We start from the raw sequence: 72089 nt of genomic DNA, 5'->3' as shown, positions 1-72089 counted from the left end.
TTCATATAAAGTGTCGGTTGTCGGTTTGACAAAAATGAAGACTGGTAGAAATGTGTTATGCCACTTTAATCCCTCATATCGCTTGAGGTCAACATGTCGCTTCAGACTGGGAAACACATTCTGCAAAACATCAATAGTCTAAAGACTATAATACAACATACCGATTGTTCTCTAACTCATACATATAAAGAGGATCTCAATGCAAGTGTGTGTCCATCAATGACAATCACAACATAAACATAAAAAATGCCAACAATCTCCCCCTTTGGCATTGATGGCAACACTTAGGAAAATAAAATTTTGACATCTAAGTGTTTTACAACAAAATCATGCCATTAGCAAAATTGCTCCCCCTAAGCATATACACTATCCCTTTAACAATACAGTGTATAGCATTTTTGCATATAGAGCATAAACATTTAAGATATATAGAGCATATAATCAAAATTTTGATTACCAGATACTTCTCCAAATAGAATTCTTCTCCCCCTTTGCCAACAATGACAAAGTACAGCTGAACAACCTTGTTTTCATTTGATATTAAAATAATAAAAGTTTATGACAACAAGGAATGATACTTGTCAAAAACAAATTTAAAGTCCTGCAAGAATTGTTTCATCGACAAAGACTAGGACTCAAGTAGGGAGGTGACTACTTCTCGCTCTGTCTGCATCTGGGAGACCTGTTCTTCCATGGCATCAATTATGCTCATCTCCTGTGTAACTATTAGGGCATCCAGGTTTAGATAACACTTCTGAAGAATTTACAATCATGGGAGTAGAACCAGTTATAGCTCCTGCAAATCTCTAGACTGAGTGCTGATTTCTTGCTCCATTTTTGCTGACTGGATGTGAAACCAGTGAACGGTTTGCCCATAAGTTGTAAAGGAATCATAAGGTAGCTTGAATGTGCTCAAGTAGGACTGTAAGTCCATTTCAAGTTTTTGCTTCTGAGCTAGCACATCATCATAGAACAGATGGGGTTGACATATTTTGCTAAGTAGCAAATTCCCCTCATCTAGAGCATCCCTTATATCCTTTTGTTCTTTCTTTAGTTCAGTCCGGAGCTCATTCAACTTCTTCACCAGATCTATATTAAGAGCTTTTTGATGCTCCTTCTTGACATTAGCCTCTGCTGCCTCTTCAAGGCTCTACACTTGATCATCCACTACTGTGCATAGGAGCTTGAGTTTAGCTAGTGATGAATCAATGTTGGGAAGATTTGTACCGGGTATCAAACTGGTAAGCGTATCCACAACCACTTGAATTACATCCTGCTCCTTCTTCTGTCGAATGATTTCAAGGTGCTCTTGAGCTACCTTGATGCTCTGCATTAGCTCCATTTCACTTGTAGACTGGAGATTGATAGGATTGAAGAGATCAGCTGGTTTGGCTTGACTCCCACTTGCCTTCGGGGTCTCCATCTGGGTGCTCTTCTCCGCTTCTCCTGCCTTGTCCTCTTCTGCTTTCTTCTTCTCCGCTTTTCTCCTCTTCTCTGCTTCCTTATCCTCCTCTTCCTTCTTCCTTTTCTCTGCTTCTCTCCTCTTTTCTGCTTCTTTTTCTTCCTCTTCCTTCTTCCTTTTCTCTGCTTCCTTCTTCTTCTCCTATTCCTTATCTTCTTCTTCCTTCTTTTTCTTTTCATCTTCTTGCCTCTTTTTCTCTTTTTCCTCCTTCTTTTTCTCCTCTTCATCTTGCTTCTTCTTCTCTTCTTCATTCTTCTTCTATCTCTCTTCTTCACCTTTCTTCTTCTTCATTCTTCTTCTTTCTCTCTTCTTCATCTTTCTTCTTCTTCTCTTCTTCATCCCTTTTCCACTTCTCTTCTTCATCCTTTTTCCTCTGCTCTGCCTCTTCCTTTGCCGCTTGTTGTCTGTCCTCGGCTTGCTTATCAGCCTGTTTAGCCTATTGCTTCTGTCATGTTGCCTCAGATGGTGTTTCATGAGTATCATCTTCAACGTCCAGAGCATCGACATCAGTGGTGTCGATTGGTTCAACAACCAGATTTCCTTCATCATCAAATACTTCAACCGGTTTGGATATAACCGGTTCTTCTTCAGCTTGTCGGTTGGATAGACGTGCTTTGTGAGTCTGGACAACAGTTCTCATATACAGATGAGTGTCTTTTTCGACATCAGCAACTCTACCTTCTAACAGCCAGAGTCTTCTTTTTCTAGTGAAGAAGAGTCCTTTATTTTGGTCAATAACATCAAACAATTTAGAATTTGACAAGTCAGGAAAGTATTGTGCAAAAACTTTCTCCCTAATTTCCTGTTCCTTTTCTATGGCAATGTGCCATCTATTTTCTAATGACATATATAAAGAATTTGGTGTCTGAGACTTAATCTCTGAGGGCGACCGGTCATTAACACATAAATACTGAATTATTTCCTTTTCAACCGCTTCTTTTTCATCCTCATTAAAGTCATCAAAACACTCAAGTAAGTCATTTAGCACTTTTCTCCTAATATTATTTATTGTTCTTTGACAACGTGTCAAAGGTTTGTAGGAAGAGATATCTATATTTACCGGTGCAGATGATGTCGATTCAATCTTTGTCTTCCTTTTTGCTAGACATGTTTTCTTTGGCTTTTCCTCAGACACAGTTTCTTCCGAGTCTGGAGAGGTATTCATTGTATTCCTCTTTCTCTGGAACACTTTAGCCGGTGCAGCTTCCGGTTTCTTCTTGGCTGGTGACCACTTGGTCACTTTTGGAGTTGCAGTAGTAACCGGTGCAGATGTTGCAGGCACTGCCTTTGCCTTCTTTACTGCCGGTTCTTTTTCTTTCATTGCTGGTGGTTCCTCAACCGGTGCTATCCTCTCTAGGTAGGTGTCAGTTCTCTTCGCCTTAGGATCAAGCGGTGAGGCAATACGGGTAGAGGCATACCCTTCCAGCATATTGTAAATCACCTCATAGCCCATTGGCTCCACTTCTTCCTGTCTAGGCTCAACAACCTCCATTATGCATTTGTCTACTTGGATGGTGAAGCAGATATCGTCTTCATATTTTTTGACGATGTCACCTGATATCCTCACTCTTTGGCTTAGTTTCCTCTTGAACTCATCAAAATACTTGTTCAGAACATCAGGGTAGTCGGTTCCAATTGCTTCAATGCTTTCCTTGATTTGCTTGGTCACCGGTTGGTCACCAGACCATTGGACATCTCCTACTCCTAGAAAGTAGCCTTGGAAATAGAAGAACAACCCAACCAATAGTTGTCCAAACTTGAACCTAAGTGCATTATCCTGTTTGATCGACTTTAGGTTCAGTAGAAGTTGTCTCTGCATACCGGTGCACAGATCAAATGATGCATCCTCCTTTATCATCTGGTAAGCGGCATTTACCGCTGTAGCAGATACAGAGTTAATTCTGTTGGCTGAGAATGTCCGGTATCTAATCACCATGCATGCATACTTCACCAGATCATCCTTGATAGAGTTTATTGTCATGCCTCGTGAGTCGCTCACTGAACCGGTGAGCTTGGACATTTTAGTTTTGCTTACAGTTCTTAGGGCTGGCACTTCCCCTGTGTTGTAGAATCCGGTGACTGCATGAATTGCCTGCGGCATGATGTCATGTGTTCTCTCCAGGTACATCTTATCACCATGGACTCTGCTCAGAATGATCCTTATGTGATCCTCTGTGAAATCTTCCAGGAAGTAAACAACATTGTGGAGCTTTTTCTTCTCCAAAATATTAAACTTCGGTTTGATCTTCTTATATTTTCCACAAAATAAACCTAACTGGGTGTGGATAGCTAGAGACCCCAGGTCTTTTATCTTGCAATCTATGTAGTCAGAAATTCCCTCTTATACTATCACACCAGTCGGAACTTGTGATAGGGCATTATACTTGGACTTCCGTTGAATAAAACTTGTAGACTCGACAGATGCACTAGAACTGGTATGAGATGCGAAAGCCATGATAGAAATCTTAAGAACTTGAGAAATACCTTTTGAAACACGTAAAATTAGGGCTTGTCGATTCTCCTTCACTTCACACTCCATCGGTTGCTGAATCACTGCTTTGTGTTCTCCACTTGACTGTTTCTAGTTTGAATTTGAATCTCCTTTGCGGTTTCTCAATTTCTCAAAATCTCTGCTCAAATCGCCTTTTCGTCGCTCTGCTCTTTGAAGAACTTTTCTTCACTCGAAAACTGATAGTGAGAAATGATTTGAAAAATGCTTTTAAACATATTCCTCACCTACCGTCATTAATGCTCCTCCATTAGGGCGTAAACCCTAATTTTCCTTTTTACCATTTCCAGTCTTCTGCCAAATGATAGGTATCACATATCGGTTAAGGTCTTTTACCGGTGTAGACCGAGGGTTCGAAACATTTATCCGTTTGCTCCCCCTAAGCTTTTTTGAAGCTTAGTTTGTCGGTTCTGTGATTCCACACTAGGTGCAGAAACCGGTTCCTCTTGTAACACCGCTAGTTTCTTCTTCCAGGTTTTGTTCATATCCGCTTGAACAGTGTCAACATCAATGTCTCCTTCCGAAGTGACCGATATATCATCAGATATGTCCTTTCTTGATCTATAGAATCTGGCAATGTGACCCGGTTTGTTGCATTGATAGCAGACCAATCCAGGTGCTCTCCAAGGTCCATTGTTCATGTTTCCATTATTCCTTCTGCATGTTGCAACAGTGTGACTATGACCATGACAGATCATACAATTTGCTCTCCATCCGGTTGCTGCTTGATAACCACCGCTTCTTTGCTGATGATTGAAGGCATTAAACCGGTTGTGATTCTGGTTCACAAAAGGTTCACGACCAACTCCTTGGGTCCTCTGAGGATATCTTCCAGTGTTATTCATAATAGACCTGCATTCAGATGCTCTATGTCCATACTTGTTGCATGCATAACAGTTACCATCAAATCTATAGGATCTAGGCTTATCATTTAGGAAATAAGGAAAATTGTTGTAAGCCTTACTCCTACACACATTTGCAGTATGTCCTTCTTTAAGACAGTTAAAGCAAACAGGTTTAAACTTTTGCTTACTTTTATCCTTTGATGTCGGTTGTTTCTTTAATGTTACAGCATTTGTACCAGAGATCTCACCTTCCTCATGACCGGAATAGCCAAGTCCATTGGTATTCTTGATCGGTTTGGTAGATTCAAGCTTTTGCTCTAGCTTGACAGTACTATTGTTGAACTTAGCAAGTATTTCCTTTGACTCAGAGAGTTCTTTGGAAATAGCAGCATTTGTTTTCAACAGGTTTTCATTCTCAAAGATGGCAATGTTCAGTTCTCCTTGCATGTCTTCCTTTTCCACTTTGTTTGCATGGAGTTGAGCATTTAGGGCACTCATCTCTTGTTTCAGCTTTGAGATCTCATGATCTCTTTCTTTTACCAGATCTTCAGCTTTCCTCTGGTTCTCAAGCTCTTGACACATCCGGATAGTCAATCCTTCCAACTCCTTTCTCAGGTTGGAGTTTGATTCATTCAACTTATTTACTTCACCAATTAGGGCTTCCATGTCTGCTTCATCTAAAGAACTATTTTCAGATAGCTCCATCAACTTTTCTGCATGTTCTCTTCTTTTTGCTTGAGATGCCTTGTATTTGACCATAAGATCATCATAGGCTTGCTCAGACTAAGTGAGCCGGTGAGTAAGTTCCCTCAATGTGTATTCCCCCATATCTCTTTCCAAGTGGTTAAACTTATAGAAAGGTTGTCTCTGATACCAATTGATGAATACTAAGAGGGGGGGTGAATTAGTATGCCAAAAATCTTTGCATTTAAACACTTTGCAAGACTGACAGTTAACTGGTAAAACAGTTTAACAGATAAACTGGTTAATAAACATGCAAACCAAATAGCTAGTCATGCATTCACCCACAGAAGCACAAACACCATAACACAAGATATTTTGACATGGAAACCCAAATGGGAAAAACCACGATGAGATGAAACTCACAAGTAACTATCTGCAGAATAGGAACCAGAACAGTTAAGGTCTTACAATGTTCTTTACCAGAACAGATCCTGTTAGGAATCTCAATCTCTGTTAGGAGATAAGTCCGATTAAAGACTACCTTGCTAGAGGATTTTAGATCCATAGATGTGAACCACCTTGTTAAAGGATTTACAAAAAGGCTTTTGGGCCTACCCGGTTAAGGGCTACAGACTTGTCAAAGATGTGAGTAATCAATAAGTGTTTGATCTATCTAATAGCACAGACTGCTCGGTTAGATCCTTGATAGCTCGTTCTTAATGCACTCTCGCATTACTTTAGTCTTCTACACACTCATAATCTCTCCAACTCCTCAACCACCTTAAACCCTAGCCGCAATATCAACTATCGTAACAACAACATCAACAACCTAAAACCCTAGACATGATGTCCTTATAAAGGAAACTGATTTCATGTCGGTCCAATAGGATTACATTACAATTTCCTAGGTTCAATGAACCTGGACATACTTGGTAATACGTAACAAAAAGCACCGCTACAGTGTCGGCACCGTCAAACAATCGGTGGATGGTAACTCATCACACAATGCTGGTTGGTAACTCATCACAGAGTATACCGGTTCATATAAAGTGTCGGTTGTCGATTTGACAAAAATGAAGACTGGTAGAAATGTGTTATGCTGCTTTAATCCCTCGTACCGCTTGAGGTCAACATGTCGCTTCAAACCGGGAAACACATTCTGCAAAACTTCAATAGTCTAAAGACTATAATACAACATACCGGTTGTTCTCTAACTCATACATATAAAGAGGATCTCAGTGCAAGTGTGTGTCCATCAATGACAATCACAACATAAAAATAAAAAATGCCAACAGATGAACCCTGCATGAAGCAACTTTTATAGTTCCTATTTAACTATTTCCCTTAAAGCGGGATTAATCCTTCACTGAGGTTGTCTAATTGGTTTACAATCTTCTATGATATAAATTCTATGGGTACACAATGTAGGATTTAATCCTTTCATGTCCTAATAATCCCATGTGAAAGCTTGTTGTTGGGCTTTGAGTAATTCTATTAATAACAATCTTTGATCTACTGCTAATTAACTATTGATATTCAGATTTCTTCCTACAACAACTTCTATTTGAATTACTGACTCAACATTAGACATTTCAGACAGACAAGAGGTTTGAATTTCCTGTGGTAGCAATGTGTGAAACATGTCTGTGGCTGTAGGAGAATTTAAAAAGCCTGCAGATGGAAGAAGAGTATGCAGAGGACTTACTGGTATACCCAATGGCTGTTGAGTTGCTCCATAATGATTTCTTATGATGTTAGAGAGTACTGTATCATCCTCTTGAAGTGTTATGAATGGTTCCCTTGATAACATCATTAGTTGTTGGACAAAATTATTTCCTTTGCTTCTTCTCCTATGTCTGGCCATACTACTCATTCTTGATCAAGTTGTGGTTGTGCTGGAGAATAGAGTGCAAGTGTTTTGGCAGTAATACCATTTGAAATTGTCATATCTCCTGATCTACAACCTATATATGCATCAACTATTGCCAGCCAAGGTCTTCCCAAAATAATTGGATATCCACCTAATGTTGCCTTGGGAGAGAGAATTATAAAATCAACAAGATATTCCCAATAATTTAATGTGACAACAATATCTTCAACCATCCCTTCAGGCCGAATAGTAGAGCTATCAACAAGTTGCAGGACTGTTGGAGTTTATCTAAGACTAGTAATGTTGAGTTGTTGCATGACATCCTTAGTCATCACATTTATGGTTGCTCCTAATTCTATCAAGGCATTTTTTATTTGAGTTCCATTAATAACTACCTTGACAATAGGGCTACTCGGGTCATAATATTTAGGGACAACAATTTTTCCTAACATAATATCAGCCAATTGTCCTACTACATGCATTATTTTTGGGTCTTTTTGCTTCCTCCCAGGTTTCTTCAAACATGGCTCTTTAATAGCTTTTCCATATATGGGAATGTCTTTAATAGCTTGAAATAGTGGGATTTTAACACATGTATGTTTTAGCTGATCAATAAGATCAAAAGCTATATCATCCTGCTGCCTAAACACTTCTACCTGCAATCTTTGAGGAAACAGGGGAGTTCTTATAGGTGTATCTGGAGTTTCAGATTGTCGAACCTACTCAGGGTTTCCAAATTTATTAGGTATGGTTTCCTGAGCAGTCTCCTCTGTTGGTAATTCTGTTATGACTTGAGGAGATGGAGTAGGCAATGTTGTCCCTGACCGCAAATGAATATCACTTATATTGAGAGAGTATGCAGGATAGTTATTAGGACCAGTTGAAAAGACTTGTTGTTGCTGTTGTGGTTTGTTATTTGGATTTGGCACAGGTTGGGTTGGTAATTGGGTTGGCTTGGATGGAGTGACATTAAGAGCTGGTGGCATTAAAGCTGGCTGTTGGGACTGTTGTTGTGGCTGCAGGAAACCTGATGACTGGTTTGCCCATTGTTGTCCTCCCCTCCATTGTGGTGATTGTTTCCAATTACCTTGAGGGGGAGACCAATTCCCTTGTGGCTGCTGCCATTGAGATGAGGAATTCTGATAATTAGGCCAAGGGTTTTGAGAGTTATTCCAAGACTGAGGAGTATAATTTCCAAAATTTTGGGAATATGGAGGTTGCCACTAATTATTTTGTGCACTGAAGTTCATATAAGGATTAGAAAATGACAATGGATCCTGTGGCATACATTGTCTTGGAGGCCAAGGCCTTCGTTGTGCAACATAAAAGAGTTGTTCATCATCTCCATAGACAGGCTTGAAATCTGGGGAACTTTGCTGGCTATCAATTTTAGCTAACAGTTTGCATCTACAGTCCTTCTTCTTTTGTCGACAATGAGGACAAAATTTAGCAAGCATAGCCTCTACCTCCTCATTCTTTTTCTTTGCCTATAGTGTATCCAATTGGGTAGCCATATTATTAATTATATCTTTTTTAAAATCCTTCAACAGATGAGTTATTTTCATTCTTGAGACTGTTGAAGATGACTTTGCAATTGAAGAATCGGGCCTATAGTGTCTTCCCCTTTTTGTTGCAGCTCTTGAGTACTTTTGACAAATTTGTCTGATATCATCCCATTAAACTTGAGTAATATCTCCTCCTCCCATTAGATCTAAGGAGTCAAAACAATCATCATTGATGTCCCTTAGAAAAATTAACTTCATAGAGTCTTCATTTAGAGTACTATGCTTAGATTTCTTGACACTAAATAAAAACCTTTCCAAATAGTCTTCCAGGCTTTCATCTTTTTTTTGTGAAATTCTGAAGATATCATCACCATGTTGGTCCATCCCCCTGCAATAATCTTTATATTTACCCAAGAAGTTTGTCTTCATCTCCTCCCAGGTAGTGATTACATTTCTTCCTAAACTCATAAGCCATCTCAAGGCAGCTTCTTTCAAAGTAGCAGGGAATGACTTGATTTTATGAGTGTCAATCGTATAATCATTACTTTTGCAAAGGATATCAAATTTAAACAAAAAGGTGTCTGGATCTTCTGTTACCAATCCATGAAATTTTGGAAGTGAAGAGGCTAGTATGTTTTTCAAATTTGCATTATCACGCTGGTCAGAAATTGGAAACTCAAATGTTGGATTTATAGGCGGAGGTGGAGGATTTGCTACCATTGGTCCCTGATAAATGACTAGAGGTAAAATGTTTTGTTCAGGGGGTTCGTTCAGGAAGTCTAGGTCTCCTTCTGACAAATTAAAGACACCTCTATTTAGCACATAAGTTTCTGCAAAAGGGTTTACTTCAGGTGCTTGATTTGATCTTATATCTTGAGTGGAATGCGAGGGAATAAATCTTCCTAGTGCATCTCTTCTCCACCTATGCATGTAGATTAATGAATAAAATTCAAAGAGCTAATTAAGAAAACTTAAAAACTAATGGTTTACAATAGGTCCTTAGCTTGGCACCATCCCCGACAACGACACCAAAAATGTTGGTCCTCGCAACTGGAATGGAAACTAGGTAATAAAACACAATTCAGAGATTGAATATCCTTGAATAGCTAACTTTTCTTGTGGCAAAGGCTCATTTAGTTATCAACTAGGGACATAAACTTGGAATGGGCCAACACTGTATGTGCACCAAGTTCGTATTGCAACCATTCTATATTACTGCAGGAAAGGAAATTCATCTTAAATTCAACACACAGAATCTCAAATGAATTAATACTTAATCTTACAACTGCAAATTACTTTAAACAACTACTGTTAAATGATAAAGTTCTGGCGGGCAGTAGGAACTACTCTGCTGTTGTGGCTGCAGGAACAAACACAAGAACTGTTTCCTATGGCTGCAGGAATAGACAACTGCAGAAACAACTACTACAAAAGTATAAAACTAACTGGAACATACAAATGATAACTCACCAAGTGGGCCCCCTTGAGTGAGTATCTTCAAAACTTCAGATTACAATTATCTAATCATTCAAAATCACATTGATATCTTTATTTCATCTTGACTAGAAAATACATAAATAATACCAAAAGACTGTGTATTACAAAATATTATCGTCGATCTCTGCTATCCTCGAGAGGAGAGAGATCCCTTTATTTATAGGAAAACTTATAACAAACTTCTAATTGATCGACCACATTCCTATGGAATAGGTGAACATGATTTATTAACCAGAGAAGAAGAAGAAGTTAGTGCAGGACAATAGAACAACACCTATCCTACAACTGAGAAAATATAGCATGACTTGCCTCCTAGATCTAAGCTCCACTAGGAATAGTTATAAATGTTTCCATAAATCAATCTGTCGAAGAACCGATCAAGTGGTTTCGATCATTACTGCATTTCTCTGACTGGGTCCGCATTGCGGTTATATACTTGATGCTCCTTTAAACCACCATTTGTCTTTACTTCACCGTTGTTGACCCCACATCATGATATTAATGTGCACACCAAACATGTGTATATACTAATGCTAACATGATATAATGTAAACCATATTTATAATTGATTTTAGATATTTGCATAAATAGATCATTTAAAACCATTATATGACATCCTTAAACCACATTTATAATTGATTTTAGATATTTGCATAAATAGATCATTTAAAACCATTATATGACATCCTTAGGTATAAGTTAAACTAGTTTCAAAAACACTTAAAAGGTATCAACTTAGGAGAGTATTATAATCCAAATGTCATCTAATCATAAGACCTAGGCAGAAGTATTATCTGAAAAATATATCAAAATAGAGCCATTATTTAGGCTCATCATGGCACACCATATATAGGTGAGATGGGACACTCAATTAGCACCAAAATTAAAGAGCATTGTGTTGATATTAGACATGAGAGAACCTTGAAATTTTCCCTAGTTGAGATTTCCTCCAAGACTAAGCACCACATATCCTTAGAATATACCCAAATATTAGCTAAAGAAGGTAACTTCTTCGGGAGGAAACTTAAAGAAGCCATTGAAATCCACAATCACCCCTCTAGCCTAAATTGAGACAATGGTTGGATTTTAAGCTCTAGCTGACATCCTCCATTAAAAGCCTTAAGAAATCTAGATCTCCCACCCTCCAGTACCCCTTTCTTTGCATTCTTCTTTGTCGTGTACTTAATTCCCCTCCCTTTCCTTTCCTTTCCTTCCTTCTTGTCAGTGTTGTCCCCCATTTTTTGTCTTCTTCCCTTGTTTTTCAATTCTCATTTTTTGTTCCCTTTCAATGTTTCTTTTATTGTTTGTCTTTTCTATTTTATTTGTTTTCTTTTTTTCAATCTCTACTTCTTGTTTTACATTTTCTTTTGCTTCTTTCCACTTTTATTGTAAATTTTTTTCTTGGCAAACTGCTATCATGGGGGTAGCGCCCTTTCCATTAAACACAATGAAAACATATACATAAGATTTAACAAAGAGTGAAAACCAGGATACGTATGGCCTTAATGACCTCCTGGGCTTGCTCAATCTACTCAGGGGAAAACAAATTCCCATTTACACTGATCATAAAGTCACATGTCTCCATATTGTTCCTACATAGACAATTTTCCATCACAATAATTGTGTCATCCATTACCTCGTTATTGATGTCCATTTCAATTTTGAAAGTATCCACCACCCATCCTTTGAAGGACTTGATTTGTAGTTTTTTCAGAGCCTTCACCACTAGCTCCCTCAACCCTAAAGCCATCAATCGGTGAACAAACCCTTTTAGTTATGTCATGATCCCCGATAACCCTGCCAATAGTGTAGACAAACTTCTTTGTCAACTCGACATTATGCACATGAGGGCCATCAAGCATCTTCCCTCCATTGATCTTGAAAATGTCATCCTCCTCCAGATCACCATCATAGGCAAAAGCTTCCTTGAGTTGCACTCCTATAGAATCCTATAGACAATCACACTTGCATTTAGGGATGATGATGAACTCCATTTCCCCATCGCTTAACGCAGAGGATCTCACCATAATCTTCCCCCAAACAGTCTACTTGCAATGATCAAACTCTGTTGGCAATCTCATTTGGCATTTTGCTCATATAGACAAAGGTTGAGATAGACCGTTTGTAAGTCGTATAAATAATCTATGAAAATTATGAAGAGCCATGATTTTATTCTCACATGGGAACTATGTGTCTATGTTTACCTTGTCATGTCATTCCTTATGTAAAGGAGGTCATTTCCTCCTATCGAATTGGGTTCTCTAATGGAGGTGTTTGAAGTTTGAATGATGTTGTCAGTGAGATTAAAGTTGTTCCAAGAAAAAATGACACTTGATGTGATGGATTCACAATCTTGAATGGTTTGATAAGAAATCCACCACCTTACTTGCCTCGCAAAATATGTGCTTAATTGAATAGTCCATTTTCCCTAAGATCTCTTTGATTCTAGTCAACCACATTATAGATTTCCAACTTGGGGATTTACTAGAAATATCAACATGAATCACATTGAGGGAGACACCTTTGATATCAACCTGTTGAAGGTTCTTCTCTAGACATACTTTTAGGCCACTAAGAAGAGCCACATATTCAACATCATTATTTATGCCATTAGGGAGTTTAACCAAACCACCCCACACCAATTCTCTAGTGTCATTTATGGTAATGAAGTCAACACCAGACGAGGCAGGTTTTCCCCTGGAAGCACTATCAAAATTTAGTTTCAGATGACCTTTTGGCACAAGAAACCACTTAGAATCTCTCTAGATTTTATTGTTTTGTATCAGCTTTGGGGGAATCAAGTGTGACCATTCTTTTGTTATTTCATCATCTTAGGCAGTAAAGAACTCATGCTTTCTTTTTGACCATCTACTTAAGCACATAATGAGAAATTCAAAGAAACAAATTTAATTTTTAAATAATAATAATGAGATAACAATGAATTTATTAAGAAATTTGATCACATAAGCAATAGATTTGAGAAATTAATGCATCTAAATTTGAAAAACTCCATATCTAAAACTAGAAATCAAAAGTTATGTAGGCACAAGACATGTTGAGTTCACCAAAATGTAATGTTGGAAATATGAGTCTTAACCTATGAGTGTAAATTAACATCTTATTCATTCACTACTTCCAACATTCATTGGGGAATAATCAACAACGTTCAACTTCAATCCTAAAGGAGAGTTGAACACTTTGGTGTTAATTATTCCCTTTTTATTATTTTGATTTGATTAGTTATGGATATGCAAGATCTAGGTAGAATGATGCAAAATTGAAAACATTCAAAACAAACAAAAATATATAGGACTCAAAGAAAATACACGAGTACAAATATCGAAATGAGATGCAAAGAGGAACCTATAGTTGAAATTTGGGCCTGAAAGTGCTAGACAATGGAGATAGGTGCCCTAGTCTCGAGGGTTTCTTCATCAATTAAGGCTTGATATTCTAGAACATGAGACTCTATAGATCTTTCCCTTCAAAATTTAGCCTAAAGGTGTCAGACAGGTGAGCAAATCAACATAGTTTAGGGGTTTTCACTTGTTCAAAGTCTACAGCTATGTCTTAGTATACTCTGTGCAATTTCACAACTTTTGATTATTGGATCTATAACCTACACATTTAGAAGAAGGAAAATTGTTGTGATGTATAGGGGCTAGCCTAAGTCAAACCCCATGTTGGTGTTCCAACCTCCACAAAAATAACGACGATGAAAAAAGGAAGATTGACCTTAGTTGAAAACCTTAAAGAAAATGCTTGAATTGACAAGATTATACATCAAGATTGACAATCGTGGCAACGTAGTGCTCTTTAGATAAGTTCTTCAAGTGTTGATGCAATAAAATGACATGGGAAAACATAACAAGATCAATCATAGAAACATACGATTGCATGTAGATTGTTGTAGCTTGATGCTCCATAATTTGCTCAAATCTAAATATACTTTGCTCAATAATGCTTTCTCAATAGGAATAACATAAATTGTAACTTCTTAGGTACCTTACGAATGAGATGATTTTTTTAAATAGGGTTCACAAGGTATTTCCTAATTTAGCTCGACTTCAAATGGTCATATTAAAATATCGACATTAGATCACAAATGGCAAGAACTCATCACACTTGCACACATTCAAATTTGGGTCCCTTTTGGAGGGACTAGGGCACAAGGTGCCATAGTCCACTTAGAAAGGGATGAAAGAAAGGTTCTTGCAAAGTATCATGTGTCCTATGACACTGGATTTGGTCACAACATTAGCATATGACAATAATTTATGCAGGATAAGACCAAAAATAGGTTTGTAGTGATCTATGAGAGAGCACACTAAAGCAAGGATCCAAAATAGAGTGTGAAATTTTAAAGGGCTACAATTCATAACATTACTTTGGGTATCGATTTTGAGTTTTTGATACTAGTGATGTCATGGGAATAGTCCCTAAAAATTCATTTTTATATCAAAGACTTGATTTTGGTTGTAGGAACATTGTTTCTTTTTTATAGTAATCACCATTTGAGTGGAATCTCTACATAGGTGGCATTACCTTTTGGGAATAAAGAATAAAAACACAACAAGATGGAGATGAATATTTTAGTTCGAAGAAGTTGGATGTGTGTAAGTCATAGAGCTAATGTATTGATGACGAAATTTGTTGCAGCAACTCTTAGTTTAACATGCAAAGGACAAGGAGTTGGTCATGTGGTGAGATGAAGCTCCTACACAAACCCTTGGATGCATGTTGTGGATTCATATTTTTTGCATCCATTGGTTACAATGGTTGCAAATATGGGATACTCTATCATTCAAAACATGGATATGGCAGTTTTTAGATTTATCCAGTTGTTTCAAATGTGTTGGATTTAGATTTGCATGTATCATTTTCTAGATTTTTTTTAAATCAAAAAAATTAGCGGGTTGCATAGATATGTGGAGCATTATTTTTCATTGGCTTTTATGAATGGAGATAGTTTGACTTGTTGTGGTTCTTTGCGAGGTTCTTTAATGTGTAAAAGTTCCAAGTTATAGTATTTTTCGTATATTTGATTTGAGGGCTTCTTGATCTAATGTTCATGTGATGGAAAACAATTACATTATTTTTTATTTCATTTTGTGATGGAGAGTTGAGTTGGATGTTTTGGGGCTTCTCCATTATTCTAGTGGATCCTTTTAATACTCTTATTTAGAGTGTTGTTTCTAATTTTGATTCATTCATCATTAAACAACAAAGAGACAAGGGAATATTAGTAAGGTGATATTTTAGGCAAGGTGTTTTTATCATTGGACACATTAATTAATTGCTATGGCAATATCTTGAAGGGCATAAAGTTTAAAAGTTACTATTGGAAAGTAACCCGAGACCATGAGTTGTCTCAAGGACTCAAGCTATCACCTTGGTGATGCTTTAGGTAAACGAACAATGTTTCTCAAAAGATGTCTTAAGTCATTGATCCCTTAAAGGGTGAAGTAAAAATTGATGTAAAATATTTGCTTCAAGTTATTGCTAAGGTGATGCCTTAGAGGTCTTTATGATACAAATAAAGTAGAGGATCTATCACATAAATGAGACCTATTAGAGAGTTTTGAATTGTCATTTTAGATTCATCTTGATGTAAATTAAAAAAATGATGCTTGATTTTGATCCCATAAGTGAAAATTGTGGCTCTTGAAGGTTTTGATTATGAGATGCTCAAGTTAGGTTTGCCAAGGTGACATTTTTAGGGTTGGGGATACACCCAATGTTTAAAGAATAGTGTGATATTAAATTGCAATCCTAATGTATAATACCAAGTCACCAACTTTCTTGGAACAGGTAACTTGGAGGCTCATGTGGAGTCAAGGGATATTGTTTTATTATTATTCTTTGGATAATGTAAGCAAGTTCTAATAGCATTAAACGAGGGAGGTTACAAAGGGAAGTCAAACATTGGGAGTTAAGGAGCATCTTTCTCACAATAGGCAATGATAATGTAACTATTGAACTCATGGATGCCTACAAATGAGAAAGTGGGTTTAATGACATCTCATGACAAAACTTATGACATGTTAGTATATGAGATAGGTCACTTTCTATTTTATAGTCCACTTTCATGTAGTTGGTCATGAGACTTTTTACCATGGTATTTTGAGACCATGTTTAGGCCCATGTGTTGGTTTATGGCAATTTTCTAAGCATTCTTAAGTCAATAATTGAGGGCATAGTATGGTGGATGTATGATTATTATGCATATAGTCTCATGCCACTAAAATGTTATCAAATTAAATAAGCTTGAACAATGCATTGATATACTTGTTTCAAATCGAATGGTAAAAGCTATATATCTCTTTGGTGGTAGAGTTTTTCCCTAAAAGGGTTTCTCCACATATATCTAGAGTAATTTGTGTTTTATGATTTGATTTTATGCATGCTTATCCATTTTCTTTTTTTGTTTCAAGGATTTATTATCCACATTCTTGTTGATTTTCTATATAAAGAAATTGCCACAATTTTGAGTAGTCCAAGTGATAACAAATTTATTCATTTTTTTCATGTATATGAAAATCAAAACAAATTATTGACTTTTTATTTTGGCACTTCTTTAAATATTTTAAGGAAATAAATTGCAAATTTAAGAGGTCTCATTTATTTGTGACAACGAATTTGAAAATTGATAATATTTAAGACTACTACTACTAACACATACCTACACCTAACTCAATACTAAGCAATAAATTTGATGAGCACAATGTCTATTCCACATAATAAATTTTATAGGTATGATATCTATCTCAATATCTAAATGATAATAAATACTTTCAATTTAAATTTTTTTACTTGCAATCAATAACCAATAAAAACTAATTTAATTTTCTAAAATAATTTTTAATACAATCATTGTAACTTTTTATACAAATATAATATATACTTAAAATTAAATATTATATTATATATCAATCAAACCAGCAACTTTAAAATATAATAAAAGTAAACCATCAACTTTAAAATAAAATAAAAGTAAACCGTCAACTTTAAAAATTAATAATAATAATATAATAAAATAACAATTTACCATAACTAACTACACAAACTTACTTTTTTTTCATTTGTTCAAAAACTTTAATCTTGAGTTACAAGATCATTATGTGGTCAAGTTTATCAAACGGCTTTTGCGTGTTTGTTATCACTCCCAAAATGTTTTAATTCAATAATTGTGAACGGAATTTATCTTTTCTCTGTACTGTAGCTGTAAGGATGGCGAGAGTGAAATTTCAGGTGATCTTCGCGGAAAAGAGTAAAAATTTGACAGAGACAGAATATGCGTAAGATTTGCGTGTGAGGGGAAGCAGCCAAGAATCGGAGTCATATGCTGGTTAAGGTGGCGAACATGAGGAATTATTCCATTTTCTGACAGAAATGGCCGACAGTCAAATCCACGTCAGCTATAAACCGCGTTTGTCAAATTGCGATGCACGCACGTACGTCGTGGCCACCAAGAAAACCCATCAATACGATTAAAATAATACGAGAGGAGGTTTCCCTAATATCTACTTCATTTATTCTGGTTTGTATTATTATTGGTGTGAGCAGTGCAGAGGAAGAAGGAAGAAGAAGGAATGGGTGCGAACAATAGTCGGTCAGGGGCAGGGGCAAGAGCTGGTTTTGCGCAGAATCGTGGGCTTAATCGCCAGAGGCGTGAAGGCAGGATACGGCCGCTCATTCGATCTCTCAGCTGTGGAACAGTCTTTCCTCGTTTTCACCTCGAGGTGGTCTTTTCGTAAAACTTCTTTATTTTGAAAAAGTATTTTCCAAATATGTGAGCAGCAGCAAACCATTTATCAATTCCCAGGGGCCCTTTTCATCTTGAACAGAAACCCTGTTTTCGGGTTTTGTTATAAATTGCCTCGGTCGCGACGGCAACAAGGTCTTCTTTGCTTTTTTTTTGGCAGCAGGGAATTTTTGTTTTCAATTTTAGCATTAGACCTTGGGGAGGTAGTTTCTGGTTCATGGTTTCTGAGACTAGATGATGTCAATTTCTGCAAGCGGATTTAGCTGAAATTTTACAGAGGGGTAATATCTTGTTTTGGGAATTTATGTTCGTTCACAAGTTTTGTGTATTCTATGTCAATTTGTTTGCCTAGAAGAGAATGAATGCTGGATTATTTGGGGAAAGTTTTAAATGGTTATATGTATTTCAGTTTTCCATTTTGAAAAAAACAAATTGCACTTAATTTATGCTCTCATTCGAAGTCCTGTTTTTGCCAAGGAATTTATCATGGAATGAATGTCATCATTTAAGGTAATTTGTGTCTCTTCTGTCTGATTTTGTATAGAGTGAATGCCATCTCAATGAAGGGATTTATCCCCCCTTTTTCTTTTCAGGGAATGGATGTTGATGGGCATCTTAATTTTTTTTATCTGTAATTATTTCTGAAGTGATACAACCTGGTTACACAGATATAGGCATCTCTGCCCATAAGCTGGTTACTAAATACTCAATAAGCGAACACCTGTACTAGAAGCGGCTAATCTGCCAGGATAAGGGGATCCATTAGGCCTATTTGTTTGATTTTCATTTAGTTCATTTTTTTTACAATGGAATGAATGACATGTATTAATATTTGCTAAAATTCTTTTGCTGGGTAACTTTCAACTTAGATACCGCAATTCAGGAATGTCTTTATGTCGAATTCACCCAGGGATTATACCTGGCGTCATTTGTAGGGCACATTTTGGCTAACAAGTTGGATGGAGTGTTTTACCCAACTTGAATACTTTGTCTTACCTCCTTGAGATTTGTACGTGGGGCTGTGCTACGAAGTCCATGATGCATTTTCTGAAGGGGTATATGCTATTTTGTTTTCGGAGTGCAATTTTGTTTAAGCAAGTTATCTAAATAGAGATGCATTTTGATTTAATTTTGTATGAAATGAATGCCATGGAATAAATGCTATATTCTTTGAGAATCATATTTCCAATATATTCGTAAAGGATGAATTTCATTTTATCCCAGACTTTGTGGGTGGAATAATGCTATGTAATCTATGAAATTTATCTCTATTGTTTTTAGTGAAAGAATCTTGGATTATTTGAGAAATTGATTGCAATGTTTATAGGGAGGACGTGAATGCTTTCTTATTTGAGAAATCTATCTCAGTTCTCCTACACAATGGACGCCATCTACTTCAATTAATTTGCCTCCTCCTTTAAACAAATAAAACTCTTTACTTTGTGAAAATGCTTTCTGGCATCATTGGAGCACCTATTTGCTATGTTCTGATTGTCCAAGGTTCAAGGAGGGGTTTGCTACACTGCAGCAGAAGACACAAATTCAATAGGGAATGGAGATAACACTTCATTCTTTTCCAATTGGCAGAAGGTGAAAGGAGGCGCTAGGGTTTACTCCATATTGAAATAACTATTTACGATATGCATTTAGAAGTCTTTTCATAGTGTTATGAAGACAAATGAAGTATATATTGTAAGTGATGAAAAGAGCTGGAATTCTCTATCAACTATACAATAGTAAGTTGACTGCAGGTACTCAAAACTTAAATATTTTGGTAACTACAGTAATTTTATCTATATTTATGTAAATAAATTGGGAATAAGCCAATCTAATATTTGAAACTTTTATGGAAAATTAGCCAGTTGGCAAAAAATGGCTCATGAAATTTTCTCTTGAGGTAAGGAGACAAAGTCATATTTAGTAAACTATGTTGTCCTATAGTAAGGAATTATATTAATTAATTAAAAGAAGTATCTTGTAAGATCGATGGACTTCAATCTTTTCCAATGAGTGCTCTGCATGTGCCTTGGAAGGAATACTCTTACTTCATTTATGAGCAGCATGCAATTCTTGAGGCAAGTCAACTGTGGAAAGGCTTTAATTGTTCTCAATACTTTTTTCAGAATAAATATACATAGATCATTTATCATGGGCCAGGTTGCGAAACAACAATTATGATATCTATTTGCAACTACTTGTATGGTTAATACATTACAAGCTATATAGATGCATTTTTAGTCTAGGCTGACAGAAATAAGAATAAGAATATAACTACATTGGACGTGAGCCTAGAAATAGATTTTGGAAATAAGAAACATTTTAGGAATTTTAATAATGCAAACTTTAACCATAATCATTTTTTTATAGGGAAAGAAAAGTTGCAAATAAAATATTATATTTAGATTCTGGACCTTTAAGAATGAAGTAAAGTGTTTTTATTGTGATGGAAGGAAAAGCTCATTTAAGACTGTCAAAAGCAATCAAAAGATGCTAGAAAAGAACTTTGTACGGAAGAAACTCTTAGTGATAGTCCAACATGAGACTGAGTCAATAGAAGTTTATTTCAAGGAAGCGCTTAGAGTAATAGGTCAAAAGACAGATCAGAGATATGTTGAACTGATTAACAGTTGATTATCAAAATTCATTTCGCAAATTTTAATGTTGCTTTGCTGATATTGCCAAGAGGCATGCTGGTTCTTGAGAATGGATTTTGGAATGTTGCAGCCCCCCAGCTGTTCCATATTTGGTAAGATAGCTGTTGGTGATCATTAATGCATAAGGCTTCCCTTGCTTTCTACAAAATATACTTCACTAATTGGTTTGAAATTGTAGAGACTAGCTGCCACTGCACATTCTAAAATGAGGGTTGTTATGCACATACCCTATGTACGATGATATTACGTTTGGTAGTTCTTGAAAAACTTGAGTAGACTAACATCATAAAAGTATGGGAATCAGATCATCATGTATCATAACAACCAAGACAGAAGATTTTTGGCAAAACTTGGTTGAGATATCTGAGAGAGATTGTATCTTACACAATTCTTATTCTATTTTAATGGGTACTTCAAAGTGGCCCTTTAGCCAGCATAGGGGTTTAACTAAATTTTTCTGACTTGATTTTCCAGGGCATCATATAATTTGTACCCTGAGGCACACTTTACATTCCAGCTGGGCCGCTCCTTTTAACTGCAACTTCAATTGATTGATGCTCACAATTGCACCTGGATTAAACATATCAGTGAGTGGATGCTTATAAACTGAACCCAACTTCATCAAACGAGAAAGCCAATAGTTATGTTTGTGCATCAACTATTCCCAAAGCAAGCCACATCATATGGGTGCAAAGTAATCGGCACATCAAGTCTTTTGGGTGTCTCCAGTACGTATTTATTAGATACATTACAAATGTAAATGCCATGTGGCATCGAATATGATTTATCCCATGTTTGATGCGGCTTACTGAAGGGATAGCTGATAATTTGTTCTTGTAGCAGGTTCAAATTGCTGTAGACTCTGGAGATCACATACTTAAAAGATAATTTTGGTCAATTTTTTTTGACTTTTTTTTTCTTGGCTTTATTTTGATTAATTTTTATTTCACTCAACCTAACGTGACATGATATTCACATATGTTGACTATTCTATTGAAAATTCTTTGAATTGATCTTGCACTCTTCCCTTTCTATTGCTAAAGTGTTCTGCGGCACATGAACTTAGTAAGGCCAAGAATCCTCTAACAAGTATTCAACAACACATCTCTTCATCAACATCACAAGCTGGAATTCACAATTGCTCATTCTGCAATAGATTTATTCTACCCAGTTTTAGTTTTTTTCTATTTTACTGAATCAACCAGGCATACCTGGGTACAATTTGATTTGGAATCAGATTCAGGTATAAAATGTCTATGGAATTGTCTAGGACATTTTTTTTCACGTTTCGAATCATTCATTAATGTACCCAGACGGTTCCAGCTTCGTTTGGGCATTTCCTGAGCGTTTCCAAAGGCTTAAAGGATTTCCATATATTTTGTTTTCTTCTAAATCCTAAATGACAGCCATTTTCACTTGCATCGAGTTTGACAAATTGGTATACTGAATTAGTAGGCTGCTGTATATAAATGATTTATTTATATTTTTGGTACAGTTTTATCTATCCCTCCCCTTTCTCCCAAATTATATGGTTGAGCTGGCATACTCTACCCACATACCCTCACCCAATTCTGTTTCGGAAACTTAGGTCACTTTTCCTCTGAGCATGGAAAGCTTTGTGTACCACCATTGAACTGGATAGGAAACATGTGTATGACTTATTCTCGAAAAGCCCTTAAGGTTTTTCCAGCTCTAGTTACTTTCCATTATTTAGGATATACTGAATTAGAGCAAGTCTGATGCAGAGAAGGATAGGGGGTCACCTTAATAACAGCCTTGCCCTTGTAGCCAAATCCTAGAACACTCAATACACACATACATTATTTGCTGAAAAGATCATTGAAGACAACGCCAAAATTAGATTTTTTATTACTACTGTTTAACAAAAAACTGTTACAAGCCAATGTTGGTCACGACTGAATTGTAACAGAGTACCACAGAATGGTTATTGTCGCAGAACAGATCTCTAGTAACAATTATAATACTCACTACCACAGATACATAATGTGCTACCTTCAGCTACAGAAGGTCGCTGTTAATGCTACAGAACATGCTACAGGATCTAAAGGTTGTTTGCCTCTCGTTTTTTACTGGTGAACGAATGCCCAAAAACAATTTGAAAAGTAAAATATAAAGATTTGGCTTTCAGCATTTGGCAGATTAATTCTTATCCTCCATGTTTATCCATCTACTGTTGACTTCTTGTCTTTGCTCACTTCTGGATTTGTAATTGCTGCAATATTCTCCATTCGAACAATGATGAGCAGCCAAATTGTAGGTTCTTCTTTTGTTTTGTCTTTCCTAAGGCATCATATCCTCTGCCTACAACACCTTTATGACACTCCCTGTGTGCTAGCTCTGCAAAAGTGTTACATGTTAGTTAATGGAAAGGTTGAGCTATGATCACCACATTATCAGCATGAAGCACTTGTAGTTTGGAAGAGATCAAGCCCTTTACAATCTGGCTGAAGAAAACCAATAAAACTTGTTTATTTGCCTTTCAAAAGATCATTGTTTTGGCCACCACATAGCTATTGTATTTTCAACAATAGATGTGTTAATATTGCAAATAAATTTCTGTAGCACCTGTGTTATGGTTGCAAACAAATTTCTGCAACAGCTGTGCTAGTGCTGCAAATGACTTTCCCCAACAGTTATGTAGTTGCTGCAAATAACTTTACACTTCAGCTATGTGACAGCAGCAAATGGCTTTCTTAGCTACATAACTGTTGTAAATGACTTCTGCAACAACTGCATAACTACTGCAAATGAATTTTCGCAACAATTGTAAGGCTGCTACGAAACAAATTTCTGCAACAATAATGACTGCTATGGAAGAACTTCACCCTTAGCTATTTCTACAGGGTTTGTCTATTCTTGTGCTCGTAACTCATTAGTTTTTTTTTGTAATGTCCCCTATTGGGATATTGGTATATTTTACCCCAGAACACCAATTGAGGTATGAATTATAGCATGGAAGTGCAACTTGCCTCTTTATGTCTCTATTTAGACCCTGCAATCAGGTTAGTTATCATTATGAAATATGAAGAAACATATAACCATCAATATTACAAAGAGAGACCTAATCATCATTACATAATGTGCATGCGGGATTCAATAATACTTCCCCTGCAACCTATCCTCATTACGGAGTCCCTTGGAACATCATATAAGGCGCCTCGAGCTTATTCTTTTCCATCAAGCCCAAGAGCACAAATGACACCTGCCATTCGGCCTCCTGGCCTCACTTGGGATTGCTCTACTTGAATGGAACCTTACTTGCATCCTATATATGCACATTATATTCTACATTCCATAATGAGATGGTGCGTTGGATGAAGTGTTAAGGAATCTTCTATATAGTTTATTATGCCCGATATCATAATAGCAATGATAGAAATATATAAATATATGTTAACAATAATATGTTAATGACATCCATTACTACATGGAAGACAAAATAGCAAATCAGTAAGATCATGGTTTATGCATTATGCATCATACCCAATGCTTGTTAACATATGAATCTGCCAATTATATGCTTACATCTGAAGCTACTTGCTTCCTTTTGATCAATTGCTCTTCATATGCTTTTTGATGCCCTCTTTGATTTCTTTGTTGATCTTTTATACCCCTCCATCAATGGTGGAGGGTCATGATCTTCTCCTATGGTCACAACTGCTCCCTGGAAGAGGCATCTCTTCTTGCTGATCGATGCCCCTTAGTAACCTGTGTTTTAGTCTCTAGTGATGGTTCTTTATTGATTCTGATGGCCTGACTTTCCCTTATTAATTCTGTTGTCTATAAAGCAAAGGTATTTATATTGCAATTAATACTTAAATGTTTCCCCAAGGAAAATGCTTTCTCAAGGATTATATTCTCACGAGCAACTTATAATTGGCCTGCAACACCTTTGTCTTGCTGTAGACAGACGGCTGTAGCGTTTGGAGAAATTGTGAAGTCTTATCTAAGACAATTTCTCGCCTAGGGTTTAGACTTATTCATTGTTGGGTCTGATGTCATAGTGAGGACATGACATTTTGGGTGACGCAAGATTGTTGTTTTTCCTAAGGACACTTCTGCATTGAACATCCTGAGCAATTGAGAAATATGAGCTCTCGCTCATGAAACTTTATTGAAACTTTCTAGAGTATAACAATAGCAAACATAGTTGGATTCAATCAATTTGCATCCTCTATACCCTTGGTTCTCTACTTGACCATATACTCAACATACTACTTACCTCTTGTTTGCTTGACAGCAATGTATACTCTCTTTCCTTTTCAGGTATTTGTTTTTCCTAGTCAAGAATCTGAAAATCTAATTCTTCAGTGTTATCTACATGTTGTCTTCTGAATGTGTAGAGATATGATTGCCCTTAGTGTAATGTCCCCACTTTGAAATACAATTTAATGATATGTGCTAATATAATAAAATTAAAATTAAAAATATATAAGAAAACAATTAAAGATAATTAAATTTTAATTAAGTTAATGAATGGTCAAAGACATGAAATGAAAAGTTGTGGCTCCCTCAAACATGAGATATAAAGGGAGAAGAGAACCTCATTTGAGGGGATAATTTGGGGAATCAGAAGTGCAGATCTGATATAAATAAGAAATGCAGATCTGAATGTGAAAGGTTGTGTTCCTTTCAAAAGGCAGAAATGATGAAGAGTTACACTCTTTCAAAGGGTGCCGATGGTGAAAAGGGTGCGTCTCTTGCCAAGGGGCATACATGATGAAGAGGTGTGACCTCTCCCTCACATTGGAGGATATAAAGAGAAAGTCTCATTTGAGGAGGACATCCAAGGGAGATCAATTTGAAGAATAATTTATTATTCTCAAAGTGCAGCAATGGAGAGTGATGACTCATTTCTTATGAAGAGGTGTGACTTCCCACAAATGAAGATATGAGGAAGAGATTAATTCAATTGAAAAGGGGGAATTGGAGGAACCATCCATAAGATCAAATGAGACAAGAGAGTCAATGGAGCAATATCTAATATCAGAATTAATAGGGGTGAAAATTAGGAGACTTTGATATTTACAAGGGCAAGATATAGGGCAATCCCAAAAGGGGACATTACACTCAGGCAGTTTCAATCTCATATGTATTCTCAGAAAAAATTCTTGAAATCCTTGCATGGCTCAATCTTTTTCCATTTTTGTTATAATTCCTTTTGGAAACCTCTCACCTCAAGGGTGCTAATACCCAATCACCAATGTGGAATTTCTTTCCTTTCTCGTTTGGTCAAAGCACTCATTGAATCTTCCCATGCTTTGCATCAGTTGGTTCCTCACTTGTTTGTTCACTTCTTTTATAAACTCTACCAAATCTTCTGGTTCTGCGATCCTGACACTCAAATCGGCTTTGGTTGTCAACTCTGTGACACCTCTATAGGACCATGCCTATACACTATCTGGAATAGTTACTTCCCTGTATTTTTGTTCAGTGAGTTATCATATGCAAACTCAGTTTATGGCAAGACCAAGTCCTATTGGCCCAGTTTCTTTTCTACAAGACATACTAGCAAGGTTCCAAGGCTGTGGTTTACAATGCCAGTTGGTCCAATGTCCCCTTTTGGGATTGCCCTATATCTTGCCCTTGTAAATATCAAAGTCTGCTAGACTCCATATGTTTAGAGTTGGTATGTGGAATTGAATTGTAGATTTGTAGTTAACTTATGCCACAGTTTTCTCCAAAAATGACCAACAATCTTGGAATCCCTATCATGCACCATACTCTTTGGCAAGCCTTGCAAACTCAGTACTTCTAAAAATGGTTGGATCATCCACCTTCTTGCATGCTATGAAGTTTGAAATCTTTGAAAACCTACCCATAACCAGAAAAACTGAATCATTGCCCTTTTGTGTGCAAGGCAACCCCAATACAAAATCAATGCTTTTATCTTTCCATGATCTCTTGGGTATAGGTGATGGTTTGTACAATCCCCCATTTGAATTGTACCCTTAGCATAGTGACATAATCTACAATTTCGCACAAATTTTCTCATATTTGTGCTCATCGTTGGCCAATAATATCTTTTGCAGGGGTGCCAAACCGATCTTGCAAACCTCTACTATGTTCTCTTTTATTAAATTCCTTCTCATTGATACTTGCAGTAAGCACAATTGTTGCCCTATGATCAACAATGCAAAAAGAAAACCAGCCATGTTGTTCTTTTTATGCTTGGTTCCATACATGTTATCCAGCTTCTTGGAATCTGATATCTTCCTTTAACAATACAATGGCTTCTACTTGCATTGTAGTCAATAAAAGACTACTACTTGAGACATCTGCTATTTGTCACATTTCCATATTTCCAAAAAAATGAATAACTTTGAAGAAACTCTTAACCTTTCATATGCCTTCAATTCAATTAACCTTGCATGTTGATAAAGTGCAGTACTTGGTGGTTTGTATACAAGACAAACTCCTTTGAAAGCAAATAATGTCTCAATTTCTCCATTGCTTTTATGATAACATGGAATTCTTCATCATATATTGAGTATTTCTTTTTTGCATCACTTAGGCTTTTGCTGAAGAATACTGTTGGGCTTCCATCTCAACTAAAAACAAGTAACATTGCTGCCCTGCTAGCATCACAATCAACTTGGAACATTTTGTTGATTTCTGGTAACTTTAACATTGGCTGTTGAGTCACCTTTTTTTCCCAAAATTTCCAAACTCTTTGCTGTTGTTATAGTCTATGCCTCTGATAGTTTCAGCTATTGGTGCACAATCGTGTTGAAGTTTCTCATGAACTTCCAGCCAACCCAAGCAAACTACTTGCTTCATGCATGCTCTTGGACATTAGCCGCTCCAAAATGGCTTTCACCTTTTCCAATCCATCCTTAATTTGGCTTTAGAGACCACAAAACCCAAATACACTAACCTGGTTTTGAAAAAATCTGCATTGTTCAATATTTATCAATCGCTTCTTCTCTCTTTAGTCTTTTTAACACTTTTTTTTATAATATTTTTTTAAGGGCAAGCGCTTTTTAACTGGAGCTATGAACCAGTGAGATCACATAGGAGGACCTCATCTCCATGTTGTGAGCCAAGGCATCCTCAATGAAGCACCTGTACGGCTTGAGGATCTCATTTCTATTGGCAGATGTTTTTCCGGGATGGGGGATATGGACAGTCACAGTCAGCGGGGGGCGGGATAAACCTCCACTTCACTGTACCGCCCAGCTTAGATGGCACGGCGTGAGGCTCGGGGGTTTCGACCCCGAGACCTCCACCCGGAGGTGAGCAGCCTACAACCGCTGCGATACGGGGACAACCCTAGTCTTTTTAACACTTGTTTCAAATGTATCAAATGCCTTTCTTTTTATCTTGCTAAATATTGCAATATTGTCCAAATAAACAATGACAGAATTACCAAGTTATGGTTTCAACACTTCATTTATAAGTCATAAATGTACTTGGTTGAATACAATGAAAGATGGTTACTAAGGCCATGTTCTACTTGTCACCTTTCTGAATTTGGATTCGACATAACCACTTGTCAAATCAATCTTTGTGAAGCTTTTGTTCCACTCAAACAATCTCTTTGATCATTCATTTGAGGTAATGGAAATTTGTACTTGATGAACATCTTGTTAATTGTTCTAGGATTTGTGCACATATGTTGCTTTCCAACTTTCTTGGGTGCTAACACTACTAGAGCTGCAAATGAAGCTTTCCCTTATTAATCCCTTCCCCAATAACTCTTGAACCTGTCTGTTCACCTCTTCATTCTCTGATAGTTTCAACTTATATACCGCCTTGTTTGACAACTAGCTCTTGGGATCGAATCCATGTGATGATTGATGCTCTTTGTTGGTGGTAATCCTTTTGGTAGATATTTGAAAATGGTTTTTTCATGTTCAATCAACAAATCCTTCACATCACCAAGTTTTTCACTTTCTTTGTGTCATCCCATCTTGCATAGGATTGGGAACGAAAGCTAGTCATGCATTTCTCTTACAACCTTCAAATATTGTTTTCCAAAAATAATTAGCACCTGAGGACTCTTGTTTACTTCCTTCTTTTTGTCCTTCAGCAGGCTCAAGGTGTACTTTCCATTCTTAATAAGGGTGTAGGTGTTACCTTACCATCATGGATGGTCGTCAGTCAAATTGCTAGTGTCTACTTAACAATACACGACATACATCCATGGGCATGATATCATGCCAAACATTATTTTTGTAGAAACCAATCTGAATAGTGACCAAGAATTGTTTATCTGCAAATTCTGTCCATTTTTTCTCATTGGAAGCATTGACATTCATGTATGGTTCGTAAAATCATTGTTGTCTTTTTGAATCTCACTGCAGCTTGAAGGAATTAGTCCAGTATATATTCTGCGTATGGAACATATATAGTGAGTATTAACCTAGTTGTGACAATATACATACATATATACATGTACGCACACACACGCACACACACACATCCATATACATACATACAGGTTATGATATGTATGTATGTATATATACATGTGTGTGTGTGTGTGTCACCAACTGGCCAAGGGGAATCCTCTAACAATGAGACCAATCATGTTGAAGATAGGTGAGGTGAATAGAGTATGTCAAAAAAATGCTACACCCAAGTTATTGTTGCAGAATAATAGAACATGATGCTGATTTTATTCCTGCATAACAGATTGCTACCGAGAGTTACTAACGCTTAAAAAATGCTATAGACGAGTTATTGTTGCAGAAGAGAACATGGTGCTGATTTTGTTCCTGCAAAATAGATTGCTACCAACAGTTACAACACTCACCACCATAGATGCACTACTCGCCGAAAACTCAGTGAGTTTCTAGCTCAGGTGAGTAATAACGCCATTGACTTGCCAGCAAAACTCGCCTAGTTTTTGGCGATTACTTGGCAAGTCCGTGTTTAAAAGAGGCTCAAACACGTCAAAAAACTAACAACTTTTTTTTTTCAAGTCAGTCTCATTCTCTGCATCAGACTATATACATGAAATATAACTTAAGTATAAAAAAAGAAAAAAAAAAGACATTGAAATGAGTCACATTTCAATGTCTTTTTTCTTTTTTTCCTTTCTTATACCTCAGGTTATATTTCATGTATATATTGGTAGGATGTTTGAGAGTGGTTTCAGATCTCTAGGAGTTATAATGCAAATTCTAGGTTTTAGAAAATCTTTTAAAGTTTTAGACTTAGTCAAATTTCAGTAATTAGTAGGCTCCTATCAGCATTCTCTCACTCTCTCTATCTCACTCACTTTATCTGCCCTGAATTTTAGACCTATTTATCTTCCTATCTCTCTTCCTCTATCCCCTCTCTCTACCACTCTCTATCTCACTCTCTCCTCTCTTCCTCAAGATCTAGACCTATCTCTCCCCCCCTCACTCTCTCACCCTTAGACCCCCACAAGGGGTGCTACCCTCAACATCATTTTGGCGAGGTGGAGGAGCCACATCGGACTCCTAAGACTAGACCCTCTAGTTCTATCTCTCCCCTGGTTTTCACTAAGCTGGGCAGAGGAAGATTTAAAATGTTTTGATGTAATATTTACTTTTAGTTTTACAAAAACAATTTGCTATTTCATTTTGTTTCAGTCTGTCAATCATCAGCATTCCACAAGAGGATGCCATTTTGTACCCAATTTGCATTTAAATCAATCAAATATATCTAGACTCAGCTTGTTTCTTTTGTGTACTCATTATTGACTCATTGAATGCATCTTCTCATTGAATTTTGCAAAAAAAATGCATTTCTAATTAAATTTAAGCAATTTTTGAAGTTGCTGAGTTTTTTGCCAAGTTTTCGCCGAGTTTTTTTTTCGGGCCTTGGCAAGTTTTTATTTTTGGTGAGTAGTTCAACTATGCTCACCACTACATCTACAAAATATGCTACCTTAAGCTACTGAAACTCAGTTTTAACATTGCAAACATGTTACAATATCTGTAGATTGTTTACCCTAATTTTTTCTGTGGTAAAAATTAGAGAAGCTAATACAAAGATTTGGCTTTCAGCATTTGGCAGATTAACTCATCTCCTTCTATGCTAACCTTTCATATACCACTAACTTCTCGTCTTCTTACACTACTATAGTTGTAATTGGTTTAAAGTTCTCTGTTCAAGCAATGACGAGCAGACTGTAAATCCCTTTCTTGTTTTTTCTTTTCTAAGTCATTATTTCCCATCCATGACACCTTTATTATGCTTCCATGTGCCTGAAAAGATGTCTCCTCCACGTGGACTCTTCATGTTCCCATTCTGCTGATTGGGTATTAATCTGCATAAGTAGTGTTTCATGCCTGTTAACAGGAAGATTGAAGTATGAAAATCACTGTGTTATTGACATGAAGTGTTCCCCATTTGGAAGATTTCAAGGCCTGCACAGTCCATCTGAAGGAAACTATTAGAACCATGTTATTTGCCTTTGAATAGTTTGTTGATGAGGTTCCCAGACAATTGCCGTGACTGATTTTCAGCAATGAATGTGTGATTGCTGCAAACAACATCACACAGCAGATGTGTAATAGCTGCAAATGGCTTTTCCACAGCAGCTGTCTAATTTCTGCGAATGATTCATATAGCAATTGGATAACTGCTGCAAATGACTTTCTATTTCAACTGCAAGGCTGTTACATAATAACTCTCTCTAGAAACAATGACTGCTATGGAACAATTGTTTTTACCAAGTCTGAACATGCTTGTGCTTGTAACTCATCATTTTTTTTGGGGTGATGTGAGATTGCTGTTTTACCCAAGGATGCTTTTGCATCGGATTCCTCCTATACCTGCTGTGAATTTCTTTTTGTGAGACAGCCAGCTGCAATGTTTTCATAGTTTCAGCACTCTTCCAATAGAAAATCACATTCACATAGGCTTGGCTTTGATGATATGATTGTTCAGATCTGCTGCAAGAGTTATGCAATGTGAGCTATGATATTTTTTTTTGCTAATGACTCTGCGGATTGTCGAGAGGATTGCAAACTTTGCCAGTTTCAATCTGGCTTTTGAAAGAAGATTTTGTGTTTCCATTGGTACCTGCAGCATGAATATTACAAAGAACTTCTTAGATTCCAATTATTCCTTGATGAAACATCAGTATGCAGAAGGAGATGCAGATCATTCCTAGGTTCAAGAGCATTGATAATAGAAGAAACAAGACATCAAGATTAGTTTTTGTTATCCTCAGATGTTTTACATGACAGATTGCAGAGTATGTAAGAGGGGTTGCATCTTCTGACATTTACTACTCTTAATCCCTACCATAGGCTTAGCATATCACATGCAGTATTGTAATCATAAACATCACTTCTGTCTTGAGTAAATAATTGTTCTTTTATTTTGGTTTACCTTGTCACTCCATTTGCACAATAAATCTTCTGTTTCTGAGTTACCAATATGAAATTCTATGAGGGTAGGATTGAGCATGCTTGGGAAATTAATTCCACTGCTACACTAATTTCATAAAATTGCATATAGCATCTTGTTACAACAATCATTATGAGATGCTAGAGTAACTATGATATCCATGGAGAACCTCTAAGGAATAATGCTAAGGGGATGGAAACTGATATAGTTATTTAATTCATTTGTTCAATGCTTGTCTAATTGGGAAGATAGTCACGGTGACTTGATATTAACAACATGGACCCATATTCATCTAGTGATAAGTAGGATTGAAAACAACACAAACTAGGAAGCCTCATGTTGCAAACTTATAAACTAAGGGACTTGAAAGTAAGGTTATTTGATGTGGATTCTCTCTTTTAATTACTTTTATGATTCTAAATGTAACTTAAACATCTACACTAGCAAAAAGGAGTTCTAGTGTCCACAACTTGATGAATTTAGAATTTGCTTCAGTGGTAGGGACATTATAGCTGAACTCAGGATCTCAATCTGAAATTGTTTGCTTTATTCTCTGGTATTTGAACTTTGCCTAAGCTAATTCCATTGTTTTGGCACAACTACTTTTTGCTATACATTAAAACTATCCATAATTAAACAATTTCATTGATGAAGGCTTCTTAATGGTTGGAAGACTGTATGGATGTATTTTATAATGGTGCTGAATTTCACTGTATTAATCATTATTTTTTTGTCGTTATTAGTCTTCTCTGTCTGTGCATTGGCGCGAAAATGAATTGTAGTATTAGTTTTGTATGATTCTGTATTTTGCATTTATTTTGGAATTTTTTAAGATACAATTAATCAAATCAAAGTGTTCCTTTTCTATATGACCCAACTTATCTGAGGGATGTGTCCTTATGGGGGGGTGGGTTGCACATTTTATTACCATTACCATACTCAATGGAATTAAGTTAATTCTATCTGCTCTTCTTCCTTTTTCTATTGACTTGGGACCCGCTGATATGAAGTATATACTGATTGCAGGGCGAGGAACCTCCAGCTGCAAGCCCAAGAAACTTTACAGTATATGAAGAAGATGAATCTTATGGAAGTGAAGTTGCAACAAACAAGAGTTTTAATCCTTCAATACCGACTTCTGAAAATAGAGAAAGAAGCAGTGGACTCGCACTTGGTGAATGTAGCCAAAGCAGTGGTTCATCCAGAGATGGTACAATTGGGTTTTCTGAGAGAGAGTGGGATTCTAGAAGCAGTGAGACCTCAGATTCTTTTCTGGAAGTTAGGGGTCAGTGTTCAGGAGAGTCAAGTGCAGACAAAGATAGTCATTGTTCTGGTACCACTGGCATGCCTTTGTCGGCAACTTCAGTGGGTCCAGAAGCAACCAGCACTCACTTGGTGCAGTCAAGCAATATGCAAGGTGAGACTTCTATTGGAATTGAGGAATCGACTCAACTTTCCACATACCTAGGTGAACATGCATTGTCTTCACCAGTGGAGAGAGGAAGATCAATTGCAACTGTTAGGAACCTGGGGGAGCAGCACGAGAACACCGATAACAATTCCAATTCTGGGATTTCAGATTCATCACCAGCTGAAGGACTAGCAATAGCTGAAGAGCCCATTTCAGAAAATTTTTCAAGAAGGAGCTCCGAGTTGAGAGAGTCAGAGAGCAGAAACTTGCTTCATTCAGGGCCATCAAATTTATCATCCAATGATGCATCCAGTTCAACTGAGGATATTAGCAGTCAAGAGGCAAGAACAAATAGTCGCATGAGATTGTGGCGTGCTCTAACTAGAGCTACTTCTAGAAGACGAATGCCTCCTGCTTTTCTTCTGTCAACTGACATTGATGATCTTGGTTCTTCAAGTGATAGATGGCTTCTTGACTTTAGTGGAGAACTATATGATGATGTAATTGAGGATGAGGGACTCAATACTGGTCGAAGCTATGACTCAGACGAAAGGAGATGGCGTTTCAGATCCCAGGTTGGTTATTTCTTGCTTGGATCACAATCAGAAACATCCTTCGCAAATTTCCTTATCAAGTCATCAGCCTGTGTTCTTTAAAAGCTGAATGCTGGGTACATGTATAAACTCTTACATTTCTTTAAGTCTTTTATCGAAGCAGGCTAGCTTGTGAGGTAAGAGAGTGGTAATCCCACCCTCATTTCTCAGCTTCTAGTCCTGTGGAGCCAAAAACGTTTTGTTACTTTTCTGGTATAATATGTTTTTAATTCTGATGCTAGGAGTGCAGACAATTCTTATACAAATAAAATCATATGGGATAGATACCATCATGTTTGTTTGCTTTTCTTGATATGATGATATTGTTAATGGTGAAAAAATTGGTAATGCAGGTTTGGGCCTTGCAAAGGTTACGTGGTAGTTCTGATGGCATTTTTGGGCATTCAAGCAGATGTGCATCTGGTCTACATGCAGATGGTAGGTGCTCTTGTGAGGCTTATGTGATGACAGAAGAGTCAAGTACACGGGCAAGCATTTCTCGTATAGTTATGCTTGCAGAAGCATTATTTGAGGTAGTTTTCTGCCTTCCTAGACTTTTCTTTGAGTCTATCCTGCATGGAAATGTTGAGACATCTCACATACAGTTTTAAGGGATCCATTTGTGCTTCCAGCATTTCTCACTCATTCTTGTTCAAATTGTAAAGTTGACATAGTATCTAGAAAACTTAATTACATCATATGGTATAATGCTGGGTCGACTATATGTTTCTTGTAGAGAAGATGCATCCTGATTGCATTAACTTTTATATGGCTGTATGAACATACTGCATTTTGTGCATCTTGTTGTTGGTTACTCTTCTTGGTATTTTTTATGCTGTTATCCTCTTCCTATATTCAGTTTGGTTGTTAGATGACCACCTCTGCCTTGCTTGTGTTGTAATTGTCATTCACAACTATTCCGTCTTTGCTTAGCTTTTTTCCTCTCACCACATACATGCAACAAAGCTGGGGGGTGATGGGATTTCAAAGCCATGATATATGATATTGTGTTTTATTGCTGATCTCACATTTTTTGATAAACTTGTTAAATTCAGATAACACCAAACGAAGGGACAAACTGGTACTGGTTGTCATGTTGAGTACTAAAACAGATTGTAACAGAATTTTTTTCCAGCCTTCTGCTATGTTTCAAACCAGAAAAAGCTAACCATATCTAAAATAAGAACAAAAACGTTTATGTTTAAGATGTCATTCAAGGGAAATCCAAGGAAAATAATCATGACCATCTAGGAACACACGATGATTTCCAATGATCTGAAATACAGATACAATTCAAGGAAAATCACATTAGCTGTGGAATTTTATTTGTTACAGAATAGAAAATGACCAATACTGTAAAAAACTGAATTGCCTATATGGTGAAATTTTATTGCAAAAGAGAGCATACAAATAGAGTGATCTCAGTGGGATAGATATATGTTTTGAATATTGAGTTCTTTATCTGATTCAACCTAATTTATAGCTTTGAAATGCAAAACTGAAGTTAATCAATATGCTAATTGAAGGTCTCTGCTTGATGACCAATATGTTATCCCCCATTAGGGCGACATCTGTCCTAGGAACCCAAAAGGAAACTTAAGTTTAAGAACAAATAGCCAGGAAACTAAAATGAACTGTTGGTGTAAAGTTATCTTGGAGGTGCCACTTGCAGGGGTCATAAATCTTTGACCATAGTTCAGGATTCAAACTTAAGATATGCGTTGAAGAGCGTAGGCCATGAACTATTATTTATGATCTCAAGATAGGTAATTAAGCCAAATTCCACTCTGACAGGCTCCAAAAATAAAAAAATTAAGAAAATACCCAAAATTTTGATTTTCAGAAATCTTAGAATTTTGTCCAGAATTGACCATGTGAGTGATCTGAACTGCCACCTAGAACATGGAATGAGAAGCAAACCTACTCACTTGGCCAACTGATTATTAATTAAAGATACTTATTTCGTTCACAATTTGAGAATTCACTTTTTAATAAGTATTTCCTTTTTGTGTGTATTTTTTTGTTTTTGATTGGTTAATTGAGGGTTTTATTGGACCACTGGAATCATTCTGAGTGCTAACTGGTTCCACTGATGGGACCACAAATGGGAAGCCCTATCCTTACAGAGTCAAAATTCAAGCCTGCAAGCTCAATGGCTCAGTGGGGGCTGGAAGCCTGTAAACAGATCGGTCCAGCAGTGGTTTGAATCTGGCTGGCTGTTTAAGCAGTGCCACACCTTAACCATCACACTATGCCCTTAATGGCATATTTTCAAATATTTATTAAATGCAAAGGAACTCAGATTATGTAAATTGCAGAGAAAGAAATTATCAATTTCAATTGTCCATTGATGATCAAAATAGGTTAGTAGAACTGAAAGTATAGGCAATAGAATTAAAACACGGAGTAAGTGGAAATAAGCTTCAAAAAGAGGCTACTAGCTAAAAGCAAACTCAAAACACAGCAGCAAAAATGAGAAAAGTTAAGATATCAAAGGGAATGGGGATTAATCCAAGTTGAGTAAAATGAACACAAGTCGAGACTCAAGACAAAAATGCCATGTGTATTACAAGCATTACAAATTTACAAACAACCACGAGAAATAAAGATAGTCATGAAAGAAGATACTGATAACAATTCTGAATCATGTGATGCCAGACCAGCCTCCTCCTCATCTATCTGTGAGAAAGAGCCAATGCAAGATTTGACAATGGTCATGGGAGAAGACTAGGAATAAGTAGCATGGTTGGGTGATCCTGAAAATGTTTCCTGGTAGCTTGCATTCTAGACTGCATGACAGCAACTTATAATATGAAACGAATTAAATTGGAGGAAAACAAAAATAACACTGAAACTTCTCAACTGCTCCAGCTGCTTGGAAATCCTTAGTGTGCCAATGCCAGAACAAAGTAAGACTGAGCTGATCTTATCCCATCATTTTGTTTTCTGAATTGAAAAAAAAAAGAAAAGAGTATTTCTGTTATTGTTGCAAGTTATGTTGTGCTCAATCTACATTATAATTAGGCATTTTAAGTCCAGTAATCAATAGGTTTCTAATACATGGTTTATAAATTATACATGCCTTGCCATCTGACAATGAATTCATATCAACTAGAACTAATATTAGTCCATCTACAAAAACCTATATTCTCAAAAATGGGTATTTATAGACCTTGAAGTTTTGTCTTAAACTCATCTTTTCTAAATGCATTATTTAAAATGAGATTCACAACGTTAGCTGTCACAAATTTGCAGATACAGGGTTAAGTTTTCTTCACTCACCTCGAGTAGAGCTACCAACACTGCTCTTCAAATGGAGTAATGAACCTTGTTATCCTCACCTGAAGAGTCCATCCTTACTCCTTAGTGTACTGCCCATAACTTTTGGAGGAGGATTAGACAAAATGTGGATGAGGATAGTAATTAACCCAATACAGTGCTTTCCTTTGTATTTGATTTTCTCAGCTGAAAAAACCAGTGTTCCATGGGCGTTGGGGATGGGGGGACCAAGGGCCTAAATTTGGGGACGCGGGGGGGGGGGGGGTGTGGCGGGGTGGTGGTGCTCATATACATATACATATAGTACTTGAAAAACTAGTTTTGAAAAGATGTATAACAGTATAAGAATTAGATTTCAAATGAAACTATAGGAAATACCAAGATTACTTACATTAGTAAATACTAATTGCTAAATGCTAAATAAAATTTGACAAATGAAATTGTCAAATTGGAGATTTCTCATTTCTATCATATGAATATCGAAAAAGGAAAACGAAAATACGAATATCTAATGCCATTGCAAAATCTATAATAATAAAGATGATTACATGATTCATCATTAAAATGAGTAGCCAAATACAAATACGTGTAGCAATAGCATTACAAAAGAGACTAGAGTCAAAGACAAAATGACAAAACTCAAAATGTAGCTAATGGAGGCCTCTAATCATCTGCGAACTCCTCCCCACTGGAACTGCTGGACTCCTGAAGATCAAGGTCTCTCAAGCTCACACCAACTAGCCTTGCATCTGAAGTGGTAGGATCATCCTCATCAATCTGTGAAGGCTCCTCTGGCTCTACATCCCATCGTGCCGCTGGACTCTCCTTGTACACGTGTGTCTTGCGGTCCATGAGACGCAAAGCACTGTGTACAACCACAAGCTTCTCTGCTCTCTTAGAGGTAAGTCTGTTCCTCTTAAGAGAGTGGATGAAGCTATATGTAGACCAGTTCCTCTCAGCAGTTGAAGAACTGGAAACCTGGGATAGCAGACAGATGGCTAGAGTGGTGGTCAAAGATTTCGGGCCATGACAATTCCACCATAAAAGTGGGTCCTCTTGTGCCATAGTGTCTATATCCATCTTTGCCGCATCTGAATAACCTCTAAGAGTGGCAAATCTTCCCCACTCAGTGCGCATTGTGCCGGCATCTCTGGAATCAAACATCTTCTCTATGCACCTAAAGAAACCCGCCTTCACCTCATCATCCTGAATCGGTGTCAGTCTACCCGGTCTAGCCTTGTACCACTTAGGATTCAAGGCAAAGGCAGCCATATGCAAAGGAGTGTTCAACTTGTCCCATCTACGCTGAATGATAGGCTGGATTTGCTCATTGTAGAATGCTAAAGAGGGATCCTTCACTCGCACAACAATCCTCGTCTGGGCAAGCATAGAGTCAATGCACTCATACACCTCTCCAAGGTTAGGTGCATCCCCATCCCCATATCTGATCACCTGGAATACTGGAGAAATGATGGAGACAATGTATTTCGCATCAGTCCAAAACACATCACTCTTCACTATCTCCTTCACCCTTCTCCCCTGCTTTGTCTTGGCCTCAGCCCACCTATTCCACTCGTTAGTCATAACCACGAGTTGCAATGCCTCTTGCAACTCAATCATTCTCTCCAAGAGAATGAAATAGGATGCATATCTAGTCTCAATTGGTTTCAAGAACTCCTTCTTCGCGAAGGTCCTGAATAGTGCATGTGAAGTGTGGTGGTTGCAGTTAAATATTTGCACATCTCTCGCATCGGTGACCACTCCTCTAATCCAGTCTATCTTCCCCATGTCCTTGAGTGTATTGTTCATGGCATGCACACAACATGGGGTCCACCAAATGTGTCTATAGGCTGCCTCAATGAGTCTCCCTGCTGCTCTACACACATGGGCTGCATCTGTCACTACTTGGACCACATTTTGTGGCCCAACCTCCTCAATAGCCTCCCTGAGGACTTGAAACTGGAAATCAGCATCTTTACGATGCCCTGTACAATCAACTGCTCTAAGGATGTATAGGCCCTCTGCACATGTGACCATGACGTTGATGAGTGGACGATGGCTAATGTCCGTCCACCCATCCATAATTATGCTGCACCCCGATGCCACCCAACATGCCTTCATCTTCTCCATCAAAATATTGATCTTGGAATAGCATTTATCCAAGATCGAGGTCCTCATTTTTGTCTCCCCTAGTGGCACATAAGATGGTCCTCCCTTGGCCACCATAGCCATCATCTCCTTATAATAAGGAGACTGTGTAACATGAAATGGAATGCCATTGGCAAAGAAGAACTTGCCAATGGATTCATCTATCTCATCTCTCAGCTGCACATTAAACATATCAGCAATGGGGTTGCTCTGTGGTGTTTGCAACCTATGTTTCCCAGCCTTGGCGGTAGTAGAAGTGGAAGTGGATGGAGATCCAAACATCATTCCTCCCGTCTGCGAAGCATGAGAAGTATGTGGCACATTCTGGTTGCCCTGAAGTGCTGCCCTAGCAGACAAAGTAGTAGGCATTGAAATATTTGTGTCATCTGGAACCCCCCAAAGCCTGTTAAACTCAATTCTGTACTGTATATTTTTGGCTTCCTCCAAAAACTTACAATGTTTCATGCCTTTTACTCTCCAAAACAGAAAGTGTGCGTTCACCCTACTAATGCTACCGAACCATTCTGTGTCACAAATATTGCACTTCCACTTCCTTGTTCCCCCATTTGAATGTGATGTGCCTTGTATTGATATTTGTGAAGCAAACTGTTTTAGAGGAGACTTAGGATCAAAATGACCCCTAGCATATGGTGCCAATTGCCAACAACTCTGAAGGGCAACCTGTACTAGCTGGTGCACTCGCCATAGAACTAGATTGGGCTCCAGGATCAGCCCCATGGTCACCCCCCTCATTTTCAGGTTCATATTCTGAATCATTCTCACTATGAGAATGGATTTCCATGTCATCTTCACTCATGCCTTGGGAGCTCATTGTGAAATTGACACTGCATTTCACAAAATAAAAATAAAAATAAAATCAGCCTAGTTTAACAATATATTTTTAAATTTTTTTCCTATTCATCTCAAAATGAGATTTGATGTTGAATCTTGAGGGCAAAATGATGTCCTCAAGATTCAACATCAAATCTCATTTTGAGTCTTGAGATGAATAGGGAAAAAAAATCCAAAAATGACATAGAACAATGAAAATCAGAAAATAAAACAAAAAAAAACAAGAAAAAGTTGAAAAACCCTACCTTTTGCTTGAAAAATCTCTCCAAAATGTAGAAGAATCTTCTTCTTCCTCTTCCTCTTCTTCTTGCTTCTTCTAGCTCCTATCATGCTTGCAATCAGTTTTCTCACCCCTTCAATCAATCTTCTTCAAGTTTTTCTTCTTCAGCTTGCTAGAAAAAAAATCAGTTTTCCAAAATGAGAGTGAAATCTAAAAGAAACATGCTTTTGTGTTGTTTTGGGGGGTAGGGTGGGGCCCACGTCCAATTAGGGTTACCCCTTAACCCCCCCCAAAAGGCACATGTTTTTTAAAAATTGCTTTTTTCGGTTTGCAAAACGTGGGAACACGGGAGACGCCTGGGCATCTCATGAGAGACGGGGAGACGCCTAGACGTCTCCCAGGAGATGTCTCCACATCTCCACGTCTCCCTGGGAGACGCGGAGACGTCTACACGTCCCAACGGCGTTTGGGTGGCGACGGCGGGGGACGTTGCGTCCCCATCCCCCTGTCCCCGAGACGTTTCTGATGGGGGGACGCGCCCAAAAAGGGGGGGGACGCATCCCTGTGGAACACTGGAAAAAACTGCATTTGAATATTTGAATTTGTTAGTTGCAGGGTCATATGGTTCTTTTCTCCTCAAATCGGACGAAAGATCCATGCATTTGAACTTTGATTCTTGTATCTCAAGTTTGGATACCATTTCCTATGTCTTTTTCATATGCTTTTGCTTGGAGACAGTCCCATTCCATGCGGCAATCCACCTTGCCAATTGTTTAACATGATCAGATGATAAGGGTTAGGATGGAGCACACCTGGAATGATGTATTCAATTTTTATGTACTGGAAATGCTGATTAGTGGCCATGTGCAAGCCTAGTGGTTTTACTAGGGAGCAGATTCAGAGCATTTTTTCTCACTTTGCTTTTGGAAGTGCACCAAATTTGTTTGCAGTGCCAAAGTTTGGTTCTCTATCCAGTGTCTCTTTTGGCAGCAACATATGCGACAGCACTAATATCAATCTCATTTCCAACAGCAGTGCTGGCAGCACCAAATAATACTTGCTCCATCAATTGTACCAAACTCAAAACCAGCACTGACCAACGGTCAAGATCAAGCATCAATATCTTGATGGTTGATATGGTTTCACTTTATTTATTTGCTTTTAGGCATGAAGTCAGTGCCAGACTCAGCTGCTGCCTGATCTCTGCATCCTTATAACACCAGTGTCATTTATGAAACTGATCTTGAATAGATAGAATTTGAACTGAGACAAAGATTTCCACAGTCCATGATACTGTAATGAGAACGTGCCTGGATTTAGCTGTGTTTAAAAGTTAAACTGTTTAAACCACCTATCTGTCTTCTTCTTAATCTACTCAAAAGACTTGCTTCTTCTCAAATACTCATGGACAGCTAGTTTAATTAAATACAAGTTTAAATTAGTGTTTATTTTTTGAGTACTCTGATACAAATTTGTGTGCATGCTATAGACATAATTTTTCACCCCTTATAGCACAGGAGATTTCTCATTTACTATGTTGCCTAGATATCTCTTGGGTTTGGATCAGGGGAGATTGACTAGGCTGTCTTCTTCATGGTGTTTCAAGTTTTTAAACCATGAATGGTTAGTCATAAGAAAACAACAGCATTTGGGCTGTTGCTTTGGTATGGCACATGTTTCGCCAGGTTGTGGTCTTTCTGAGAGTGTCTGATTACAGAAGAAGTTGTATATAACCCTGCCAACTTGCACAGCATGCCTTCAACAGCACACACTACGCGTTGATGCTTAGTGTGGGCCTTTCATAATTATAACTCCGTTTTCTGTTTCTGTTCCCGTGAAGACGTGCATGTGAAAAACTGTCACATCTGCAGAAATTTGTTCTTCCTCGGCATTTAACTTGTCCTTCCTCCCTATTTAACCCATAGGGAATCTTTTGCTTTAAGAGTTATAATATATACATAGGAGATTGTTAGTACTTCTATGATATTAGGTTATTTGTTTTTAACTAAGTTTTCAAACTTTTAGTAATTTTTTATTTTTTTGAAAGTTAACCATTTTTAATATGATTTAATTATTTTTATTGTTTATAATTTTATGTTAATAATTTTTTGACACAAATAATTATTTATTTTTTAAAAATTTTTTAGACTGCAGGAATTGGGTATAGCACCCCCTATAAACTGCAGTGCACAGGGTAAACGTTTTAACGTGACCAGTGACGCTGGTGCGACATGTCCTCTGGTACTATGTGGGCTGGGGGGAGAGTAGACCTTGTGCTTTACCACCACTGGAAGCTCTCGCCAATTGAGCTAGGCCCCAGCCCTATAAATAATTAATTGTTAATATAAAGTTTTTTTAATATTTTTTGCTCACTTATATATGCACATACATATATATAATATTTTTTGTTCAACTTTTTTCAATGTGTGCAAAATATTATATATCTTTAATTATTATAAATGTTTGAGGGATATAATATTATTAAAAAAGAGGCTGGATAAAAGAATACTATATATTATTATATAAATGTGTTTAGAGGATACAATATTATTAAAAAAAAATGTTGAATACAAGAATATAATATATGTATATATATGAATGAGAAAAAAAAAAGTATTAATAGAAAAAATTATATTAACAATTAATTATTTTATGTTATTAATATAATTATTCAACTGTGTATGATAAAAAAAATCAATACCATAATTTGATTTGCTGTGAAAAAAAAAATCTCCTCACCAATTAATTATTTATATGCATGTATATGACTAAAATTACTAATTTAAAATCATATAATAAAATATTACTAGATATAACAGAATAAAAATAACTAAATTATATTAAAGATTACTCTATAACATGAAATTATATCCAGTAAAACTAATTAAATTATGTTAAAATTTATTAAATTAAAAAAAAATTACTAAAACTTCGAAAACTTACTTAAAAACAGTAGTACGTATCTGTATCTAAATATAATTATTAAACCAAGAGATTGCATACAAGTTAAATATGGAGCACGAGCACATGAAGGACAATTTTTGTGGATCTGACAATTTTCTACAGCTCTGACAGTTTTCTACACGAACATCTTCGTGCATGACGGAAACGGAAATGGAAACGGGGTTGGAAGTTTGAAGGGCCCACACTAAGTGCCAATGCTTAGTGTGTGCTGTTTAAGCCACGCCAACTTGCACATCTCCCATAAACTTGCTCCTTCCTATCTTATTATATATCCTTATGTTAATAGTAAGTTGTCTTTTGGTTATACATGTGTTTAGTAATATTGATATAACAGCAGTCCCTTCTCTCCATTCTGGTTCTATAGAAGAGCTCAGTATTGTGAAGTAAGTGTAGGGACCTAATAACTCTACTTGGGTAAGCTTGAGTGAATATAAATAATTCAAAATGAATGATAAGAAAATATTTTCTTTCTAGAAGCCTACTTAACGATGAAAAAAATTCTTACGCAGTAGTCATACCAGTTTTGCTCCAAATGCTTTGTCAGATGAATCATGGAAGTAGTCTGCAAGTGTTAGCTGTAATGTTCCTTATACCATGTTCATATATATATGTTCATTTTATGGATTACTTTAATCATTTCAATACATTATTACTATTAAAAAGATTATTATTATTCCCAAATTAATATTAAATAGTTATCCACAATTTATTATTAAGTAAATATATATTATTCATTTACAAAGTTATCCACAATTAATATTAAAAGAGTTATCTACAATTTACAATTAACTAAATATTGTGTACTTATAATTAATAAAATTATTATCCTTATTATGTGCTTTACATAAACCAAAAGGAATCTTTTATTATGCTGATCGATTCATAAATAAATAATTAATAAACAAGCACAATTTGTATAAAGTAACAAATATTATGAATAATGGAAGTGTGCAATTAAGAAAGAATAATGATGTGTTCATTTACGAAGAGATCTATCTATTCAGCCTAAAGGCCTATTAAAGAGGCAGCAGTAATCACTTCCAAGGGAAAAACGGGGGAAGTAAGGAGAAAAGAATACGGGAATAGTAAGGCAGGAAAGGAAGTCTGACTGTTATCATCAGTCATCACACAGCACAGCCAGTATTACACACACACGGGATAGTAAGGAGAGGAAGAGAGGAAGATACGGCAGGAAATAATGACAGTCATATTGACTGGGAAACTCTACGGCATGAATGTGCAGATTGGTAGTGATTTCGTATGATGCTGTTAAGTATTATTGGTACAATTCATTGTGGTTAAAATAATTAACATTACTAATAAAATCTAATTAATACAATTCAATATTGATACTGCTAATACAATCTAATATTGCTTATATAATTCAATATTAATACTACTAATATAAATAATATTGTTAATACAATTAACATTAGTGGAATTTAATATTATTAACCCAGCACGGAGTATACAAGTGCTGCAATTTGGTATGGATGAATTAAAATAATATAATGACATATATATATATCATTAATATTCACGCACTTAAATTATTTATATTCTTCTAATGTTCATATATATATAACTTATTCCCTTTGCATCCATGTCCTTTATAACTTTTAACATATTTTATGTATATTCATAATGAGAATAATGCTTGAGGATCGTGATTATAATTTGTATGTTTTATCATTGTTTGCAATTGTGATAGAAGGAAGGGACACAATAGGGGGAATGGTGAGAGATTCCTCGCTAGGCACAATGCCTCGTAAAGATGGTCAAGGACCATTGTTTAAGGACCATGGGGTCACCTCATGATGATAGTTAAGGACCATCAGTTAAGGACCATCGGTTAAGGACCACATGAGGCCAAGGAGGATAAGGTCATAACCTTGGGCCTAGGGTTGAGGGTCAAAGGCACCCTATTGTAGCTTCTCTACTATCTCCACATGGATCAATTGTTGAAGTGAATCAATCATCAGAGATGAGAGGTTGATACGATGGAGGGGAATGGTGTAAAGCCCTCACTAGGTATGTTACCATCATGATGATGGTTAAGGACCTGTTGACGTGTATTTTGTACACAATCATACACAGAATAAAATACCCAAGGGTACTTTATCCTCTCTTGAATAAAGTCTCTGGTTGCTGAAGATGTCGCAAAAAAAGGATCAATCAGGGTGACTCCAATGTTCTTTTATGTAGGGTCTCTACGTGTGGATAAGCACCAGTGGTCGTTGTGAATGCTGTTTCATCAAGGGGCCTTACGTTCTCCGATTTGCAGGAACAGGATTTCCTAAAACTAACAAGTTCTTCAAAAAGATCAAAAGGTAGAGTTTACAAGGGATAAATTCTAATCTAATCCTATGAATGACCTAATGTAGGTTAGACTTGGCAAGATTCTACCAATTTCAATATTGCCATGAAATAACAACCCAACTGAAATTGATGCGATCTTCTAAGGTAACAAATGATTTTTTCAATTCATCAAGGATCATGGACACTACCACAAAGGCACATATCCAAAGCTCAATGACGATTGAAGGTTTAAGTAATTTAAGTATTTCCAGTTGACCACACAAGGCGTTCCCACAGTCAGTAAGAAGCTAGTGGTTTGGACGTGAACCTCACCAAAATCAAGCCCAACACTTAGTCCTTTCAAACTTAAATACTACTTCGACTAAGAATGATTCAAGAAAGTAAACAACCATGAAGATAGCCACAAGAATTGCAATAAAACACCATAACTTCAATATTTTATTGATCTCAAAGCCAAAATAGACAACAATTGTTTGAAATTCTTTCTTCAAACTCAATCTTGCTACAAAATAACTTTCTTCTCTCCAAAAGCTCTAAACTTCTAACTATTTCTTATTGCTCTATTTCTAATTTCTAATTACAAAATGAAAATGAGTGAGGGTATATATAGCATCCTCAATTACAATGAACGGCCCAGATCGAAAGAAGATCAACGACTGAGATTCTGACACCTAAACCCTAATTAGGGTTTCATTACAAAAGTTCCCTTTTTAATGCACAACATTAAATGCATAGCCAAATATTTAATTTGGCACAAAAATCTAGGAATCATAGACCAATGATAATTAAGGTGCTATGTCATCTATAACAACCTTTCTTCTAGAACCTTGTTCCCTTTCCAATGCTCCTTTTTAGCATATGCAATGAATTTGGACACGATTCCTTCAATCTCAGCCATAGGAATCTCAGGAAGATTCCTCATTCGTTCCTCCAAGTGAATAATCTGATCAAAGGCCTTGAGAAGAGTTGCGTCCCATTCAGGCTCGAGTTCCTTAATTTTCTCAATCAGGAGCATAGTAGCAAACATTTGATCTCTTTGCTCATCTGTAATAACATTCTCACCTTTGCAAAAGATGACTTTGACCCTTTCTTCTAATTCTTGGAGATCCACATCTGTCTCAACTTCAATCCTTCTGCCAAGAATAGTGCATAAAACCCCAAATACCTTGTCTTGGATTGGATGGATGACCTCCTCCACTTGATTGCATTTGGCGCTGGTTTCCTCGAAAAGAACTTCCTTCATCTGGAGTAAAGTAGACCACTGGAGTAAATTATGAGCTCCTCCATCCATTATCTTTTTTTGTGCTAAGGTCTTCCTCGATGTCTGCCTGATTACTTGAAGGATAGGAATGATGACATCTTTAGTATGAGCAAAGGTGGCTATTGTTATCATTAGGTTGTGGATGATCTCAAGGACTTGGATAGCCCGATGAATGGTCTGCATCATTCTTGTTGCAAACTCAATGGCAACTGTATGGGATTTGTCAATCCAAGAGCTCATAAGCTGGACCAAGCTCTTAACTTTCTCTGCTTCACCAACTGATTCAAGGGGAAGTGCTTGCATAGGAGATACTGCTGGATCCTGATGTCCCAAGGGCTGACTGAGGTGGCTAAAGTAGCTTCTCCAAGCACCGACCTCTCTCTCAAGTTTTTTACTCTTTTCCATTTATTCCTTAAGTTTATCTTTAAGTGCCTCAAATGAATCAGTTGCCTCATCCAGTGCCTGCTCGGTGGTGAGTGGACCAAGCTCAACGGTTTCTACATCATATTCTTCTACAAGGATTTCACCCTCATACTTGTCCACTGCCGGTGTAGCTATCTGCAACTTCCTGGATCCAGTCTCATCTCTGATCATCTTGGACATTTTGGTGGCCTTCTTCTTTTCTGTCACTCTCTGAGAATCTCCAACAAGGCTATCTAAATCAATCACATTATCTTCATCTTCAATCACAATTACCCTTGTTAATCTCTCCTTCAACCAATCTGGAATGGCGGACCTTGTCTCTCTAACTTGTATTTCTTTAGGTAGTGACTCTTCTTTCCGGAGAGGAGACGTCGCTTCATCGTCATTCTGGTCTTCATGTAGCTCATTGACTTGGGGAGATTGACTTGATGAACGTTGAGATGCCTGTCCTCCTTCATGTCCATCATTCTGAACCATTGACTCCATAGATTTCTCAACTTCAAGTGTCCTCTTCTCTCGTCGAGAAGATGTGCCAGATGAGCGATCTCGATTGGCCTCTTGCTTCTTCTTGGAAGATTCTCTTTTCTCAGGTCTTTCCTTCCTCTTCGCACCTCTATGATGGGGATTGCCTTCACTTACGCTTCTGGGGTGAAGATTGCCTTCGCTTGTGCTTCTAGGATGAGGATGGCCCTCACTTACGCTTGCTCCTTCTGCTGACCTTTCCTCCAAAGTAAAAGTCATTGATATATTCTGCTCTCTCAACTTTTGATGTTGCACATCAACCCATCTGCAAGTACAAGACAAAACTGGAGCCATCAAAGTTTTCAAGTCCACAACCTCAGGTTCATTCCAATCTATCTTTACTGCCTTGTCCTCTCTATCATAAGAGGATTGGAGGTGTCTACCACTGTCCTGAGCTTGATCGGCCACTCTGTAAACTTTGCATTTCCTGATGAAATCCAAAGGCAATCTGGAATGCATCTTTCTTTTCACTTCCAAATCATCTGAGAGATTCATCCAAAAGTCTTATACCTGACATTCATGCTTGTATTTTCTACCGTCTCTTCTATATGCCCATAAGGATCAAAATTCTCTCTCAATGAAAAGAATGAAAACGAATACAAGGCCAACTCCCTTTCTGCATCATCTAAAGCTGGAACATTAGGACATACCTCAACTGAATTTCCTAATATGATAGGTACAGGAATTCCATTCCCATGCCTGTGTCTGAATGCCTTTGCATAAGCTGCCAGTTGCCTAGTCACCTCAAGTAGTACTATCCTGTCTGTCGGATATCTTGGCAACATATATGGAGGTGAAGGACACCCATGAACTCTAATATATGTAAACTTCTGGAATTGGATAAACCAAGCACCATACCTCTTTACAAGTTCCTGTGCCTCCTGAGATAGCCGTTTATGAATCCCGCCTTGCAGTGTCCTGGTGATGTTCATTGTGAAGGTATCATTGACTAACTTGTAATTACTCCCAGGTGGATGATGCGAATGAACATAAGAGTCACAAACTCTGACTTCTCCAGGTCCTCTTCCAATTGCTCCTCTGTGAGGTAATCCTGCATATTCAAAACTCCTGATTAAGGCATACATGATGTACGAACTCATGTGGAAGGATTTAGTAGCCTTCAGTCTTCTCAACTGTACGTCCAAGCAATGGCTAATAATTCTAGCCCAATGAATTGTTCCTTTTCCTTGAACTATCACTTGGATGAAGAAGAACATCCACTTCTCGAAATAGAAGGCTTGAGGAGCCCCTGTAACTCGATTGAGTAAGGTTATCAAATCTCTGTACTCCTCCTGGAAGTCGATCCTATGTGGTGTATTGGGAATCTTACTCAGGCGAGGACGACTTTTGAGTAGCCAATTCTTGTTGATGATGCTCAAGCAAGTGTCTGGATCATCTTCGTACATAGATCTAGCTCCTTCCAAGCTTTTGTAAATCATATCTTTATGTTCTGGCAGATGGAGAGCTTCACTGATAGCCTCATCTGAAAGATAAGCCAAAGTGTTTCCTTCCTTGGACACGATCGATCTTGACTGTGGGTCATAATGGCGGGCACACTCGATCATCAGCTCATGGCACTGGACTGCAGGAGGGAAGCCGGCTGCCTTGATAATGCCACTTTCAATTATTCTCCTTGCGACAGGTGATGGCTTGCCAATGTAAGGGACCTCTCGAAACTTCTTCACACTGAAGTTTCCCAAGTTGGTATCTCCAATGTTGCTCCATTTTGATACGATCTTGGTCTCCATTTCTTCATTCCTTTGATCTTCCTTCATGAGGGCTGGACGGCTGGTGGATGCTCCTGGCTTTGGGGTCGTCATCTCGACACCTACACAACATTTCATAATGAGTAATATACCTTGGAACGTAAAAATATAGATTAAGTTTAAGCTTTAAAGTTAGGAAACTTCATGATAAATCTTTGAATTATCATTTCCTAAATATGACGATTATGCAATTGGAAATTCAAAATTTCAAAAATTTCAAAATTGGGCTAGGAAGATCTTCACCATACCTTTCTTGGAGAACTAGCTCTAAAAAAAAATGCAAAAATTAAGGAATTTGTTAGGCAAAATGAAGATCGAAATCTTCTAGCAAAGGCGCCTCCTTCATCAACTTCACCACCTTGTGGGTTTTCAACGTCTTGAGGAACAATTCGCTCTACCTCCAATAAAGTTCGCACTCCCTCTTGGATTGAGATTTCACACCTCTCCTTGGATCAAGATTCACACCTTTCCTTGGATGAGATTTCGCTCCTTCTATGGCTTCTCCAAATCGCATTTGAACAAATGAATGAATGATGGATTAAAATCGCTCAACACCCCTCCACTATATAGGCGCTCACCTTGGCAATTTCCAGTAGGCCGACTTGGTGGAAATGAAGCAAATAATAAACAAAACTAAATAAAAAGGAGGCCGACCTTTATAAAATATTTAAAATAAAACCCCAAGCGCATTCCTTTCATTTAATAATTTAATTAATTAATTAAATGCCTTTGCAATTAAATTTCGATTTTTAAAAGGCTAAATTCAATTATTAAATGCCTCCTGCGAACTCATTAAATGCCAATTTTAATTAAAAAATATTCCAAAATTTTATCGAATTTGGCATTTAATGCAATTCAAAAAGATGTTGGCGCCTAGTATGGGAGATATTTGGGACACCAAAATTATCGCTCTGGTCCCTGGGTGAGGGACAGGAGCGCCTCATGCATTTTAGCCCTGGTCTTCGTTTTCCAAATTGTCAATTTATGATGTGAGGCAATCAATGATCTCTATTTGTTCGTTTCATGCATGTCCAATTTGCTTTTCAAGACTAACTGAGCTATCCCAAGGATTTTCGCCCTGGTCCTTCAGTGAAGGACAGGAGCGAACTTTGCATTTGAGCTTGAATTTAGTCAACTTTTGACGTTAACTCCTTGTTCATCGTCCTTCGAAAAGCATTTTAGACTTTGCATGACCTTGCCTTGGCATGGTTTTGGAAGGAAATGACTAGTTCTATAGAAATTGCCCTGGTCCTCCAGTGAAGGACAGGAGCGAACTTTAGTCCATGGCGCAAATCCTCAATCATATTGATATCAAATTGTCTTCAAGGCGTAAAATGTTATTGCTTACTCCATCTTGAATGTTTGAAACGAAAGTGGCTTCTTAAAATTAGGCATACTTGGATATTTCGCTCTGGTCCCTTGGAGAGGGACAGGAGCGCTTTGGCCATCTCCATCAAGTTCTCGTGGTCTTCGCAACTTTGTTCCTCTTCGAAGTGTTCCTAATATCATCTCCATCATGCGCCTTGGCTTGGATCCGACCAAACTTGGAAGGGAAGTCTTGACAATCTATATTTCGCCCTAGTCCCTTGGAGAGGGACAGGAGCGATCTTGTATTTATAAGCTCACTTGTATTTTGCCAACTTTCAAATTTGTCTTCAATGGAGCGATTAGGCCTTCCTTTACTCATCCAAAACATGAGATTCGTTTTAACTTTGCGGGAAATTTGCCTTATGAGGAAATCGCTCTGGTCCCTTGGAGAGGGACAGGAGCGCCTTGGCCATTATGGGCTTACTTTGCGTTTTGCAACCTTCAAAATTATCTTCAACGGGTTGATTGTGCCTTCTTTCCTTCATCTCAAGCTTGAAATTCGCCTTGCCTTGGTCCAAAACTTGTCTTGAGGGAAAATCGCTCTGGTCCTTGGGAGAGGGACAGGAGCTACCTTCGAAATTCGCTTTGGTCCCTTGGTCAAGGACAGGAGCGCCTTAGCCAATTTGGGTTGATTTTCAACTTCGTAGACGGCTCAAGTTATATTCAATGAACAAAGCCTTCTTCTCCCGACCTCCTTAAATCGCAAAATCACTTAACTCTTGTGTGGACAACGTAAGTTTGGAAATACTTAAATTACTTAAACCTTCAATCGTCATTGAGCTTTGGATATGTGCCTTTGTGGTAGTGTCCATGATCCTTGATGAATTGAAAAAATCATTTGTTACCTTAGAAGATCGCATCAATTTCAGTTGGGTTGTTATTTCATGGCAATATTGAAATTGGTAGAATCTTGCCAAGTCTAACCTACATTAGGTCATTCATAGGATTAGATTAGAATTTATCCCTTGTAAACTCTACCTTTTGATATTTTTGAAGAACTTGTTAGTTTTAGGAAATCCTGTTCTTGCAAATCTGAGAACGTAAGGCCCCTTGATGAAACAGCATTCACAACGACCACTGGTGCTTATCCACACGTAGAGACCCTACATAAAAGAACATTGGAGTCACCCTGATTGATCCTTTTTTTGCGACATCTTCAGCAATCAGAGACTTTATTCAAGAGAGGATAAGGTACCCTTGGGTATTTTATTCTGTGTATGATTGTGTACAAAATACACGTCAACAGGACCATTGGTTAAGGACCACATGAGGCCATAGAAGATAAGGTCTTGCTGTTGGGCCTAGGGTAGAGGATACTTGGGGCACCTCATCATGTCTTCCAACTCAACCCTCGTTATGGTTGAGTTTCCACATATTTGTTGTTATTGGTTGTGTAGATCAATATATATATATCCTAAACCTAGAATTGGATGTATTTCATGAGTTATATCTACATTGTTCTCTAATCTCATTGCAGTTTTCGAAAAATAGGCTTATCTCATCTTATTCTTAAAGGAAAATTATTTTCCTAATTATGTTTGCCCTTGTTTCATTCTGGATTTGTGAATTTAGGGTAAAGTAGAAGGTTATCCCAAAAAGGGGACAGTACATTAGCACCTCCAACCCATTTGAAATGACATTTATTAGTTCCAACCATAGCCTGCAATCTTGCAACTCAGCACCTCCAAACCATTTTGAATTGATATATCTTGGATCCAACCATAGTCAGAAATCTTGCAACTGTTAGCACCTCCAACCCATTTGAAATGATATATCTTAGATCCAACCAAAGCTTGCAATCTAAGCTACCATTCTCTCAGAATACCTGTTTTATACATATTTAATACAGATAGTTATGGATGTAAAAAAGATATGTGTCAGATGCTCTGAAAATTTCATGTCATATCAGAGTATTGCCACAGGCAATGGTTGTGCATGGGTTGTATCCGGGTATGTATTTGGTTTTTATCCAGGTATGAAGGTTAGCTACATGAACAAGTATGTCTATTTTCTGTGCAACCTTTATGTATTGAAATCATCATTAATGTGAACAATTTTTATATTTAAGTTACGTCTATAAAAATCATTGCAGTACTAAAAACGCATTTTTTCGTTCAATTTAATTTCTATTTTTTTTATAGATTTATGTACAGATGTATCCATCAAGGATCTGTGTTCTGGTAATCTAGGTTGCCATTTATACTCCTGTTTCTTGCGATAAATATCCCTCTGCAATTATTTTAGATACTGTGCCACTGAATAAGCTTAAATAAAACAGAGCACATATAATTGCAGGTTGCCTTGATGGATAATTGATGGCTGACATTCTGTTGTCAAATCCAACTTTATAATCTCTATGGTTAACTTATAATTTTTGTGAATTCGGGACATCTTCAACAATAATCATGCAGCTGAATATCCAAAATGAATGGCAAAAGGTCAGAAATGGTTTAAAACTTTAATGATAGAGCTGAAATTGTCACTAAGCAAAATTATCCAGTCTCTTTCTGGAAAAGTATTTTAATGTCATTGATTTGCCTGGGTAAAACAAACCTGTTTGTTAATGGATATCATGATAATAATTAGGAAATATGAACTCCAGAATTGAGATTCTAGATTGATTGCTGAATCTAGTTATACCTTGATTTGCTTTGGACAAAGGGTAGTATTATAATCAATTCTGTATGCGATTTAAATGACAGGAGAGGTGGTTAGATATAAAATTGAAGTCTTGTTTAACATCTATTTTGGCTAATTAACTTACATTTCATGATATAAGCAAGCAAAAACTTTCTTTTACTGAGGTGGTTTTTATAAGCATGTCAAGGAAACCCAAAATAATTTGCTACTGATTGGATTTAAGGGCAACCTCTTACAAATAGTCAATGAATATTAGTACCTTGGTCTAGACGTCCAACAATAAACTCAGCTGGGAAACATGTAGAACAAAAAGGATCCAAGGGGGATGGAAAGCCTTATGCTCACTCCAAAATAGATGTAGAAGAGCTGAGCTATGGGATTGGAAAACTAAGAAATCTCTTTTTGGGCTTCTTGTGGTTCCGGTGGTACTATATGGATATGAGGTATGGGGCAGCAGCACTTCAGCAAGGAAATGGAGACAAATAGAGAGATTACAAAAACATTTAGTTACAACTAGCCTCAAGATTAAATCATCTATCCCATATGAGATTGTCGTAGTGGAAGCAGGGACTTTTCCTATTGAGGCATCAGCTATGTTCCGGCTGCTAAGTTATTTAAGAAGGTTAGAAAACAGGGAGATACATCACTGGCCAAAAATGGCAGCGGGAGAGAAACTAGAGAGGAGGAAGAGTACATGGATGAAACAAAACATTAAATGGATGAAGAGGTGGGATATTAACATGGAAGATTGCCCAAATAACAATGGAGAAATAAAAAAGTATGTGCAAGAAAAATTTAAAGAAAATATGTGGGCAGGTCAAACGGGGAGGAAAAAGGAATACTATATGAAGCATTTCAATCCAACATATGCCAATACACAAAAGAACTACATAGGAATGGACATAAAATGGAAGGCAAATATGTTAATTGCTTAGATAAGAACCAACTCACATCAGCTTAGATGCAAAACAGGAAGATGGATGATATCTAATGAGGAATGGGAAGATAGAAGATGTAGATATTGCACTCAAGGGGTGGTGGAGACAGAATGGCACTACATCATGGAGTGTCCAGCTTACAATGATATTCAAGCCAACTATGTTGAAACACTAAATGTAAGCACCTTGAGTAACCTATTCAATGAAGAAAAGATAACGAGAGTTGCAGATTTTCTAATCAAGATACATAGCAAAAGATCCAAGATGTAGAAGGAAAAGGAGGTTTAGTAGTCAAAGTATTTTTTTTGGGCCTTGCATGCTTCTTTTGCTAGCTATCTGTGGGTCCCATAGGCTGTTTGGCCTCATGTGGACATTTAAAAAACATTCATTCATTCAATCATTTTTTTTTTGTAATGGAAAAGAAAAGACTGCCCAACCAGGAAGTCATTAGACAATCCTGCCCATTGGATGTAAGTGTAATTAGTCTTGCTGCTCAGTTGCTTTATTAATCGATACTTCTAGTGACCGACACCCACTGATTTTTGTTCTGCATATGTTTACCAATGAACTGTAGAATAAGGTAAATGTCTGAAACATGGCGCATGTAAATTGTACAAGAAGTGCCTACAATGTGTAGAGAAAGGTTTCCTACAATAGTTCCCAAATCTCAATTTTAAATCTAAGAGAAAATGTATGAAACATACTTGACCTTATGAGTACAGGTAATTCTTGTCTGAATTGAAATAATGATAATATTGCAGTGTTTACTGGATATCCTTGATCTGATAAATAAAATATTAGCATGATAATTTTTTATTGTTCTGGATGCTTTCTCTTCATTGCCATTTGGCAAATGTGCCATGGCTTACACGTTTTTTCTAATTGGTAATGAATTCTTATCACCTGTTTTATTGTTTCAGAAATTTGAGTCTTACATTTGCTGAGTAAATTAGTCATTGTTATAATTGATGCTGATATGCTAGTGTTTGCTAGTTAGTGAGGCTTATCCAGCTTTTATACTCAACTTAGCACATTTGTTTCTCAAACCTTTTTAGAAATGGTGTTTGCAATCTTTGAGAAAAAAAATTATTTTCAATATCTGCAGGTACTAGATGAGATTCATCGACAGTCAGTAGCCCTTTCACAATCAACTTCACTTTCACTAGTCTCACTCCCTGCACCTGAGGCAGTTGTTGATTCGTTTCCCATTAGGAATCACAAAAACCGTGAGAAAAATGACAATGTAATTGAGGAAGCAGCACAGTAAGTTGTTTTTTCTTTTGTTCAAGATTTTGATTGCAAGTAATTCCCATAGTTTGTTTGATTTCAGAATTAGAACAGCAGTTTTCTGAAAAGATAGTAGCCAATTGGATATTTTTTTCTTTATTGGTTGTATTTTGCAAAAAGCAGCAAACGAATTTAGTAATTATGTATGTTGTTTCTGACTGTAATGTCCTGACATTGTGCATTGATTATTCTCCTATTTTATCTGAAGTTGCCCCTAAAATTTAGTGCTTCATTGTAAGGAACGTCCATTAATTTTGCTGTTGGTCATGGCATAACAAATTTGCATTGGTAATGAAATTTGTTTAATGGGAAATTGGTTTTGGTGCCAGATGTTATATTTGCCTTGCAGAGTATGAGGAAGGAGATAAGATCAGGGTTTTGCCTTGTCATCATGAGTACCATATGACATGTGTTGATAAATGGCTAAAAGAAATACACAGGTGGCTGTTCAAGAACTCAACTATTTGCATTAAAAAGTCTTTTGTTATTGCCAATTACTTTCATGGTCTGAAACAAGTTACAGCTTTGCTTTACTTCCCTCTTATATAATATGGGGACTCTAAATGCTGATTATTTTAATGTTTGTTTGCAGGGTATGTCCCTTGTGTCGAGGGAATGTATGTGAACAAAATGAGGCAGACTCTATAGCTTCGAATTCTTGATGTGTATCTTTTGATTTTGTACATATGAAAAAAGGAATTATTATACATTTCCGTATACACTTGTATATTTTCAGATATCTACGTAAGTAAGAATATCTATTACTCGTCATCAGAAGTGCCACCTCTTACCAAAATTAAGGGTACCTATGAGATAGTCAAGTCGTCACAGTCAAAGCGCTCTTTTTTTTAACTCTAGCTAGATGAAGAGAAAGCACTTGTGATTCATCACAAATTACGCAAAGTGAAGTTTCATTTATTTCATTCCTGCCTTAAATTTCCACAAAAGTTCATGTTTCTGTTTTTAGCACTATCTTCATGATTCTAACCCGTCCTGGATTGTACTGGTACCGCTGCTTTTCTAGTCTCACATCAGAATGGCTTCCGTGATGGCAATCTAGAATAATTGTTTCATGCGGTTTCTATATGCATGTTAATTTTTATGCAATCTGTTAGGACAATGTTTTACAGCATTTGTGTTAAACTGAAGCTCATTTTATTATCCATCCTGCAGGTATTTTTTGTCACCTGACGCGCAGTGTTAAGGGGTAAATATTGATGTGTGGTTTGGATATAGAATTGAAGTTGGGTTAAACATCTATCCGTGGCAGTTCAATGCATAGGAAAAACTATAACATTGGCTATTACAATGATAGATTTATGCATACAATCTAGGAAGTGAAATTCTCACATTTGTAGGCCATCCAAGACATCTGGACGTTTAGCTTGCCAAATATTGAAGTCACCAGCATGAAAAATTCTGTTACCAAGCATTCATTCCAGGCCAAAGTCGGTGGAATGTTGAAGTTTTTCAACTCTGGGAGATTCAAAATTCTAACAACACACCTTCGTGAAACGACACATTCACCTACCCACCCAGGTTACTCTCATGGCTGCTACGTTATGGACTTTGAATCCCTGGTTCAGTAGGCCTATTAACTTCGGTTTTCTTATGGGTGACAGGTTTTGCTTATATGATATATCATATATCTTCTTTCGTAGTACAGTATGTAGTCACAATGCTTGGAAGATATGTATCTCTGCGGTAAATGGTTAATTATTTTCAGGTGTCTCAGACAGGTTAATTTGCTCTAGCATAGCAAGGTACATAGTGCCCAACACGAGGATTCTTCAATGCTAGGAAAATAATCATTGTAAAGAGAATTAAAACAGCTATACCGGAGTAAAAAGCAACTAGTGATACTTAGTATGACCAGATTATGTTTTTAGGTGTAGTTTGTGTAGATGGCCTATGTGATGATGTGGGTTCAATTATTTATTGCCTTTTAGAAGTCAATGTGTGGTCCAGTTATTCCTCCATAGGAAATTAAGTGCTCATTAAATGCTTTTAAGTATAATGATATATAAATATAATGATATAACAACATTGTGCATAAATGTGTGTGAAGTTTAAATTTCAACTTAGAATTTTTTTGATTGAGGTTCATTCATTCATACACACCTTAGGTCACCTTCAAGCCACTCAAAAATGAATCTGTGTAAAATGATAATTATTATTCATAAATATTATTTTTCTTTAGGGTTCATCCCTTGGGGGAGTGAACCAGGTAAATCCACAGCCACTCGGAAGTGAATCCTTGAGTAGAATGCTAATTTCTAGGCACGGAGTGAATGTATGGAAGTGTGAATGAGGGTCCAATGATGATTAAATGGCAATGGATCAAGAGTTGGTGTAAATGGGGGTTAATAAAGATAGATGGGGATTAGACCATGGCTTTGGGTATGGCACTTGTTGATATGCTACTATATTAACACATTCCACCAGGGTATTGCTAATTTCACCATTATATTTTGCTTCCACTTTGATTTGTGATTTGTGAATCTAATATGAACATGCATTTCAAAATATATTCACACTCGTAAGACACTCGTCTTTGAAAAATGATATATGGTAATTCTTTTTGCACTTATTGGCATGTGTGCTCCACTGAAACTTGTAAAGCAATTAAAGGTATACGATGAGTAGCATTTGTTACATGATTGTCATAGACACACTAGTCTAGGAAAAATAGAAAGAAGGAAAAATTTCTCACGTATGGAAAGCGCTATGAAATATTCTACATGATGTAGTAATGCAATATTGTACACGATGCAGGTAACAATTTAGCAATGTGACTTATACTCCACACAAGGTGGCATGTGATAGATATGTGTGATGTAGCCATGAAATGTGATATAAATCCGCACGATGTGGTAATGGAAGAGATCTCTACACATTGACAATGTGTAGTGCAAACAAACTTCATTTGGATATAAAGACAAGTTATTGTCCAACACGTCACCTTACGAAAACCATTTGTAACAATATATGTTGCCACCGAAAAGGAAATGAAGAGTAAAATGATAATAATAATAACGATAGTTATAAATGAATTAAGGTATATGTAAAGATTACCATCGTGTAAGATAATAAATTGGAGGTGAGTATCAGGTATAATGTTGCCCATAATCATAAAGTAAATATGGCTTAAAAGGAAAGACGAAGATCATGAAGTATTCATGAAACTTATAACACGAGGTCATAACGAGGGTCTCAAATGTGTGATCATATAAAAAGCATGATATGATTGTTTAGCATTAATATGAAAAACAAGGCATGACAAGGTGGTAAACATAAACATGGAATCATAATTGAGTATGCAAAACAAGAATAGGATTAAACATAATAAATGATAACGATAAACATAAGGAATATAATGGTCATGATGTTCAGAAGGTATCGGAAATGCATAGTATAGAAATGTCATAAAGCATGAAAATATAAGATATAGCATAAACAATAATGGTGATTAACATACAAGATATATGGAAAGGTATATAAATGAATAAAGAAACATATGAATTAGGAGAGTGAGACACATGATGCATAAAGAGATCATAAGAAGCATATTGGTCATGATATATGGAAAGGTATATAAATGAATAAAGAAACATGTGAATTAGGAGAGTGAGACACATGATGCATAAAGAGATCATAAGTAGCATATTGGTCATGATGTTTAGAAGGTATCAGAAATGTATAGTATAAAAATGTCGTAAAGCATGAAAATATAAGATCACAATATAACCAATAATGGTAATTCACATACAAGATAAATGGATAAAGAAACATATTAATTGGGAGAGTGAGACACATGATGCATAAAGAGATCATAAGTGGCAATAAAGGTAATATTGAAAGATTCCCCTAGGTGGGGATATAAAACATAAAACACAATACATATGATAAAATGAAAATAGAAAAAACACAATAAATAAGATGGTAATACAGTCAATGTAAGAAAACATAAAAATAGATGCATATAGAGGAGTGCTCAATGTATTATGGAACATATCTAGTGAGATCCTCTTCTAATATATCATTGACTTCCCAAAAGATTTTTATCATATTCTTTTGCTTGCTTTAACTACATAAGCTCTTTCAATCTTCAAAATCTTCTTGATATGATTTTTTTCTCTTTATAAAAATATTATTAATATGGAATACTAAGTGTTCTTTTCTTTGGTCACTTTTGCTTTATCTTTGGAGTTACTTGTGTAGAAAGATTTGACAATTATTTAACTTCAACATCTTTCTTTGGAATCCATATAGTAGTTTTTTTCACGAAACATTAGTTTATGTATGATATTTATTGTTCTTCTTTGTTGGAATAAATGAGGATGCATTTCAACTTGATTTGCTACCATCTTTTGTTCTTTCTATTCTTTTGTACCAATTGCTTTTAATATATTCCATGAAGATCTTTTTCACTTTCATATGGAGGGTCATTGCGAGTAGAAATGCAAGTGCCCAAACTAAATGACCCAATTCTACAAGAGGCTTTTACGAATTTTGTGTAAGTTTTATGACTTTACCTTTATGAGAAATTTTGTGCACAACAAAAGTCACAACTCCCGAGTGTTGTGACCAAGGTCTAGCAAGTTATATAGAAAATTTATTGGAAGTAGTAATACCATGCCACAATATTTGTACTTCTTTAGGTCCAATATTAAGAGGTAAGATGACACAATCCAAAGTGTGAATCGAACAATCCTTTAGTCATCTTTAAGGATAATCCTAAATGGGCTTGAGAATTCAATTTCAATGTTAGAGATTAGGAACTCTTCACTACATATCTTGTATTGATTTGTAGCATTTGTAAGGATGTTATCTTGAATTTCTCCTATCACATATAATGGAGTATAATGATTATTCTACAAAATCTCCTAATTGAAAAATGTCATCAATGGAGTACCATGTGAGGGAGAAGTTGTAACTTGATAAAGTATCATTCCCACAATAGCATTTGTTTGCAATGCAATCTACAAATCGATGTAGTGATAATCTAAACTATCATGGTTGATAGCAATCAAATTTTGCGTCTGTACATTACTAGCATGGTTAGGGAATGGGTTGTTATAAATTTCCAAGTTTGGAACGAAGGTACAATAAAATGTTCCATTATTATTGACACCTTCAATATGAATATTGTTATTCTCAATAAGATCTTATATTTTATTCTTCAAACCCATGCAAAATTAAGTATAATGTCCTTTTACTATCATACTTACAAATTGCTTGGTTCATTGCAATTCTCACAAAGTACTTTGCTAGGATCCAAGCCAAGTTGCCACTATTTGAGGTTTTTGTGAGTGCTTGATATGGGAACAAGCCAAGTTACCACTACATGATTCACTTTTTGGTTCCAAATCCCAAGCTTTGGTTGTTCAAACACCTACAAGGAAACACAAGAAGCAGAAGAATAAAGGTTAATAGTCTACTAAGCTAGATTCAAAGTCTCATGCACAAGATTTAGATTCTTCCTCCTCTTCCAAGAGGTATTCATCTAAGAAGGACAAGGCTAAGTGTGCTTATTTCACCAAGATAGGACATGGTGAACATCATTATTATGCAAAGCAAATAGACAAGCTAAAAGATCTTCTTCGAAAGAATCATTTTCAATCATCTTCATCTAGTGCATCCTCTTCTACCACTTCAGGACTTGCACATTCCAAGTCAAATTCTATGACATGGGGTGAAGACCAAATGAAAGGCCATGCTCTCTTTACATCAACACATATTCAATCCACTAGGTGGATTCTTTATTCAAGAGCCTCTCATCATATGACATCATTCGAGGGTATGCTAATCGTCTTTTTTGAGCATTGTACATTTCCTCACATTCTGATGGGTAATAAAACTTGTATGAGTGTTACTGGGAGTGGTTCTATTAAGGTTGATGGTGACACATTCAATAATTTCTTTGTATCCCTTCATTATCGTCTAACCTCCTTTCCATCTGCTAGATTACTCATAGTGGGATATGCAAGACAATTTGATTCATCCTTGATTCAATGCTCATCAAAGATTTGCATAGTAGAGAGCTTATTGCAATTGGTAGTGTTGATCATGCATCATGATTATATCAGTTATTCACTTTTTTCTCCCATTGATTGTGTAACTCTATTGATCAGTCCTAACTCTCATGCATCTAGAGTGGATTGGGTAGTTGAGGAGAGGTTTGGTCACTTGAACCTATGTGTGCTTTTTTCATCCACCATGATTCCTAAGACTTGTCTTGAGCCTCCTCCTCCACCTCCTGCTTCTTCAAAGATCAGTTCAGTTCATAGGTTGACAGTTCCCTTCTAGTTTCTGTTTTATGGGATGAGTACTTGCCAGATATTGCAATGTTGTTTGATACAACACACACTCCAAACATTGGGGGCATGATTGAGGATACTCTATTCCTCATTGATGAAAGGTTGATAATTCCTATCATCCCATCTTCAATGCCTTTAGAGGTTGTCCATCAGGTATCTTCACAGTTGTTTGATTTTGCTTTAGTTGATTTGACATCTTTTGATTCAGACATGTGGACAGTTGAGTAGTCTGCTATGACACAGATCTTGAGACTATTCCTTCCATCTCCTTCATGGGGTTGCTTGTGTCTTGGCCATTTAATTTGCTTCTTCCCAAGGGGAGGAATGTGTTTTTTCACTCTTGGATCTTCATCAACATTCATCCTCAAGTCTTCATCTTCAGCAGTGGAGCTTTTGTCTTATGGGGAGGATACATCATCTCTTATTTTCTATCCTATAGGGGGATCTTGATTGTACTTATGTGACCAATTCAATATTTGGGGGACATTTGGAGTCCTTCATGCTTAGACACATGTACTCTTTTTCATCTCCTTTTCTCCATTAGTGAGAGTTGCATTAGTTTGTACATAATTACCTAATCAGACATCGGGACCCATTCATGCTTGCATTTTGCATTCATCTTAGTTTTCTTAGCTACTCCCTAAGTTAATCTTAAGATGGTGTGTTGAAGTAATTGAGACACTTATAGCTAATTATTAATTAATTAGTTCTTTTAATTACTTTATTCACTTAAGCTAAACTTAGGTACTTTTCCTTTTATTTAATAAGGCTAATAATAGCTTAAGTTGTATTAATTATGATTGTGACACTTGACACTAGCTAATTTGATCTTTCATTAGATTTTGCATCTTGGGTACAAGGATTCATTCATTCGTTGTAATCATATTTTTTTGTGCAATCAATACAAAATTCTCAAGTTGAATTGAAAAAATATTTTTTCTTGATTTCTCTATGTGACAGATGGTGTGCTTGCAGATGATTCTTGGCTTGTGAGGTTGGACCATCAACTTCTACAACATATTTGTTGATAGACTTATTACTTCTTTAGACATATCTAGTCAATTCATTCATGGTTATTTTCAAGCCCCCATTGATATGTAAATGCTTTAAGAAACTAGTAGCTAATTCATTAAAAGTGTATGGAATCTAGAGGTAAAGAAAAAACTATTGAATATCACACTTTCTTAGGGTTCGAGGAAACAATTTAGCTAAATCTCATATTCACATGCAACATCTAAATTTCCACATTGAAATGTTGCAAATGAACATTGGGGCAATCTTTCCATTATATAACTCAAATCTTGGTGTGACAAATATAGGATGCAACATATATGTAACAATTTCAAAAGCAAGTAGTATACAATGTGGAGGATTGTATGGGATGAATTCCTTGTTATTAGGCATATCATTTGCTTGCTTCTTAGTATTAACCATGTCCTACAATAATGTATTCAAGGTGGAAATGGGGGTAATAGTGATAGGAATGTGGGATAATTGAATAAGTGTAATGAAAGATAATGTCATGGTCATAGGAGGGTTCACATTACAAGTGAAGAGATGGGGTGAGAGGGAGGAATAGTGTTAGAAACATGTGTATAACACTAGTAGGTATGTTTATAGATGGTTGAGATGTAATTGGAATATTAATGGAGGTAAAAGGAGACAGACCACTAGAAGTAGCTATGGAATAAGAAGGGACAAAACTAGTAATAAGAATGTGAATGGTGGTAGTCATGGAGGGAGAAGGTATAAATAGGATGAGGATAAGAGGATATAGCATAAGAGGCCAAAAAGGTACTATTACCATGAATAAAATTTACGCGAAATGGAGCATCCACTAATGCTTGATGTAAAATAATTGCCAATTGTTGAGGAACATGTTTATTGGTAAGTGGTAAGTGCATCAACAATAAATTGACTAAAAAAAAGATCATGTTGATCTATATATGCATCATGCTTATAATCATGTTGTTCTTCATGCTCCTTTAAATTGTACTCAACATTAAGATTAGAACAGAGCCCATTAGCTCTAACATTGATGATGAAAGAATATGATGCAGGAGCATCAAGGGTTGTAAGAGAAATCTTACATCGACCAAAAATATTTATTTAATTTGGTCAAGTTTGGTATTTTCAATAAGGTGTAAATGAAAGCTTTCATATGCCAGGTAAGTGTCCAAGGGTACATAGGGAGTTGAAATAATTAAATATTTGTGACTTATGTCTAAAGACAAATGTAATTTTCACTAGTGGACACCTATTTTTGTCATTTACAAGGCAAAAGAAGGAAAGATATTGTAGTGTCATAAATTGTAACCTTGTACTATTTGCACCACCTTTTCTGCCTCTGTCATAGTGTGTCCCATTTTAGCTCTCATCCAAGCCTATTTTTTGCCTTTTTACCTTGAAAGTGATGTCATCTGTTCACATGGTGATTTGAGTCTCAGTCTCAAGTTAAGTGTGCATTGTCCTTGGCTTGTTCCCCTATTTTGGGTGGAAGCACCCTTGTCCAAGACAGGGGTGCTTTGGGTGCCTTTATCCCCCCAAAATTGGGTCCAAATTGAACATGTCGGTGCCCGCTTCCCATCAATTGGTTTCAAATCATGATGTCTCAATTTGACCGTTGGAGGTCAGCCTAATCAGGGAAAAATCTTGAGAAACCTATATAAGAGAATTCTTCTAATTCATTTTCACATCACAAGCATTCATTAACATCCACTACATTCAATTCATATCCACCTTCAAGAATCTATTTATTGAGCATCAAGGCAACATTTCATCCCACAATATTCTCCAAGCATTCTTCAAGATGTAGACACCATGGAGCATCAAATTACATCAATCATCATGCAAGATTTTTTTTAAGATTAGGTCATTTATGTCTTTTGAATTTTATGTCATGTTATTGCATCAACATTTGTGGAGAAGGCTCCACAGACACGGTTTCACTGATTATATGGAGAAGCTCCATGGTAGTAGAAACTCTGTGTCTCACGGGTTTGCTAAAAGCTGGAGTAATAACAAGGCTACCCTGTTTGGGGAAATATGGCAAATCGATGAAAGTTTGATCTCGGAGGTCACGGGACTCAAGATGGAGGAGACAAAATTCTATAGGGATAGAAAATACGCTGCTGAGGCCTTCAAAAATTTCCCTAAGATGGAGGACGAGAAGGGCAACCTGGCGAAGAAGGACAACATATCATACTTCACCCCCCAACAGGTAAAACCTTTCTGGCAAAAAGTTCTTAGGGCTTTAATGGAATATTTAACTATGGATGGCAGGTTTACGAAAATTTACAATTATCATTTTGCCATTCTGAACCACTTCCACCATGGGGCTAAAATATCTTTGCCCTTCTATTTAGCCTCTTCTCTAAACGAGAGCCTGGCCGACCATATTAAAAAACCCAGCTCCTACCCTCTTGCGCACCAGGGACTCATTTTGCTGATTTATGAATATATGAAGGATAAGACTAGGGCTACCAAGGATGACCCTTTAATCATCAATGCTCAAATTTCTGAGAAATGCATAGACTCTGATTCGACTGGGGAGACCGGCACCCCTACCCATAAAAAAAGGAAGGTTGAAATTGTGTAGGAAGAAAAGGATGTGCTTTGTGAGGAAGAAGAGGGAAAGAATAAGGAAAATATTTCTGAAATGGAGATTAACAAGGAGGAGAATTATGGGGAAGGAGAGGAAGGGGGCAATTCTGAGAATCGTCAACCTAACCTTGAAGGCTCAGAAACTGAGAAAGAGGCTCTGAAGCCTAAGGAAAGTGAAAACCCTAATGTGGAGGAGACAGAACAGAGCAAGGATTCTGCGGACACCATTCTGGATACCGCCTGCAATTGCACCCTTGAATTCTTCAATTTTCAGAAGTGGGTGGTGGAAAACATTACCAACATGCAGGGTAAACAAAGGGAGCTGGAAGTTAAAATCAACAAGCTGATCAACATGTCCGACTCTGGGAAGTAGCACGAGGAGACAGAGAATAGTGAAGCGGAGGAGGAAATGGAAATGGAAGACTGGCTGGAGAAAGATTTGATAAAAGGCGACCTGAAACATCTGGAGGACATCATCAAAATAATGAAGGAACAGGTGGAGGAGGATAAGGACAATGTCAATGCCCGGATGGCTAGAAATGAGAAAGCCTTGAAAAGCCTTATGGACCATAGCCTCCAGGTTCTTAAAGTCTCCTCCCAGAACATGAATGCGCTGGTGAATCATCTGGAAAAGAAAAACCAGGAGAAGAACCTGGTAGTTATTGAAGATGCTCCTACTTCCAACCTAAGCCACCAGACCCCTAGGCGCAGAACCAGACAGACTACGACGAAGAAGGATATGAAGATGAAAGAAAGCCAGATTGTTCAGGAAAATACCGACTTGAGGGAAGCAGCCAAGGCAATGATGCTTTTGGTGCAGGATGCAGAAGAAACCATGAAGAATTTCTAAATTTATGTTTATGCTGGACTTGGGGCCAATTTCTTGTTGGCCTCTTGCTGTCCTTTCCTCTGTTGCTGGTCTTTTTGCTGGTTTTTTTTGCAGCCGTTGTGTTTTGTTTCTTTCCTGAATATCTTTCATATGTAACTGGGTTTTGGGTCCCTTAAAACCTGTTTTTAATTAATCAAAAACATTTGTGATCACATTCAAAGAACATAGCATCACCAACCTTCAATCATCCACAACATATTTGAGGTATAATATTCAACATTTTAATTCAGTATTTCAATTTAATTTCAAGCGCTAATTCCAAACCTGGGGTGTGACCTAGGCAAACCCCTATTCACAACACTTTTTCTCTTCTTCTATGTGCAAATGACACGTTAAAAAGCCATAATTGTGGAATCAAACAAAGTAGACAGAGATAATCAAATCTAGCTTTTGCAAGTGCAAAAAGTGGAGGATAGGGTCACTCCACACATCTATGTTTGACAATTTTTTGGTGATTCTTTAGGAGGATATTCAAGATTGCATTATGATCCTAGAAAGATAACTTCCATCCACATCCAATATTCTAAGGACATAGTCGTTTGAAGCCTCCTTGTGCATTTTCAGGCTCAAATTCTAGTCACATGTTCTACTCAACTTCCTCATTCCAGATTTATGTTTACAACTTCATATGAAATTTATAACTATCTGTTTATGTTGATTTATGTCAATTTTGCATCTTTATCCCTAGATCTAGTGTTTACTTTAGACCTTTGCAGTATCCAATTCAACTACAAATAGAGGATTGAAATCCAATCAACATTCAACCCTTTTCATCCATTGGGAGTGAATGTATTGATTCCATCCCCTCCTTAATGTAATACCCTTGTGGGCATAGGTCTAATTCATTGTTTGCATAGCTAAGTTAGTGAATCCTATTTCCACCCCATTACATTTTGGTGAACCCGATACTTTTTACATTTTGCATATTTTTTATTTGGTGTTTTCAAATCTAATTTTTATAATAGAATTCACAAAAATCCGATTGGTTTGCTATCAATGATCTCTCAATAATCTCTTTAATGGAGATGCAACATTGAAGAGAAACATTGAACCATCATCTTATTACAAAGATACTTTGGTTCAAGAGGGACAAGGTAAACATGTCAATCTTAGTACATCTATTCCTCTAGATCCCTCTTATTCTCCTAGAGCTTACCTTAGTCATCAACATATTTTGAGGCAAGATGATGTTATGCACTTTATTCATGCCTTATCTCCTAACATAACATTAAGAAAAGATAAAGCTTTAGATGATGAGAATACTTCTTCCCAATCTAACAAAGTGGTTATGAATAGTGGTGATAGAAATGGGAATCTTCTTACGAAGGATATTCCTTCCTCATCTATTCATCCCCTTGGTACTTCAACATGTTCATACACAAAAAATTAAAAAGAAGTCCATAATAAAAATTCTCTCCCTCCTTTAGCAATTCTTTTACCAAAACCTTGTCCTTCTATCCCTCAAGGGACAAGACCTATCCATGTTGACAATCAAGAGAAGCTAACAAAAAGAATCTTTTGGAGACTGAAATATGATAAAAATATTACCTTTTCTTTTGTAAGATTTATCAATAATTAGAAGAACAAAGATGGTAGTGTGTATTGCCTCTTTCATCGTAGTTGTTCTCATTTCATTGGAGATTGTAAATATTTTAAAGCATTTGTCCAAGACCTATGTGATAGCGTATCCATATTACACCAGATCTAATGCTTTTTCTTGATCCAAATTTGAAAGTAGTATAGTAGCACTCCCTTCGCCTATTATGTTTCTCCTCACTATGTGATCCAGCAGCTCACCTTTTGTGGGAATTTTATCATTTGTGTTGGTACAATTTAATGTGCAATTGTACTTGGTTAGTGAAATAATAATATTTCTTATTATTGTCTACATGCTTGGGGGCAAGAATAATGTTTCAATATTCTCACTTTTCAAGGATTTTGTTTTCCTTTGTTGAGTTGTATCTTTCATAACTATATGTCCTTTCTTGAATATAATTGTACTTCATGCATGTACATGTGTGTCCATTGGTAGGACCTATTCCTTTCTTAAAATGGTTTGTCTTTTACAATTAATCTCTCCTTAGTGATTGTGTGTAATCCTTCACTAAGAATCCACTTTTCCTAGCATGGGGAAGGTGTGTATCCTTAGTTTCCTTCTCCTTTCAAATATGTCATATTTATTAAAGATCTCTATTTATTGGGCGTAAAAATATTTAGCCAAATATCTCTTCCTCCTTTCACTATGCATCCCTCAAAAGAATCCCTTTACACTTGTTGCAAGATATTATTTTACAACTATCTCTTCCTTGCTTCAAAAGAGTTATGCCTCTGTAGCTTTGAGTTATGTTCATTGTTGCTTAAATGATATCTCCTTGGTGTTGAAGGTGTTTATACTTGTCTCTAATTTCTACCTTTAAACATCAACACAAGGCTATGTTGACATCTAAAGTGGGGCATATATACGACCTTCTTGTTTCTTATGTTCAATTCAATTTATGCATGATTTCATTACATACTATGCTCTGTTTGGCTATCCTTGTTGCGAATTTTATTTCATACTATGATTTTATTGGTTATCCTTCTTCAATTGTTGCAGATTTACTTGCATACACTGCTTTGCTTGGTTATCCTTTTTCAATTCATGTTGCAGATTTCCTTACATACAATGCTTTGCTTGGTTATCCTTTTTCAATATATGTTTCATATTTCCTTGCATACAATGCTTTGCTTGGTTATCCTTGTTCATGATCTCCTTACATATTATGCTTTATTTGGTTATCCTTCTTGTGGTGTCCCAGTAACACCTTTGTAGTTGCTTGCCTTGTGATAAAAAATATTTGCTTGGCAAAATGTTTCCTTTCAATTCACACAGGTCGATCACCTTGCAATAATAAAAAGTTTGCTTGGCACCCCTTTTGTTGGATGAGTCGAACTAGCATAACACAACTTGCTAGACTATTTGAACTCTTAGTTTCTCTTTCTACACTTGTAGTCCCATGAGAATTAGTGCTACCATGGATCACCTAGAATAATATAGCTTGATAGCCCATAGAATCCACGTTCCCTTCCTCCCCCCCTTCCATGGATCACCTAACATGACAAAAATTGCTATCTTGTGAAATCAATGTTTCCTTTCTTCTTCCCCACGAACCCTTAAGCATAACATACCTTGCTAATTGTTTGATCATGGTTCATCAACCAATGCATGCTCTTGCCCTTTCCATGCGACCACTTGTACTCTTGCAATAACATTCTGAGAATTATATTAGCGGTTGAGACATTTTCATTATCGAGGTCTCTTCAACTAGTTGACTTGGAGCCTTTGTCTTTATTACCAACCCCTTTTGTGTGTCTTTTGTCATTGTTTTCTTTTTTCCTTTTGTTTGCTTTTGTCTTGTTTTGTGTGTCATTATATATGATTGTGAGAGTTAAGATCTTAAGCTTGTTCCCTCAAATTTAGTGATGTCTTATCTCCTTGTAATATCTCTCTCATACTTTATCGTGCGTATGTGCATAGGCTCATACTCCTGCTAACACGGGGACTAAATATAGTGTCATAAATTGTTACCTTGTATAATTTACACCACCTTTTGTGCTTTGACCTTAGTGTGTCCCATTTTGGGAGGAATGTGTACACCATCTGGAGATATGGACAAAAGTTTGTGTTGAATTATTTGAAGAAGAAGAAGAAGCAAGAAAATAATTAAGCTCCATTCTTTGTTGTAGTATTGGAAAGCAACAAATAGAGAGCAAGGAATAGACTAAACATAGGGATTCAATTTTTTTTTGTAGAGTCGTAAATTGTACTCGCTTACAATTTCGTCCTCACCTAGGCCTCACTTTGGCATTCCAGATTCTAATGCCTAATTGAAGTGCTAATTTTGATCACACCACATTTCAAACTCACATTTTGATCACCTTTCCATCTCCCCCCTCATTTTGGAGTCTTGAGTTTTAGGACCACGACGTTGGGCGCCTTGGTCCTCCTAATCATGCCCTAAATTGAGACCTCATAATGATCATTTCATTTGAGCGAGAAATTTGATCCTTTGTTGGCCTATTATAGAAATTCAATTTGTTTTCAGGTGGTCAAGTATAAAAGGACCTGTTTTTAAACCCTCTCATTTAATTCCTAAGCGATCACCTAACTAAAATCAAGATCTCAATTACACTCTAGCAAATTCAAGTGAGAAAGCAATCAATCATTCATCAAGCATTGGAATAGAAGTGAAGTCAAGTTCAAGTATTGAAGATGAAATCCATGATCAATGTTTAATGAAGACATCCTACATGAAACCCTAAAACCTTTGTGTGAAGGTCAAACAAAAATTCATCGAGGTATACATTGTTGTTTCAAGTATTTTAGCCTTTCCCTCAAAGGGAAAACATTTTATTACACTCTTTTATTGCATTTATCAATTAAAATTTCATGGTTAATTCTAAAATTGGGGTTTGACCTAAGGCAAACCCCTATTCCGAACATCTTTCCCTCTCTTTATATGTGCAGGAAATAGGTGCAAGAGTTGTACTTAGGAATTCTGATAGTGTTGACAATGATGAACATGTTCAACTTTTGACAACGGACAATTCAGAGGACCAGGGCGGATTTGTGCTACCTAGTCTCGAAAAATTAGGTTGAACTTTTGGGAATAGGTTCTAAACATCTTCTTTTGCCCATATCTCAATTTATGGCTTTATCGGATATGTATGACAATTTGCTTGTGATGATTTACTTCAATTATTCATACTTTTACCCTAATTTCATAATTACATTCCAAATTCAACTAAGAAAGAGGATAATCAACATTTAACCAGTTGAATCCAATCAAAATCTTAGACCTTTCCCCTTTAAGATTGAGCCTATATCTATTGGGTTAAATCCTATTTCAATGTTGTGGTGTTGATTGGGTTATTTAGTGGATTTACTTGGTAAAACCCTAATTCCCAATTTCCATACATTACATTTTGGTGAACTTGACATCTTTCATGCTTAATTCTGATTTATTGTCTCAGATATGATTTTGTATGCATTTTAAAATTCAAATTTGCACTCATAGTTTTTATTTTCAATTGAATTACATAAATTTAGAGGTTAAATTCACAAAAACCCTAATTTATTATTCTAAAATTGACTTTTTCATAA

At 36.7% G+C, this 72089-nt stretch overlaps 1 protein-coding gene across 1 annotated transcript; it reads left to right on the top strand.

The window, feature by feature from the left end:
- Window positions 1-17566: 17566 nt before the first annotated feature.
- On the top strand, window positions 17567-57057 carry LOC131071801 (uncharacterized). Its single transcript, XM_058007760.1, has 6 exons — window positions 17567-18114; window positions 33170-34129; window positions 34501-34680; window positions 55953-56110; window positions 56464-56574; window positions 56727-57057. The coding sequence occupies exons 1-6, from the start codon at window positions 17965-17967 to the stop codon at window positions 56794-56796; spliced, it is 1629 nt and encodes a 542-aa protein (XP_057863743.1). The 5' UTR covers window positions 17567-17964; the 3' UTR covers window positions 56797-57057.
- The last annotated feature ends 15032 nt before the right edge of the window (window positions 57058-72089 follow it).

Source organism: Cryptomeria japonica, chromosome 6 (assembly GCF_030272615.1).
Source record: "Cryptomeria japonica chromosome 6, Sugi_1.0, whole genome shotgun sequence".
Taxonomy (NCBI): domain Eukaryota; kingdom Viridiplantae; phylum Streptophyta; class Pinopsida; order Cupressales; family Cupressaceae; genus Cryptomeria; species Cryptomeria japonica.
The sequence above is the reverse complement of the archived record's forward strand: the minus strand, read 5'-3'. Positions and strand labels throughout refer to the sequence as shown.

What these genes read in the sequence shown, in the direction of transcription:
- LOC131071801 (XM_058007760.1), top strand. Translation starts at nt 17,965, where the DNA reads ATGGGTGCGAACAATAGTCGGTCAGGGGCAGGGGCAAGAGCTGGTTTT. An exon ending in TTGCAGAAGCATTATTTGAG is followed by an intron (nt 34,681 to 55,952) that starts GTAGTTTTCTGC and finishes CAATATCTGCAG; the next exon opens with GTACTAGATGAGATTCATCG. An exon ending in TGGCTAAAAGAAATACACAG is followed by an intron (nt 56,575 to 56,726) that starts GTGGCTGTTCAA and finishes GTTTGTTTGCAG; the next exon opens with GGTATGTCCCTTGTGTCGAG.